The following is a 72089-nucleotide window of genomic DNA, read 5'->3' as shown; positions in this document are numbered from 1 at the left end:
TTTGAGTTTGAAGTCTTATGCCGAACCTATGACTATCTAGAAGACTCTCAAAAACTCAAATTATTCCCTTCAACATTGAAAGGGGCTACTTTGAAATGGTTTATGGGATTAGTCACAAAATCTATTAGGACTTGGAATGATATGAGGCAGGAATTTTTGGATAGATACTTAGATTATTGTATGCCTACCAATCATAAGGATGAGGTATTCAAAATGATGCAAAAATAAGATGAGAACTTAAAGGATTTGCTTGAGAGGTTTCAATACAACTTAAAGAGGGCAAAGATGAACAATTTAGATGAGGAGACCTTGAAAGCCCTTTTATTCAAAGCCATTAGAGATGAATGGATAGATATTTTAAACATGATGGGGAAGGGATACATCTCTCAACTTCCATTAAGTGACATAGTAGAACTATGTGTCCATCTCTCAAGAGGAAAATATAAAACTGGAAAAGGGCCTAGAGATCCTTCTCTTATTAGAGCAAACAAATATGCAACTGGGACAGTAAGCAAGGCAGAAATTGGCAATATGCTTGATGAGTTCAAAACTGACATTCTAGGGAGCCTTAGTGAATAGCTAGACACCCTCAAAATTCAAAACAAGCAAAAAACAGAAGCTGATGCCTTAGCCATCTTTTGCCCAAAGTTTAGAAAGAAACATGCTCTAAGAGAATGTCCCTTAGATGCAAAAGTTGTAGAAACATGTACGGTTTTCTCGGAAAGTCATGAGAACAAGGATTGTCCATCAATCCCAGGTCTTAAAACTATCTTTCAGGAGGAAGTGGTTCCAAATTCTGTAGAACCTCTTTTCTTTGTTTTAAGAAGACCTTGGCAAGGGCAAAAAAATCAAGGATTTAACAATCCAATGAATTTTCAGCCCTCACCAAATTGGAATTCTTGGCAGCAACCTTGGCCTCAACCTCAAAATCAGTATCAGTCTCAATCATGGGTACAAGGGGTACAAAATCCTTATGAGAGATTTACTCAATATTATCAATATCCTCCATCTTATCAGAGCTATCCCCCCCCCACAAAACCAACAACAAAGTCCACAACCATAACTTCCAAATCAAAGCTCTCACCTTTAATTGCCATTTCCACAACAACAACCTCCTCAACAAAATCAAAATCCTCAACTCTTGCTTCCATTTCAACAGAAGCCAAATCAACTACCAGCCCAACCATTACCAAATCCCAAAAAAAATAACCCTCAGAATGCTTACATGGTAGAAGGACAACCATTTTCTACCTACATGATTGTTCCTCTAGATCTTAATGATGTTCAACTTAGATCTGGTAGGATTTTAGAAAAGGAAAAACCTTCTATAGATATTCAAGAGCAAGATGCTTCTGAGCAAGATTCTCTAAAAGTCAATAAAAGTTTTGAAGAAGCATCCCTTAAAAACCCAACCATTCCAAAATAAAAACAAAAAGAGTCAATCCACACAACTCCTATAGTTGAGCAACCTGTATCTACATCCACACTTCCTTTTCCAGAGAGATTATAAATTGACAGGGGGGCGGAAAAACAAATCTTGTTGCCTGACTATGATTTCCTAGATGAATTAAAGAATGTTTGTATCAAGATTCCCTAGCTACAAGCCATTAGAGAAATTCCTATTCTAGAAAAAACAGTAAAGGAGTTGAGTATAAAAAGGCCAGGTAGGAAACCAAGAGACACAAAAAGAATCCACCTAGTAGGAAAAATAGCAGATATCATGATGGGAAAGATTACCATGCAGAAATATGTGGATCCAAGAAGTCCAATTGTCAAGACACACATAAATGGAATGGAAGTTCCAAATACATTTATTGACTTAGGGCCTTCTATAAACATTATGAGTAGATAGACTATGGAACAACTTAAACTTCCTAATCCTCTTTTCACACCTACCGTATTGCAACTTGCAGATAGATCGGTAATCAAACCAGATGGTGTACTAGAAGATATTTCTCTCTCCTTGGATTCTTGGGAATATCCGTTGGATTTCATGATTTTGACTTCCAAGAATAATCTAGGAGGACACCCACTCATCTTAGGAAGACCTTGGCTAGCCATAGTTGATGCTTTTATTAGTTGTAGATCTGGTGACATGTACATTTCTGATGGTAGTTCAACAAAGAAATTTACTTTGTATCTTATAGCAAAAGCAATTATAGAAGTAGGAGACAATGAATGGGTCGATGATGAAGATGTTATACAACCTATCTTTACTCTCTCTAAAGTTAGTGAGGATAGTCAAATCCTGAACACATTAGAAAATTTTGAAACATCTTCAGAATATGATCACACACAATTTCAGTTAGATTTTGATATTGAATATTTGTCATCCAGACAAATGTCTCTCTACTCTATGGAAGACTTTGGTAGTTCTGCAATTGAAATTTTTCCAGGTAGAACATTGAATATCAATGAAAACTTGGGAAAGTTACAACAAGAAGAGCTAACCAAAATCTTACAAAAACGTTCTGCTGCATTTGCATGGGGGTATATTGATATGAAAGGTATTGATCCCTAAGACTTGCATCCATCATATCTATATTGAGGAAAATAGTAGACCAATCAGACAACCTTAGAAAAGGATGAATCCAAATCTTAGGGAGATTGTGAAAGAAGAGCTCCAAAAATTACTCAATGTAAACTTCATTTACCCAATCTCAGATAGCCATTGCGTTTCTCCCTTGGTGATAGTGCCCAAAAAGAATGGTAAATGGAGGGTGTGCATTGATTATAGGGAATTGAATAAAGCAGCCTTGAAGGATCACTTTCCTTTGCCCTTTATAGATCAAGTATTAGATACATTAGCAGGAAAAAAGTACTTTTCATTTTTTGATGGTTTTAGTGGTTATAATCAAATTCAGGTAGCACCTGAAGATCAGGATAAAACCACATTTACTTTTCCATGGGGAACTTTTGCTTATCGAGTGCTTCCTTTTGGATTATGTAATGCACTTGCAACATTCCAAAGAGCAGTACTAGGATTTTTTTCTGATCTAATCCATGATTGTGTAGAGGTATATATGGATGATTTTACAGTCTATGGTAATACATTTGAAGAAGCCTTGGAAAATTTGGAAAAAGTCCTCAAAAGATATAAAGAAACAAACCTTTCATTAAGCCATGAAAAATGCTTTTTGATGTTTACTGAAGGTATTGTTTTGGGACATCATATTTTAGGGGATGGGATTAAAGTAGACAAATCCAAAGTTGAAGTCATCTCCAAGTTACCTATTCCAAATTTTCAAAAAGATGTTAGAAGTTTTCTAGGATTTACTGGATATTATAGAAGATTTATAGAAAACTTTACCAAAATAGCTTCACCACTCTTCAAACTACTTACAAAAGACTGTGAATTTAAGTGGAATCCTGATTGCCAATCAACATTTGAAGCCTTGAAACCAAGAATATCTGAAGCACCTATCTTAAGAGGACTGAATTGGAAACTTCCTTTCCATATTTCTACCAATGCTTTAAATACAGCTCTAGGAGCTGTACTAGGACAAAAAGACTTGATTCCTTATGCCATTTACTATACAAGTAAAAATTTGACTCCCATTGAGTTAAATTATACTATGACTGAAGAAGAGTTCTTAGCTATTGTTCATGCAATTAATAAGTTCAGACATTATATAATAGGCTATGAAACTTTTATTCATACTGATCATTTTGCAATTAGATATTTGATGAACCAACCTATTACTAATGGCAGAGTTACAAGATGGCTCTTAATTTTACAGGAATTCAATATTACTATGTTAGATAGACCTGGGAAATAAAACACAGTTGTTGATTTCTTGTCTAGGATTCAAATTATCAAAGAAGACTCTCCTGTAGAGGATAAGTTTCCTGATGAATACTTATTTGCAGTAACTACTAAAACTCCTTGGTTTGCAAATACGGCTAACTATTTGGTTACAGGGAATCTACATCCACATTTATTTCCTAGAAAAAGAAGAAATATTATTTAGGATAGTTCAAGATATTCATGGATTTCTAACGAATTGTATAAAACAGGGCTAGAATTTATGATCAGAAGATGTATCAAGGAAGATGAAATGCCTGATATTTTCAAAGCATTCATGATGAACCGTGCAGTGGACACTTTGTTGACAAGAGGATAGCTTATAAAATCCTTTCTTTAGGATATTATTGGCCATCTCTCTTCAAAGATGCAAAACAATATGTCAAAAGGTGTGATAGCTACCAAATGGTAGGGAAACCTACCCCCTCAAATGAGATGCCATTACAACCTCAGGTACTCATCGAACCCTATGAAAAATGGGCTTTAGACTTTATTGGACCTATTAATCCTCCATCCAAGCAGAAAAAGTATATATTGGTATGTACTGATTATGTCACTAAATGGATAGAAGCCAAAGCATTATTTTCTGCTAATGAAAATACAGTAGTTAATTTTCTTTATGAGGATATTTTTACTCGCTTTGGTGTTCCAAGGGAAATTGTGACAGATCAGGGAACTCAATTCAAATCCAAAATGATGGGAAGCTTATGGAAGAGTACAAGGTCAAGCATAGTTAATCACTCCTTATCATCCACAAGCAAATGGTCAAGTGGAGTCCACAAATAAAGTAATTGAAGGAATCATTACCAGGACTGTGAATTTACATATAAGAGATTGGGCAGAAAGGATTCCTGAAGCCTTATGGGCCTATAGAACTACATGTAGGAATACAATAGGACACACTCCTTATGAACTTGTTTATGGGAAGAAAGTTCTACTCCCCATTGAGTTCCAAGTTAAAACCTTCAAGATGGCAGTTCAGTTGGGAATGGATCTATCAGAAGCTCAAAAGCATAGACTGGAGCAATTGAATGAACTAGATGAGATCAGACAAGAAGTAGTTCAAAGAACTGATCTAGTTCAGCAACAGAGAGCTAAGTGGCATGAAAAATACATCAAGGACAAAAGGTTTTAAGAAGGAGATTGGGAATTGCTATTTGATTCAAAGTTCAAAGATTTTCAAGGTAAATTTCAGACTCATTGGCTTGGGCCATATGAGATTGAAAAAGTTTTTAGCAATGGAGCAGTAAGAATCAGAGCAATTGATCAGCACCAAACTCCTCTCCTTGTGAAAGGTTATAGATTGAAGATCTATCAAAATCCAATCTCAAAGGATGAGTTTATCAAAATCTTTCAAGATAACTCTGCAATGAGGCTGGTGAAGAAGAATCATTCTTCTCCACTAGCCTAGTCTTTGTTTTTTTCATCATCATCTTAAAAGAAAAAATGTAAGAGCTTGAAAACCAATCACTAATTGGCATTCTTATACAGAAAATACAGTGCAAAAATCAGAAGATTCTGACACCCTATATTTTCCAAAAAAAAATATCTCATTTCACTAATAGTTTGTTTCATTCTCTTTCATTTCATTTCGCTCCATCTTGCCACCACATACCATCAATAAAATTTCTTTCAGTTTTCTTCATATTCACTTTTCCATGTCTCATCCATCCAGTCATTTTCCATTTCCATTCATTGTCCAAGTTATATTTGTTTACAATGTTACATTCCGCAGCTGTTTTCCAATTCCGCAGCTAATTTCTGATTCCACAAGTGACTTCTGATTCCGCAGCTAATTTGTAGTGACAGTCAAGTGATTAGCCAAAATATATGTAGGTATGGAAGGAGAAGATATTTGGAGACATGAACACCTGAAAAGCACCTACAAAGGCAGGTTTTTAAAAGTTAGAAAAAAGAAAGAGGTATGATTCAAAGGTATGGACAAAACCATTTCAAATAGCATTTCAAAAGCATAATTCGTATAGTTTGTAAAATCACAGCTCCTTAACGTGTAATTATTTAACTTGATGGCTGCCTTAACTCCACCATATCCCTCGCATTAATCCTAACGGTCTCATAATCTATTCCCAAGTTTAACTCGTACTTAGTTGTACACCCTCATTACATTTGTTAAAACGGCTTTTTATGCAGACGTGAGCTGATTGAATACGGCTCTCCTCCACCGACATTCCACTCCGCAACCTTTTTATGAACTCAAAATCATAAACTTTGTTTAGTCTCACAAATTTTCACGAGTGACACTCTACCTCCACGCTTGCACACCAGGTTTCACAGTCTTCGGTTCATTTTTTGTTTACACAAGTTTCTACTTCGTAAACCCTCTTTCATCTCATGCTCAATATTTTTCCCATTTCATAGCCATCGACTTTCTCCATGGTCTTCTTCTATTTTCCACTCATATCACTTTTTTGCTCTTGTAAGACTGCCATTTACAGAGGTGTTTTCACAGTGAAAAAGAGGAATGGGTCTTATTGTGAGAACAGAGCCCGAAGGAGTTAAATTCATGGAAGGATACCCGTAGCTTAAGGGAACATTGAAGAAGACTGGATGGTTGAAATTCATCAAGAAGTTTAAAGGCCATCACAAGGAGGTTACAAAAATGTTTGCCAGATCTTTCAATGGTGCAGAAGTTGAAATTGGGGACATAAAATTTCCAGTGACAGAATCATCAATTGCAGCAGCCACAAAACTTACACAAGAGGGAGAGAGAGGGTTTAAGAACAAGGATTTTGATGAAAAAGTCTGGAGGGTCATTCTTCATAATCCAGGTATGGACATATCAATCTTTAAATGAGGGATTCCTATTTCAGCCTTAAAAGATAAGTGAAGTAGTATGTTTTTAATCATTCAAAAATTCATTACATGCTAGGGTAGGTATGGCTCCATGTATATGTATCATATCAGATTATTAATGAATTTCTTGGAGAATGAAACTATCAACCTCCCTTACTTCTTATTAAATAGTTTAAGAAAAATGTCTGCTACTGTTCAAAAGAACATAGATGATGTAGAACCCCATCTCTACCATCATGGCCTCATCAAGATCTTGATTGAAAATCATTTGAAAGAGAGGGAAGATACATGGGAAAATTTTCTAGTTAGTAACCTTTTCTAAGACCCTCCTGAAGTGCCTGAGGGGAGTTCAACAAAGAGAAGTAGGAGGAAAAGAACAAATTTAACAATCCAAGATACTCCTACTAGTGTGACAAAGGAAAACAGTGAAGAAGAATTTCCTTCTGAAACATTGATTGAAATTATAAAACAAACAAAACAGAAAGGAAAGAGGAAGATTGAACACATTTACCAGACTCCTGAGCCTTCTTTAGAGGAAGAGCAAGTGCTTTCTGAAAGATTAGAACAGTCAACTAAAGCAAAACAAAAAGGAAAGGAGAAACAGGTCATAGAAAAATTAGATATAAGCTCACAAAGTCTAAGAAGAAGCTCTAGATTAAAGGGAAAGTTGAGTAAAAAAAAAATCAAAGGAGCTCAATTCATAGACCTGGGGGGTGAAACTGTAGATCAATCACCAGAAAACACTCCACTAGATCAAAGTCCACAATATTCTCCTTCTCCTCAATTAGAATTTGAAACTAGTCCAAGGAAAACAACTGCAGAAATTGATCAATCCCAGCAGCAGATATATGATTTCATTGAATCATTGGAACAATAGAAAACTATAGTAGAACAAGGAATTTCATCCAATCAGCTAGGTGCAACTCAGGAAACTTTGATTCAGTCATTGAAGCAAGAAATTTATGAGCTGGAAGTCTCAAACAGACATATCCAAAGGGAGAATTAAACCTTAAAAGAGAAAATCAAATTGAACAAAGTTATACATGACAATACCATGTTGCATGTAGGATTATTGCATAAGAAAAATAGAAAACTGAAGAAGAAGAATAGGAGGTTGAGTAGAACCCTCATCAATCTCAAGTACATATGTCTTATGATGAAGCCTAGAATGACAGTGCCAGCAAGAAAGAAGAAGAAGAGGTTAGATGTCTTAGTAGAAGTTTCAAAGCAGATGCATTGAAGGGAGGATTGTTACAATTTTGGTTGCATGAGGACATGCAACATATTCACAATGGGGGTATGTTGAGCCCCAAAACTACCTCTCTTCCAAGCATTTTCTTAACGCCTTTCTCTTCTATTTTCCCATGTCAGTGCATCCTAAGCCATCAAAAGTTTTTACATGTTGATTTCAGGAGTTTATTTGAGTGATTTTCAAATTATATCATTGTGTGTGCTATTTGATCTAGGTTTTTTTTTATCAGGTATGAAATGTAGCCACTTTCTATAGCTAACTGGAAATTCCACAGCCATTTCCATTATTTTATAGGTTACAGGTGTCAGGAGGAGGAATGAGACACATGGGAAGCTTAGGAATTATCCACACATGGATAAGGTCCTATTCACTTAGCCAAATTCAGAAGGAAAGGTCCTGGTCAAAGGGAGGTCAACAGAGAATTCTATGCCAGCTAGAACTCTATTCTTGTGCATAAAAGAAGCCCGAAGCCGTTCCTAAAATCGTGGATTTGTTTTTGCCACCTGCATGCCATCTACATAACGCAATCCAACATCCACCTCACATAGATTTACTGCTCATGGCAACTGGGAGGCTGAATCCTCGGATTTTGACCTGTTCACGTGTCTATCATTGAAGAAATTCCTTTAAGATACAGTTATCCATTTTCTATATAAATACAAGCGTTTACAATGTAGATAGGACATTACGGATATTGTTGTTATAGTGTTATTTTGTTGTTATGCAACCGAGAGACACGTTACTCTGTTTTTCATAATGCAAACTCTATTTTCACATGTCTATTTGAGCGTATTTTGAAGTAACAGCATGCTAGTCCAAAGCTATGCAGAGGCCCCCTACGTAGCTGAGGTCCTTCTTTTGTTTTTCTATAATTTTCATGTGTATTTTCTCCCATTTGAATTATATATTTCTCATGTTTTGCTTATGATATTAATCCTTCTAACCTTGTATATGTTTTTGCAGCTTGTCATATTTCTTACTAACATTCATAGGTACATTTCAGAATAGGTTTTTAAGTCTAGTTATGCTCGAGCTTCTTAGTGTAATTTTTTTGCATAAAGTGGTGTTATTGAGACTTACTTCCTCTGCTGAAACTCAGTTTTCAATTTCAATTGTTTATGCTTTTACTTTTTGAGATTTGTTTAATGTTCAAGATAGTTTAGATGTCAGTTCTTTCATGCTATATGATGATATTTCCAGAGCCTTTAGCTTAACTCCGTTTTAGAAGTTAATTGGTGAAATATTGTGATTATAGATGAATTAATTAGCTTTGCTTTCATTAGTGTGCAATTAGATAATTTAGATGTCATTTCTTTCATGCTATATGATGATATTTCTGGAGCCTTTAGCTTAACCCCATTTTAGAAGTTAATTGGCGAAACATTGTGATTATAGATGAAGTAATTGGCTTTGCTTTCATTAGTGTGCTATTAGATAATTTAGATGCCATTTCTTTCATGCCATTTGATGATATTTCCAGAGCCTTTAGCTTAACCCCATTTTAGAAGTTAATTGGTGAAATGTTTTGATTATAGATGAAATCATTGACTAACCATTAGTTTCTAGTTTCTTTACTTTTTGATTTGAGTTGCAATAGTTTATTAGATTACAATTTTGCAATTAGGATGAACAACAAAGATAGTAATCTCATTTTCAGTACTTCATTTTTAGTTTGGTTTATATAGCTGCATATTCACACTCTCATTCAAGTTCTGATTTTGTAGACAACATGTTTTAAGATCTCCTAAGTTCAAAGTTTGGAAATTATCACAAGAAGCAAGAGGATAAGCCTTGTCTTCAAGTCTACATCCACACTTGATCTTTAAAAAGTATTCTTAAACTTTTGCTTTAACAACAGATCAGGATTTCCATTGCATTAAACCACTTTAGGAGACCAACAGAACAAAACCCCAAAACAAGATAAAACTAAAAACAGTGAGGTAAGAAAAGGGTTGTCTAGCACATACAGTGCACTACACTTCATCAGTTTATGACTCCTGGATTGATAACTTATCTAGCAATTTAGGACATACTAAATTGAATAAACACCAGCTCTACTCCCAGATCTATAGATTAAATCCATATCTTAGCCTGATCTAAATAATTCTGCATGAATTTATAAATAAACTGGAAATTTTAAAGAGACACAAGTGAAAAAAACCCTACAAATAAAATATTTTGTAAGATGACTTCAGAAAGTAAAAATAGTATGCTCTTTAGATTTTATAATATAAGTGTTAGTTGCTCTAGCTGAGGACTTCCCCAAATTCCCAATCCTAAATAATAACTTCTACACAATTAGATATTCTTGTTAGATTAATAGAGATTCAAAATAATCATAAAATCATGAAGGAATAGAGATCCCTACTAATTCTATCAAATCATAATGATATTATAAAAACCCAAAAATCTATGCAAGATACATGTGCACAAATCAATCCTCAAAGACTATTATCCAACAAATACAAATAAAAGAAACAAATTATTAAGAGAAATATTACCACATAAACCTGAAAGAGGAACACCATGGTCGGAAACCCCAAAGTCTTTGTGTTTTATTAACTAGAAAAAAGTTACAACAACTTTTCACAATAAGTATAGGATTCAATGATTGCATCCAAATAATGGAGAGAGACCTCTAATTTATAGATAAATTCTCCAATAGCTAGATGGCTTGATCCCTGTCAAAGTAATCTTGACTGTTGATGAAAATCAAATGATCTTTTAATGATAAACGTCAAAATTGAGTTACCTTTTTTAGGAAAATCGAATTTCACTTTTAATTTATTTTTAATTAACTCAAAAATTATTATTTTGAGTTAATTACCTCAAAAAATTGACTTTGACTTAACTACCAAGGCAAAAGGGTCGAAAATATCCTGAAATTTTCAATATTCCCTTGGTCGGGGACCTCCAAAAATTAAAAACATTACAACCCACGAATTTTAAATGTTAAAGAATTTAATTTTTCCTAGGGCCTAAATTAATTAAATTTGTCACTTTAGAATTTTACATTATTTTAGCTAGAAAAATTTAATTAATTGACTCATGAGAGGATTAATGATGTTTCTAACCCTCTAATAATTTAGCATTATAGGTAAAATATTATTTACATGAAATATTACATTCTAACCCATGAAGGGGGAACACCCGTTCATTATAGACCCTCCATAAGTTACCCATTTCTGCTACTCAAAATATGATCTAGTAGACTAAGTGACTTTTAATAAAATAATATAACCAAATAGCTTGACTTATTCCCAAATCACTTTTACAGAGACTCGATAAATAATGCTAGGACTCATCTAAGATCCCCAATGACAAGATCCACCCTAGCTTTGGGGTGGGGCTCGAGGATAAAACTCTACTAATCATCTGTGTTTAGAAACACACATGAATCAGTGAGACGAAAAACCTCCTAGGATAGAAATCATCACGAGAAAAATAAATTCACTTAGTTTTTTACATACATTTGTCTTACTAGGATCATTTATATTACAAAACGAAGAATGTGTTTACAAAACGATAGTGTACATATAGCTTATAATGATTAATCTATGGATCACCTGAGTGCTCAGACATGATGGAAGTCCTTGTGCGAAAAAACGTACAACTATGGGGTAACTGACATGGAGTGGTCAACATCTGGCTCTACTTGGGGACATGTTGCTTCATCGAAGGAATGTGAGAATCTAGAATCTGCACCCAAGGAACACACATAATCACATAACTAGCATCCATCCAAATATAATCCAAAGATCAACATATGACATTATATTAATGAAATAGAAGCTCTTTAACAATTCTACAAACCTGAAATGTAAACATAATCTAAGAACATAAATAAAATGCTAAAATGACAAGGTGTGGGGTTAGAAATACGATACAAAGGATGCCCCATCACATCAAATGACTTCTTTGAAGAATATCTTGAGAATTTATCCATTTGTAGGTAAGTCAAGTGGTTCACCTTCCAATGTGCTCAAATGGAATGAATTTGGACTAGCAATGCCTTGGGTGATGTAAGTTCCAGCCACAAACTGTCAGATTTCTAATGATTTCTTGGTTTTTCATTTCTGCAATCCCATAGTAAAGCCATATCTCCAGCCTACAAAGATCTAGACCGAGAAGATTTGTCAAAACTTTTCTTAATATTAGATTGATTCTTTCATATACTATCAAAAGGTTTCATGCGCATTTCATCCAACTCCATGATTTGATCAATCCAGTTTGGATAACATCTTTATAACTAGAAAATGCTTAAGGCATTGGTAAGATGGTAATTTATGATGGACATGTTATGTCACATCCATGCCATAGAAAAGTTGAAAGGGACTTTTAGCAGTAGATTTCCTTTTAGTTATCTTATCTACCCATAAAGCGTACTTGATTTTGCTGTCCCAAGATTGCTTGTTATCTCCTACTATCTTCTTGATAATGGTTATAATATTTTTCTTACTTGATTTAGGGAGAACATTACCCCGAGGATAGTAGATAGATGAATGAGATAACACAATGCCATACTTAATACAAAAATATGAAAACTCCATAGAACTAAAGACCTTGGCATTATTGGTGGTGATTTTTGCTAAGACACCAAATCTGGTAATAATACGTTTTTTAATCAAATCCATTATGACCTTTTCAGTGGCATTCTTAGTAGGAATGGCTTCAACCCATTTAGTGAAATAATCAGTAGCCATCAAGATTCATGAGAAGCCATTGCTAAAAGTTTCGTGGAATTTCCCGATGAAATCCAGACCCCAATGTTGAAAATGTGCTTCAATAACAATAGGTTGTAGCAGCAAGGAAGCTAGCTTTTTCTTCCCAGTGAACAATTGGAAAGTTTGGCAACTTCTAAAAAATTTATGACCATAGAAAAAATCGAAGGCCAATAGTAACCAAATCTAAGGATTTTGTGGGTGATATCTCTAGCAGGGTAATGACCACCACAAAATCTCGAACGAAACTCGGAAATCAACTTTTTAGGCTCCATCTCATCAACACATCTAAGTACAATGCCCTTAGGATTTTTCCATCCAAGGCCATCCTTCATAAGACAATACTTAGTGGGTTTTAATCTGAGATCCCTTCCACCATGAGAAAGTAAATGCTTAGGACATGTAAGATTTAACAAGTAATAAATAATATCCTTGTACCATTCATGCTCATTTAATATTTGTAGCTTAGGCGAAGATGAATCATTAAGACAAATCAAACCAAGAACTGTTTTATTTCCATTGGTCATAATTTCAACCAAACCTTGACCTTTGACTAACTTGGTGGTTCTAATCTCTAAATCATATTTTTTAATCTTAGTAACCCACCTAGTACGACTCCCTAAGAAATCAGTTTGAGTTAATATATCTTTAACAAAAGAGTGTGGGACAAAATAAATGTTCTTGGAATAACCCACATAAGTCTTGAAATGCTTAAGAGATTTAACTAAGGCATAAGTTTTCTTTTCCATGGTATTATAATTTAATTTAGAATTCTGAAGTGCTCTACTCATGAAAATTATAGGATTTTCATGATTGACTTTCTTATTTTGTAACATGACAGTAGTAATGGTATCTTCTGAAGAAAAAGAGAAAATCATGAAGTCCTTTGAATAATCAGGACTAATTAAGATAGGGTCTTTAACAATAGGACCTTTTATCTCCTTAAAATCCTTTTTGCCATCATCTTTCCATAATAATTTAACATCCTTTTTTAGAAGACTTTGAATAGGCTTATCTATTTCTATGTAATTTAGAATAAATCTTCTAAGGAAATTAGTTTTACCAAGAAAAGACTGAAGGGATTTGAGATTATGAGGGAGAGGAATCTTTTGGATTACCTCAATTCTCTTAGGGTCAATCTTGATCCAATCCTTTGAAATGATGTGACCGGGCAACTTCCCTTATGTTACTCCAAAAATAGACTTAGCAAGATTCAAAGAGATTACAAATTATCTGCATTTATCAAAAACCTACCTAAGATGACCTATATGGCTAATACAATTCTTAGAAAGAACCATAAGATCATCATGACAAATTTCAATAATGTTACCGATTAAACCCTTGAAGGGATAATACATAGCCCTTTGAAAGGTATCTCCAGCATTAGTTAATCCAAAATGCATTTGAATGTATTCGAATGTGCCCCATGGTGTGGTGAAAGTAGTTTTGTGTCGATCCTCTTTCTTAACCCAAACTTGATTGTACCCAGATAAAACATCTAACAGAGACATCATTCCATAACCCATTATTCTTTGCAACATAATCTCCATGTTTGGCAAAGGGTAATTATATTTCTTACATGTTAGATTAAGGTTTTTGAAATTGACACAAAGTCTGATTGTTCCATTCTTCTTTCTGACAATCACTAGATTGGAACATCATGATGAATGCCTAGTCTAAGCAACGATTCCAACTGCGAACATTTTTGCAAGCTCTTTTTGGATTAAGGAGGCCAACATAGGGTTTATTTGCCTAAGCTTCTGACGAAAGGGCTTATCATTTTCATCATTTAAAGGGATGGTGTGCTCCATAACATCTTCTCTATAACTTTTTAGCTCATCATAAGAAAATGCTAAGACATCTCGATATTCATGAAGTAAATCGATTATGTTTTTCACTTATTCCTTACTAGTAAATTTACCAATTTTAACATATTTATGGTCACAAGAGGTACCTATATTAAATTCAATAAATTCACCAGGATCCATCCTAGTTTCTTCTCCTTTCTTTTCGGCATCATGCTGAGCAAAGTGTTTCTCTAAGGCAACAACATTTCGGGGGGTAGAAATTATAATATCTTCATAGTCATTAGATCCATCCTCCCTACAGCTTACCCGAAAATTCTCAAACTCATCCAAGTTATTTAAAAATTGAATCACCTACCTTTCATCATCAAAAACCTGCCACTACTCTAAGTTATCTGGAATGGAAGGTATGCAAATAATTTCCATTTTAATCTTATCCTTCATTAATTCATCATACAACTACAAGGTAGATGCGGCTACAACAATTTCATCGACCAAACTATTCTACTCTCTTGGGATATCTTCAAGGTTAAGAGTGTCAAAGTATTCCAAAATATCCCACATCGCATTACGATAGTTTATCAATCTCTCATTTTTACATGTAAATTTATTATTAAATCGCATGATAGCTAAATTAGAGTGTCCCTTGATATGAAGCAATTTAACCCTTAAATCCTTTTCCAAGTCAAGGCCTAACAATAAGGATTCATACTTAGCCACGTTGTTGGTTGCTCCAAATTCTAATCTATAGGAAAATTTGAAAACATGCCCCAGGGGAGACTTTAAGAAAATCCCAACATCTTTACCATGCCTAGATGATGCACCATCAAAATGCATATACCATACTTGACACTTCAGATCACTTATCTTTTCATCAACCTTAACTTCTGAAGGGATTATAGAATTAGACAAAATAGTGTAATTCCCCAATTGAATTTTGTCGGTGATCACTTCATTATGGGTTCTCTTAGGATATTCCACATCGAATCTCCTTTCTATCTCCATAATTAGTTTAATGCACCCGGAACCTCTAGGAAAAGGAATCATAGCATATGACCAATTCATTTGGATAATTCCTCCTAGATCAGAGACCCATTTCCTAGACAATATCATACCCCAAGCATTAGGAACATCAAATACAACTATGTACATTAGGATCATAATGTCAGGGTAGACATAAAAATGGACATGTAAATCCTTTATTAACCCATGAACCTTGCTTTTCTTAGAATCCATGGCACATATGTTGTAGTAAGCCCTATAAATCCTTCAATTTAGTTGTTCCATGACCCTCTTAGTCATAACACAAGCTGAAGTGCTTGAATCTAACATGAAAGTGTACAACTTGTAACCATTAACCATTGAGGTAATGGAAAAAGGTTGCTACTCATTATTGTCAGAATCCATACTTTGCAAATATAGAGGAGCATCCTGATAGACAGTCTCAGGAGCCTTTTCTTGAGTAAGATTAAAATGAGGATTCTCAATGGACTTTAACAACTTAGCCTTTTGGGAAGGGATTTTCAAAACCTCGATGATTGGAACCCAAATTTTTGAATTGTTCAACCATCCACCCAAGTGAATATTAATTCCAGAGGTGGGGCTAAAATTTCGAAGGAGAGCATGATTATCATTTTGATTTTTATCCCTTTTTTGATAAGTTAACCCCTTATCTCTTACAATTTGTAAAATTTGATCTCAAGAGGGCCTTTCACTAAATAATTTAACTAGCATATCATTGTCATGGTCAAAATTATTGATATTATAGGAAGATGCGAAAGGCAGGACATCATGACTATGCTCCTTTACCCTTTCCCAATCTTCATTTGATCGGTGATATTCCCTACCAATGGCACTAATCGGGTTACTTGCCCCAAACATCCCATTTTCCAAAATTCTCTTAATAGTGGGGCAAGTAGTTTCTTCATGAAAGGCATCACAAGCCCTACAATATGGAGGAGCATCCTCAATAATATTGGAATGTTCAAGGGGATTTGGAAGTTGATTTTCATTAGATTTCCCTTCCATCTAACAATTATTATTATCTCTATTGTTAATATTTCTAGGTTGGGAGCTTTGAGATTGTGACCTTTCCATTTGGACCAACCTAGATTGAAGAGTACTTATCTATCTAACATGTTTAGAGATTAATTTTGCTTGGTTAATCTCCATGCTTTCAATATTTTTAAGTAACTTCTGCATAGGATCATCTTCAGATTCCTTAAATTATTTACCCTTAGGCTCTTTTGGATTTGTGAAAGCTCTATCAAAGCCTGGAATCTTAGATATCCCAAATGCCTTCTTATCTTTCTCAAGCTCTTCAGCTATAGTTTGACACTCCTTATAATCAGGAAGTTTAGCACGTCGTAATTCATAAGAGGTATCAACGTTAAAAGTGTCAATGTAGAAGTCCTAGCTAAATTTACCAAGAGGTTTATAATCTTGAGTTAATTCCTTAACAATACCATTAAACCTTTTGTTAAATTCCTCAATGGTTTCATTTTCATTTTTCTTTATGATACATAGGGTTTTAACAAGATGCCTTTATTCTTGCTTATCTCCAAACTTATCCTTGAATGCATTAATAAGAGCTTGTAATGAATTCATGGAATGATCACGTCTTTCAGTGAACCACTCTAAAGCATCCTCTTCCAAAGAGAGCACAAAGAGCTTTATCCTCACATCCTCATGAGCAACAATAGAACCACCCCATTTGTTAATGAAATTTCTAAAGTGATTAATATGATCTTTAGTGGTTACTGCATTATTGCATTGGAAAGAAGGAAATTTATCCATACATTTATTAGGAAGGTCATGCGGGTAACCCTAAATGTTAGAAAAATTGAAAGGAAGATACAATTCATCCATGATGTCTTGTTAAATGGGATCTGAAAAAATTGAATACATATTAGAGAGAGCTTCCTATCGATGATTATCAAGGTGTTCATGGGAAGAGAGTTTGTTTAATTGAACTCTAAAAACATTTTCAAGATCCAGAGTGGGATTAATCAGGTACTAAGATTCCTTCTAGTGTAAACCATTGTAGGAAGTGAATAAAGTGGAGTCGCCACTTGGAAAAAATCTAACACAGACACTTGAGATGAAAGATGAAGGATATAAGATGAAAGATGAGAATTGTTGTAAAGCCAAGGTCCAATAAATTGGTCCTTGGAAATGACACCAAAACATATTGTTGCACATAATATCTAGGCACCACAACAACATATCAGATCGAGGGTTGTCAACGTGATCCCCAATATCTTCATTTGAGGTGTCTCCCAATAGCAGACTAAGGGGGGTAGAACCCTACGGAAATTGAATAAGGGAATATTAGCTAGGAACCAACCAATTTGGCAGACACAGTTAAGCTACCAATACTTGTTTATATTGCGCAAGATATTGAAGGATTCAATTTGATTTGAGGAAAATGATACTAGTGCCTTCTGGAGTCAATTTTTTGCGAAGGAAATAAAGGCCAAGTAATGGATGGGAAAATGCTGCTAAATGATTTGACTATCTTATATGGAAATTAAAAACTTAAAATTGTGTGAAATGCAGGGACTTGGTTAATTTTAGTTAATGTTCGTTCTAAGTTTGACCCCTCAATGCTTCTATCGACCACGCTTATGCTTGGAAGGAAAATTTTAATGTGCAAGTACTAGATTAGTATGCAAATGAAAAGTGAAATGATGCGATGGCGAAAGGAGGGCCTAAAATATGAGTTTTTCTGAGGTATATCGTGAGTTTTTTTTAACTTAAGGCTTAGAAAAAATGACCTTAATGTTAAAACAAATAATTATACCAGCAATGTAAAATATGAATTCTTCACAAGCAATTACTGAAAAAACAATAGGAAACCAATGTAAAATGTTGGAAATAAAACACTTTATATTCAAAAATCCATTTGCATGAGTACTCAATCAGAGATTATTAGACGCATAAGTAAAATTAAATTAGTCCTACTAGAATGAGCATGTAAAAGCAAATGCACTTCAGGAATTAAATTAAGCATTTAAACTCAGATCACAAAAATTAGGTGCAAAGTCTGAAATATCAGTTCTGGTAATAAGCTCTTAAAACAAATGGTAATGCCAACAATTTATTTTAACCAGTGATCCTATGACCATTCAAGATTCAAATTTTTTCTATGTGTAATAGCAGAAACTTCACATGACAAACTGATAAATAACAATTCAGAAAATTTCTAAGTTGAACTTTTTCTAATCTAGTGATGCATTTGATCTTAAAACTCAGAAATAAATTACTATAAAAGCATATAAGTAATATTCAGAAATTTGTCAATTATCATGAAATTTTTTATGAAGATAATTCTATTTCTGAAATGTACTGTAGTAAAAGATGGAAACTAAATTTGTTGTCAAACTTTAGCTAACTGAAACTTTATGCCAGTACTAGTCATGGTCTCAAACAGATCAATGAAAAGGGATAAGGTTTTATAGGATGTGAACTAGTCAGTCCTTAGGTGCTTGAAGATAATATGCCCAAATCACTGAAGATCTTCAGATCCAGATGCTAACTCAGAAAAAAATAAAATTGAGAATTTTTTTCTTAAACTTTTGCTAAATTTTTTAAGAAGAATTTGTCAAAAATATTTGGAAATTTCTGGGAAAAATTTAGTGATTTTTTTTCTAAAAGAGGGTGAAGGAAGAGAGGTTGCAAGGATGAGAGTCAAGAAGGAAAGCCCTTGAGGCCAAGAGCTGGAGATAACTAGCGCAGGGAAGGAGGTCGAGGAGGTAGCTTTGGGTCAAGGGCTCAAGCAACGAGGAGATAAAGAGATGAGGGAGGCTGAGAGGAGGGAGGCCATGAGAGAAATGAGGGAGGCTGAGAGGATCGAGGTTGTAAGGAAGATGAGCGAGGCTGAGAAGGAGAAGAGGGAGGCTGTAAGGAGATAGGGAGTCTGTAAGGGAGGAGGTTGTAAGGGAGGCTGAGAAAGGAGCAGGGGAGCCGAGACCTATGCTGAGGGGGAAGGAAGGTGGCCAAGAGCTGGAGATGGCCAGCACAGGGCCTTTAGGCACAAAAAAATTAATTTTCCAATTATATTTTGGAAGATCTGCAAAACCCAGGTCGAATTTCCTTTCTGAAATTTTTCCTTGACCTGCAAATAAAATAGAGATCAGATCTTTCTCTCCAGGGTCTAGATCTGTCTCTAAAATCCACAAAAATCATCACCAATCTCCAGGCATGTTCCTACACAAACAAAATATAGAAAACCACAAACCATGTAAATACAAAAATATGAAATACCCAAAACCCCAGTGAATTAAGAAAAATTGAAATTTACAAATCTACAATAATATTCTAGAAATCTAGAAAATTTGAGGGGATTGAGTCCAACACTACTCCCAGATATGAAGGTCAAAGTCCTCTATTAGACATATCTAAACAATTTTACACGAATTTATAAAAAAACTAGAAATTTTAAAGAGGCACAAGCCCAAAAAACCCTGCAAATAAAATATTTTGTAAGATGAATTCGGAAATTAAAAATAATAGGCTCTTCAGATTCTGTAATCTGACAGTTAGTTGGTCCAACTGAGGACTCCCCCAAACATCCAAATCCTAAATAATATATTTTTTACAGTTAGATCTTCTTGCTCTATTAACAAAGATTCAAACTAATCATAAAATCATCAAGAAATAGAGATACTTGCTAGTTCTATCAAATCAAAGTTATATTTTAAAAACCCATAAATCTCTACAATATACTTGTGCATAGATCAATCCTCAAAGGTTGTTATCTAGAAAATACAAATAAAATTAGAAGAGTATTAAGAGGAATATTACCACATAAATTCAAAAGACGAACACCACGGTCTGAAACCTCAAAGTCTTTGTGTTTTATTAACCAGAAAAAAGTTACATGAGATTTTCAGAGCAAGTACACGATTCAGTGATTGGATGCAAATAATGAAGAGAGACCTCTAATTTATAGATAAATTCTCTAATAGTTAGAAGGCTTGATCCTCGTCAAAGTAATCTCGACCGTTGATGAAAATCGAATGCTCTTTTAATCATCACTGTTGAAATTAAGTTACCTTTTTGAGAAAAATCGAATTTCACTTTAAATTCATTTTTAATTAACTCACAAATGATTATTTTGAGTTAATTGCCTCAAAAGGTTGACTTTGAATTAACCACTAAGCACCAAGTGTCCAAAATATCTTGAAATTTTCAATATTCCCTTGGCCGGGAATATTGAAAATTTATTTTGGCCAGAAAATTTAATTAATTAACTCATGAGGGGATTAATAATTTTTCCAATGCTCTAATACTTTAGCATTATAGATAAAACATTATTTACATGCAATATTACATTCTAACCCATGAAGGGGTAATACCCATTCGTTATAGACCCTACAGAAGTTACCCATTTCTGTGACTCAAAATATGATCCAGTAGACTAAGTGAATTGTAATAAAATAATCTAACCAAATAGCTAGAATTATTCCAAAATCACTTTTATAAAAACTCGATAAATAACTCTAGGACTCATCTAAGATCCTAATGAAAAAATCCACCCTAGCTTTGGTGTGACGCTAGAGGGAAAAAAAAATTTCGATCATCTCTACTTAGAAACACACATGAATCGGTGAGACGAAAAATCTCCTAGGATAGAAATCATCATCAGAAAAATAAATTTACCTAGGTCCTTACATACATTTGTCTTACTAGGATCATTTATATTACAAAATGCAAAATGGGTTTACAAAACTCCAGTGTGCATATAGCTGATAATGATGAATCTGTGGATCATTTGAGTACTTAGACATGATGGAAGTCCTTGTGTGAAAAAATGTAAAGCTATGGGGTAGTTGACATGGAGTGGTCAACAACCCACATTCATAAAATTTGAGATACATTAAAAAAGTGTGTTCAACACGCTTTTTTAATGTATCTTCATTTTTTTTATCAATGTGAGTCTTCTAAAAACTATACACAAATGATAATCGTTAGATGTGGAATTTAATTCCACATCGAATGAGTGTCTACACTTAGAATTTGAGTAAACTTATAAGGAGATAAGCCAAAAATTACAATTTAAAAAATTAGTTTTATTAATTTCCTTCCAAAATTGATAAATCTTATTTTATTATTTTCACCTAGGAGGCCACTTTTCACGCCTCACAATGTTGTTTCCTCTAATTAATTTGAGGATAAGGGAAAAGTGGGAGGGGCTTGAGGAGAGACATGAGGGGGGACTAAATGACATAAATGAAATGGGTACATTTGACCCACCAGCGTAACCGTGGAAGTAGCAATTGGGGCCAAATAAGGACCGCAATAGGAGGGAAAAGTGGTATGCGAAAGGGTAGAACGATAGATCAAGGAAGGCTGATTGCTCACCCAAGAAGGACGATTAAGCCATTTGGAGTGATTGGAATTTATTTAGATGGGAGGCATAAGTATGGGGAAAGTGGGAAGGTCAAGGGGATGATCATTTATTTATTTTTAGTCATGTACAATGGAGGGAGAGAGTGAGAAATGAGGGGATGGAGGGAGAGAGTGAGAACTAGTAGGAGGGAGAAAACTAGGACTAGCAGAACTTGGACATGGAAAATGAAGTTTGTAATTGGGAGGGTGTTGGATTCAGAACTAAGAGACAGTATCGCTACAATTGGACTTGGGCTTGAAGGGCTACGGAACATTTAGAAGTTCCCTCAGCTAAGAAGTCAGATACACTACCTAGCTGGCATGGTGGCATATTCTGTCAAGTGGTTCTAGTAGGAGCACTACAATCGAGTCAGCATAGTCAAGTATCCTTCTTGTCATTGTTTAAATTATGTAAATTTCTATAAATCAATTATGTCAGATATATTTATATGTTATTGAAAAAAATATATATTGTATTGAAATATGCTACTTTTTTATGCTGTGAAATTTTGTGGACAAATGGTTTGACGACCCTGGTATGGATCCTTACACATCCAGATTCAAAAATGGACTCTAAAACCCACTTATATACACCAACACAGATACTTGTTTCTATAAAAAAAAATATCAAAATCTCTTTTCTTACAATGAAAGGAGGTAGATATTTAATAAGAATTACATGAACTCAAAATTCTTAAATTTTCTAAACACACACACACACACACACTATTTTTTAATCAAGCAACTCCAACTATTATGATATTTTCATTTTGTGTTATATGCACAACATTGCCAGTAACCATTAGTATATTCAAGAAAATCAAACAAAAATTACATAAAGTCAAGTACTAAAGCAAATGTTAGGGTCCCACCCTAACCCCCTTATTTATGTAGTGGGATTGAGTCATAGTAAAGAGTCAATAAAGCCCATATTAATAATTGTAAGTGGTTAACCCGTAATTAATGACGGGACCATAGTTAGTTGCAAATGGGCCATGGTATTAGATAGATGGTATTAATAAAACCCATGGTATTGATCCATGGTATTGCATGTATGAGTCATATATAAAGGATAAAGACGCCCTGCGAGGAGCAATGTGTCTTATTTTTGTATCGAGCTCTACTCTTGGAGGTTTTTCCCTCAAAGAGGCTAGTGAATATTGCTTTCTGAATAATAAAATATTTTTTGTTGTCTCTCACTATTCTATGTTCTGGGTATCTTTCTTCGCATATTCTGTATTTGGGTATCTTTTGCAGGTTAAGAGCATAACAAGTGGTATCAGAGCACTTTCCAGGGCCAGTGGGATCTCCATTTCTTAGCAAATTTTTTTTTGGCTAGAGACGTGTTCCGGCGTCTTTAAACCACGAGATCTGTCGTTGAGCGCATAAACCTGTGGATTTGGGGAGGCATGCACCCAGGAAATACAAGAGGTGGTCACGCTTGTTGGACTCCCTTGCAACCCCTGTGGGTACCCCTTCGAGTAGTAGTGCATTAGACAGAACCGCGTACGGACTGTCTTCCAAGTACCTTCTGGGTATATCGGAAGCCCCTTAGCTCCTTTGCAACCTCGCCATAGATAAACCATCGGCCATCTTGCTGCTACAGTACACCGAGAACAGCACTCGGAGAGATTACTTGCCCGTACGATAGGGTAGTCAAGTTGTATGACTAAGGGTACGGTTGATCCTCCTTAGTTAGAGCCCTGAAACATTGGGCCGAGTACTACTGTCATACCTTTATGTATATTCTGATTTGTAGCACCTGACACTCCTCAAGACCATAGTTCCCTTTTCTATTTGGGGATCATGTATCATCTCTGCTAGATCCGCGAGCGCAAAGGGGTGCAGCAGCAGCAGACATCAGTCCCGCAGTTCCGAGTTAGCAAACCAGCCATTCCGATCTATTAGATCCATCAGATCTGCAGCAGCAATCTATTCCGCCACTCAGAGCTATCTGATCCGCCATTCAGATCTCTCAGATCCAGCTGATCTGAGTAGTTGTGTGGGGTTCCTATACTGGGGCATGATTTTCGCAGGACTTTTGGTAGCATTGACATTTTGAGGATTCAGCTACTGCATTATTCCTAAGGAAGGAGTAAAACTCTGTTAGGAGTTTTCAAAAAAAAAAAAAAAAAAGTCTGAGATCTCCCGGGGCGCTTATTGGTGATCTAGCCCATCAGAATCAGGACGACGAGCTGAGCACAGTGGTACCATTCAATTCTTAGTGATTTTTTTTTTGGGGCAGTCCCAATTTTCAAGAACATCAGTTCGGTGCATGGTAGAAACTAGAGCTCAAGCTATGGCCAATGAGAGGATGTACAAACTTGAAGAATCCTTGCAATTCCTCCAAATTCAGCTTGACCGACTAATTAGCATGATCCTGAGCATAATCCCGAAGGGCAAGGAGGAAGCCCATGAGGAGGGGTATATTGGCAATGGACACAGTGAGGGTGAATCTAGCCACTCTCTTCACCTCGGGGGCCCCCACCAACAATCCCGTCCGCGACCTCCCAAGTTGGATATGCATAAATTTGATGGTTCTCACCCGGCAGCATGGATAGCACAAATGGAGCAGTATTTCAATCTGAATAACATCTTAGATAATGAGACTTAGCTTATGGTGGGGAGCATGTACTTGGACAATGAAAGGTGGCAATGGTGGGAATGGCATCAACGTTGCAATGGACCTTTTATGACTTTGACCTCCTTCAAAAAAGCTCTTACATAATGCTTTGACCAGGAATCTTCTTTTTCGCGTCGTGTTACTAAGCTCCGACAGACTGGCATAGTGGATGAATATATTACAGCCTTTGAAGCCTTAGCCTTCCGCACTAGGGGTCTCTCAGATGTGTTCTACACGGAATGTTTTATCAGTGGTCTTAAAGGAGCCATAAAAGCTCACGTCTTACTGCACCACCCTCCCACATGGACGGAGGCTTGTAAGGGAGCTCATAATGTGGAACGTGCATTAGCAGCCCAGTACAGTCGCCAAAATTTCACCGCTAAGCATCGCCCCCCACAGGCTCAAAACACGACTCAAACACTTTAGGTTCAAAAGGTGTCACCTGCAGAAATGGCCGAAAGAAGAAAGCAAGGATTATGTTACTACTGTGATGAAAAATACTCCCCAGGTCATAAATGCAAGGAGCCCAAATTTTTTCAAATTGATGCCACTGATTACAGCTCATCGGAGGAAGATCCACCACTGGAGGAACATGAGGCAGTAGAAGAGGACAACCAAAAGGACAATGTCCTTGACGAACCAGTTATTTCACTGCATGCTTTGGCAGGGATTTCTTCACCTCAAACTCTCAAAATCAGAGGTTTTATTAAATATCGCCCAGTAGTAGTCTTGATTGATAGTGGAAGTACACATAATTTCATCCATCAAAAAGTAGCGGAAGCAGTGCATTATTTTGTATGAGCAGTTTCTAACTTCCAAGTCCAAATTGCGGATGGGGGCACAATGAAATGTGAAGGCCGCTGTGAAAATGTCAAACTTCAAATGGGGGATTATCAGTTGAAGACTCACATGTTTGCCATACACATGGGAGGGTGCGACATTGTCCTCGGTGCTGAATGGCTTCGCACTCTTGGGCCAATCACAATGGATTTCCAGGAGTTATATATGAGTTTTAAGCAGAACAACTCCACACATACCCTCCGTGGACTCTAGGCGGGAGCTCCCTCTATCATCAGCTCGCATAGGATGGAAAAATTGCTAAAAAAGGGCCATCATGGAGTTATAGCTCAATTTAATGCCATCCAGACAGTTGAAACCAAGTCTCTGTCGATTCATCCTGAGATGCAACATATTTTAAATAACCATCTGCTGGTCTTTGACAAGCCTCATGAGCTTCCACCCTCGAGAGGGGAACATGATCATAGCATCACCTTGATTCCAGGGACCCAACCCCCAAATGTGCGCCCATACAGATATCCGTTCACCCAAAAGAATGAAATAGAAAAAATAATCAAGGAACTTTTGGAAGCAGGTGTCATTTGTCCCAGCATTAGTCCTTATTCATCACCGGTGGTCATGGTGCTCAAGAAAGATGGGGAGTGGTGGATGTGACTAGACTTCAGGGCCCTCAATAAGTTAACAATCAAAGATAAATTTCCCATCCCGGTGGTTGACGATTTGCTGGATGAACTCAATGGGGCTCAATTCTTCACTAAGCTGGATCTTCGCTCAGGCTACCACCAAATTCGCATGAAGGAAGTCGACATTCCAAAGACTGCTTTCCGAACTCATGAAGGCCATTATGAGTTCCTGGTCATGCCATTCAGTCTTTGTAATGCCCCATCTACTTTTCAGAGCCTTATGAACCACCTTCTCAAACCATATCTCAGGAAATTTGTCCCTGTCTTCTTCGATGACATCCTCATCTATAGTTGCACTTGGGCCACACATCTTCAGCATGTAGATCTACTCTTGCAACTGCTCCGCAAGCATAAATTATTTGTCAAGATGTCCAATTATTCGTTTGGCATGGAAGAAGTTGAGTATTTGGGCCACATTGTGGGGCGTGAAGGTGTCAAGGTGGACCCCAAAAAGATCCAGGCAATGCAGGATTGGCCTCAACCTAAGACCTTGAAGAGCTTGAGAGGATTTTTGGGTCTCACAGGCTATTATCGCAAATTTGTCCGCAATTATGGTTGCATGGTGAAGCCCCTCACTCAACTCCTGAAGAAAAATTCATTCTTTTGGAATGAGGACGCACAACAGGCATTTACAGCTCTCAAAAATCCCATGTGTTCCACTCCAGTCTTAGCACTACCTGACTTCACCAAATCTTTTGTCATTGAATGTGATGCTTCGGGTACGGGTATTGGGGCGGTCTTAATGTAGGAAGGGCGACCTTTGGCCTTCACAAGCCAACAACTAAGTGGGAAGAATCTGGGCCAATCTACCTATGAGAAGGAAATGATGGTCATTTTACATGCAGTAGAGACCTGGCGACCTTACTTATTGGGGCGACGTTTCCAAATCCGCACAGACCATCACAGTCTTAAATATTTTTTGGAGCAACGCCTATCCTCCCCACAACAAAATAAATGGCTCGCCAAAATGTTGGGATATGATTATGAGATCATTTACAAGAAAGGGCAAGAAAATAGTGTAGCAGATGCATTATCTCGCCAATTTGAGGAGGGAAGTACCCTGCTAGCAATTTCCCTTCCTATTCTAGAATGGGTTGAAGAAGCTCGCAGGGAATGGTTTTCACATCCCGGGCTCTCCCAACTCATTTCTCAATTGCAGGGGGAATCAAATTCCACCAAGGGCTACTCGTGGCAGGATGAGATTCTTCGCTACAGGGATAGAGTCGTAATATCACCAACATCGACCCTCAAAAGTCGCATTTTGGCAGAATTGCACTCATCCCCCATTGCAGGACATTCAGGCTTTCAGAAGACGTATGCTCGCATCAGAAGATCATTTTTTTGGACAGGCATGAAAAAGGACATCCTCACTTTTGTAGCAGAATGCGATGTCTATCAACGCCACAAAGGGGAAACTGTCAACACACCAGATTGACCCTTCCTCGTCCGATGCTAGTCTACTTGTGCCAATTTCAAGAAGGGTTGTTAGAAACTATCTCCAAAATTCTACGGACCATATCAAGTACTTCAGCGCATTGGAGAAGTAGCCTACAAGCTGGCTTTGTCGCCTACTGCAAAAATCCATCCAGTTTTCCATGTCTCATGCCTCAAGAAAGTGATTGGGAACAATTGCAGAATTCAAACCAGTCTACCTGAATTGGATGAGGAAGGGTCAATCTGGCTCCAACCTGAACAGGTCCTAGGCACACGAGAAAGGCATCTGTGTGGCCGCGTGATTAGGGAAGTTCTCGTCAAGTGGAAAGACACCTCTCCGGAAGATGCAACTTGGGAACCAGCCACTATTCTTCAGCAGTTTCCGCAGCTTCAGCCTTGAGGACAAGGCTATTCTTAAGGGGGAGGGCATGTTAGGGTCCCACCCTAACCCTCTTATTTATGTAGTGGGATCGAGTCATAGTAAAGAGTCAATAAAGCCCATATTAATAATTGTAAGTGGTTAACCTGCAATTAATGATGGGACCATAGTTAGTTGCAAATGGGCCATGGTATTAGATAGATGGTATTAATAAAACCCATGGTATTGATCCATGGTATTGCATGTATGAGTCATATATAAAGGATAGAGACTCCCTACGAGGAGCATCATGTCTTATTTTTGTATCGAGCTCTGCTCTATTGGAGGTTGCCCCCTCGAAGAGGCCAGTGAACATTGCTTTCTGAATAATAAAATATTTTATGTTGTCTCTCACTATTCTATGTTCTGGGTATCTTTCTTCGCATATTCTGGATTTGGGTATCTTTTGCAGGTTAAGAGCATAACAGCAAATTATAGGACCATCTCCTATCATTTATTCATAAAGTAGTTACCATGTTTTAACTTGAATGCTATATATATATATATATATATATATATATATCTATATATATAGATATATATATATATATATATATATATATATATATATATATATATATATATATATATATATATATATATATATATATATATATATATATATATATATATATATATATATATATATATAGTTGAACCAAAAAAAAGCTTGCCAAAAATTGTGAGTAAGCATAGATAAAATGGATGATCATATAAAATTCAATAGCTCTATCATATACAAAATAGATGTTATTCTTATACAATATCAATAATTGCAAGGACCTATAAATCAAATAATTGAGAAAATAAAATTAAATTGAATACTCATCCCATATAGAGGTCACATGCTCTACATACATAGAGAGCCATAGAAAAATATTTGTCTCTTCCCTATCAAGGTTTGTCAATCTCTAGATAAGGGGCTAGGTGTTGGCTTCTAGCTATAGGGAAAAAAATGAATGGTTCCGAGTGAGACAAGTGTGTAGACAACATAGTTGTGTCTGTTTAACTTTAATGGATGAGAGAAAGCCTCAAAGTCCTATTTTCTCTATTGCTAGAAAGATTCGAAGTGGACTGAGCACCCAAAATCCTGTCTCTCGAGGTGAGAGAACCAATGACACCAAAATAATGTTCAAAAGAGAGATAAAACATTCTGAACTAGACAAAAATTGCCAACTTAGATCCATATTTATATTTCGAATGTGGGAATTCCACATGATTAAACAAAAACTCACATGCATATCTATTACACACGAATCTAATGTAGTCTAGGTATTAGCATTGTCCTAATCCGTGAGAAATGAAAACCTCTCAACATCAACTATAAGACCTACTCATTAACGAGCTACCTCATTAACCAGCTACAAGTGTTGACCCAAGAGAGGAGAGAGAGAGAGGAACCAATACTCAAAGATGAATCTTTGTGAGGTATAACCAACAATTGAACATTGAACCTTGATTTTCTTTTCAACAGAAAAATGTATCTTTGTTGTTTATAAAAATTAAAATATACAATGTCTAGTACTTTTATGGAACTCCTTTTGAAATGATATTGTTGATTTTGCAAATTATATCCCGATTCTCACTAAAAACTAAGGATACTAAATAAAAACAAAGAGGGAGAGCATCAAAATAGAAAAATAGAGTAATGGGACACCACTATATTATCCCTTATTTCTAAAATATTGGAAAATGCATTCCCCCGAAAACATATTTATTTTAATAAGAGATCATATAAACCATTATATTCTCTAAAAAAGTGAAGAAATTGGACTTCATCAAATTCTTCTTGCAATTCTCGAATTTTACGTCGGCATGCCTCAAGAGGTTGATAATGAAACTGTAATCTTTTGTTTTCCTATTCAAAAATTGTCTTTGAATTGCCATAAAATTTCATCCTCTTTATATTCTTCAATAACAAAAAATGAAGCAACTGTAAAAGACTAATTAGTTCTTCCTTCAGATTAGTGCCATTCCCTAGGCCCAACTTTAAATAGAAAATGTGAGAATATGATAGGTAAAGAACCATCCCTGTTCCACAATGACCTTGATAACATTCTCCGTAAAAAAAAACAAAGGGAGTATTATCTACAAAATGAAGTTCTTGAGCCTTCCTTTGATCCTTTCTCTTTATTGAGACAATCTACTCCAAGAAAGCACTACTAATTCTATGAGCTACCAAAGAAAATTGATTACAATCATCTTGGAATATGATTTTCTTTCTCAAGAACCGAACTCCCCAAAAAAAAAGAAGGAAGGAATTTAAAACTAGAATCGGAGAAGCTTTTAATCCAAAACCATAAGCTTTCTTCCACTGCAATCCCCTTCCAAACTCCCCAAAAATTTAAATCATTTTTCACTTGTCACCAAATGCATTGTGCAATAGGAAAATGTATTAATAATTTGGGAATAAAATCTTCCTCTTTCTTGCAAATCATACAAATGTTGGGAATTTTCCAACCTTTCTTTCTGATAACATCCCGCGTCAAATTTTGTTTCCATACTACCTGAAGGTGTGCACCATAATACTTTCCCATGCCACTATTACATAAAATTGTCTATAATTTGCAACCACATTAAACTATGCGAATGTGATTCATTTACTCAACTATTATGGTTGCATTAAATGACAAAATTGCACCTAAGTGTCTCTTATACTGAGAATAAATTCTCAGTCAAACTACACACTACAACAAAGCTCCCCATGCTTATTAATTTACCACAGAAGACAAAATGTATCTCAGGCATCACTTTGTCCTTCTATAATAAAATCTTCTACACTTAGTGATATTATCAATTTAATTCCTTATGGTGTACAAGCAAGAGTAGAGGAGACTTGCTTCTTCTCGGGACAGACTTTGCAGTTTCCATTAATCTGGTCACAAATCATGGTATGCACATTTACTCAACTCTTAAACCATTCAACTACGTGCATATGCATTTTTCTATAGATCGATAGGCCTTGTCAAAATTGCGCTACAAAATTAACTTACCTTAGATCCTTTTTATTTTATTAAATAGTGTTGTCAAAAAACCATTTTGGCCTTAAGCCCCCTTCACACTAGCACCAGTTTGATTTTCCACCATAGGATTGCTTCTGTGACCATTAGCTAAACCTTTAGGAGCTAAGTTTCTTTGTTCCCTTCGTGGATCGAGTTCCTTTATTTATAATATTTTTGCCCTTGGTCTTATATCTGTGCTAAATGACCGAGCGCTAGTGGTAAGGCGAAATCTCTCTCTATCATGACACTTTTGTTTATGCTTTGTTAATAAACCTGTAGACTCATGCCTCTGGGTTGATGCCACTTGTCACCCTTTGATATGTTTTCATTTCCAAAATGTATGTCCTCTATGTCTTGACACCTTTTCTCCCAATGTGTTTCCTTTGCAAGCCTTAAAATTCCTTCAGGCTCATTCCCGCGGGATTAGATGTCAATGGGATCTGTCAGGAATGATTTTAATTGGTTGTTGACTTCCATATTTCCATGTTAGTTCCATCATGGACCGATAATCTCCTCCTAGAGCTTTCCTTATTATGCACCTAAAAACTTTTCTAGGCTCCAACCAGTAGGATGACATCATGCTGAAGTCACCTATGTCATGTGTCAACCCATGAGTGGTCCATGTGTCCACCAGAAATGGGCCTTTTGGGTACTCAAAAATTCCAACTCTACCTTTTACGTGTCACACACCATGTCATGTTGATATAATCCTCTAACCATTATTATGCTACCACCTGTCCTTTGTCAAAGGAGAGAAAAAGGTTCCTACTGCCCTTGGTTGCACCAATTTCCTTTATAAAATTTTCAAAGGTTTCTCACTTGTTTCTTCAAATATTCCTCCTACTTGAATCTCCATCATATGCCTCTTTGTTATCCCTATAGGTTAGCCCTAAGCGAGTTTATTTGTTGGAGTGGGGACCTCCAACTCAACTCTCATTATTTTGTGCTTTGCCTCTATGTCCTGGCGCCTATCTCCCAACACATTCACTGTGTGCGCCTTACAGTTACGTTAGGGTTGTACCGTTGGGCTTGCCTCCACCAAGTGGGTTCCACTTGCACCAATAATAGGTCTCTCCACTATTCTATTGGTGCTCCAAGTTAGGCCACCTAATTACATCCCAACGCTTTAACTTGTGCACCCTTTAAAATTCCAAGGTACATTCATCGAGATAACTCCACTCGGTGGGCTCTACCTAAGCCAATAAAAAATGTTGCCACCATTGCATTATCGACCACTTTAGCCCGCTCCTCCTTTGGATGATCCTCTAACTTTTCCATGGTGTTTGGTAACTATGCCATACTTAGCTACGTGCCAAAAGGATCTTTGACCCTTTTGTCTCTACAAATTTTGACTTTTGGGGTCCAGAGCTTTGACTGACTCTATATTTTGATCAAGGAGGCCATTTGTAGACTTCCACATATTTTTGGAAAGTTGTTTCCAAGAACTAACCAACTATGCCACTTTAATGAGCCTTTAAGTTAATCTCATGAGGTAGAAACTCTCCCAAATCCTAGGAGTCTCAACCATCATAGATATGTTTTTATGGCTTCTCCACTAAGCCTGCTACTATAATGATTCTCTACAAAACACTGAAAAAACCATGGGGCTCCCCCTTAGCTTGACACATCAAAAATATAAACGCCAACATGTATTTCCACCAACCTCAATGACAATAGTAATGGGGAATCACTAGTATTATAGGGGCCTAACAGTTTACGTCAATGTCAACATGTTGAATTCCACCACCCATTTAGACAAAACCAATTGTCCAACAATCTCCCCCTCTGGCATTGGTGGAAATAGACCAAGCCCCCCCTAAAACTAGACATGGTTTTCTCCATCGTTTTTCTTTTCCTTGGAACTAATAAACTTCTCCCCCTTTGACATCAATGGAAAAGTATGATTGTGAAATCTCCTCGTGAGACACTGTAACCTACTCTTGAATTCATCCCACAAATTGTGTAGCTGCAAATACTTACTGTAATTGCGTCACTTGGGTGGAGGAGTCACAACTCCTATCTATTGCCAAATATATTCAAAGGGTTATCTTTCCAATGTCTTAGTGAAAATGTCTGAAAAGTTCTCTTTAGTGGCCACATATTCAAGTAGAACAATATTAGCAGTAACTTCTTCTCTCAAGAAATGAAATTTGATAGGAATGTGGTTGGTATTTGAGTGCATGACAGAGTTCTTAGAAATTTTGATTGCACTAGTGTTGTCACACATGATTGGAATTGGATGAGTAAACTCTACCTAAATTTCCTTTAGGGTCTGCTTCATCCTGATAATTTGTGAGCAACAAGTGGCAGCTACAATATACTATGTTTCAGTTGTTGATAGAGAGATGGAGTCTTGCTTCTTATTGACCCATACTACTAAGTAGTCTCCTAAAAATAATGTTGCACATGAAGTGTTCTTCATGTCATTAATGTTTCCTTCCCAATCAACACCAATATAGGCATTTAGTTTAAGCTCTCTACTTCAAGCATACCACAAACCATAGTCTTTTGTGCCTTGCAAGTATTTGAAAATCATTTTCATAGAAATCATATGACTTTCATGGGGGCAGGCTTGAAATTTGGCCACCAAACCCACTTCTTGCATGATGTTGGAACTAGACATTGTGAGGTAAAGTAGGATTCCAATCATAAATTTGTAGATTGTATGATTTTTAGAGGCCCTCTCATCTTCTTTACATAACTTACAACCAGTAACCATAGGAGTGCTAATTGGCTTGCATTCTTCTAGTCCAAATTTCTTCAGTGTTTCTCGCAAGTACTTGGATTGAGAGATGAAGATGTCATCCTTTGATTGATAAATTTGTAGCCCTAAGAAAAAGGATAGTTCTCCTATCATGGACATCTTAAACTCGCTATGGATACAGTTTGCAGATTAATGTCTCAATCGCTCCAGATCACTGCCAAAGATTATGTCATCTACATACACTACGACAATCAATAGGTGGTCATCTTTAGACTTTATATATAGATTTTTATCTGTAGTGCCCCTCTTAAAGCCTTGTTGTTGAAGGTATCTATCCAATCTAGAATACCAGGCTATTGGGGCCTATTTGAGCCCATAAAAGGCCTTTTTCAGTTTGCAAACAAACCCTTCATTTCTAGTGAGCATGAGCCCTTCTCGTTGTTCGATGTATAATTCTTCTTCCAAATATCCATTGAAAAAAGTTGACTTCACATCCATCTAATACACCTTGATGTTTTTATAACTAGAAAAAGATAAAAACATTATCATAGCTTCTAATCTTCCTACAGGTGCAAATGCTTCTTCAAATTTTATCCCTTCTATTTGGGAATACCCTTTGCAAACTAAGCAAGCCTTGGTCCTAATCACTTTACCTTGTTCATTTAGCTTATTTTTTAATACCCATTTGGTGCCTATGACATTTATCTCTTTGGATATTGAAATAGGCTCCCAAGATTCATTATTCTCAATTTGATCCAACTCTTCATTCATTGCATTTACCTAGGACTTATCCTGACTTGGATGACTGAGATTCTTGGGCTCAATCTGAGATAGCAGAGCAACATTTATGCAGCTTGGGATATCATGGAATCTCCTCCTTATTTGAGAACCTAGTATTTGATCTCCAATAATTTGACTCTCGGGATGTTGTTTCTACACATAACTGGAAGGAGTTTTGGGACTTGGAGTTGCACTTATTTCTTCATCTTCATCATCTGCCTTTATTTCTGCTTGATACGACAATTTGGTGGCTAAGCTTTCTTCTCCTTCTGAGTTCATGTTTTCTTTGGAAGACTCTGATTGTGGTACTATTTCATCCATTACTATGTCAATGAAGTCTTTGACTCTCTTTGTTCTTTTCTTGAAACATTTGTACCATTTTCTCTAGACTGAGTACCCAAGAAATATACCCTCATTAATGCACAGATCAAAATTTTCAGGTTTTTTTATCATTCCTTTTGATAAATAATTTTCTCCCAAACACCTTTTAATTTTTTACTGATGCAGGTCTCCCCTTCAATAACTCATAGGGAGTGTTAAAATTATTAGGCCTGAGTTGTGTTCTGTTTTCTAAGTACAATGTTTCTTGAGTTAGTTCTGCCCAAAACGTGTGGGGTACATCTGCTTCATCTATCATCTCTCTAACCATCTCTTGAATTATTTTATTCTTTCTTTCTGCTACTCTATTTTGTTGTGGAGTTTTGGCCATAGAATATTGCCTTCTTATACCATGTTCTTCACAATGCTCCTCAAATTATCTCTATCTAAATTATCCACCTTTGTTTGATCTTAAACATTTGATATTTAGATCTTTATAATTCTCAACTTGAGCTTCGAATTTCTTAAAATATTTAAGAGCTTATGATTTTTCTTTTATGAGAATTATCCATGTGGCTCTAGTAAATTCATCAATAAAGAAAATAAAATACCTTTCTCCTCTTGGGATTTTTGTCCTAATAAGCCACATATGTCAATGTGAATTAACTCTAGAGATTTAGATGATGTTAAATCCTTTGCCTTGAACTGATTTATTTTCTATTTACCAAATTGACAAGACCCAGAGATTGAATTATTAGGCCTTAACAGTCTTGGAAATCCTCTTACAACTCCTATCTTGTTGACTTTTATCGGACTATCAAAATTCATATGACCAAATGTCCTATGCCACAACCAAGTTTGATTTGTCTTGCTCAAGTAGGAACTTACTCTGGAGTCATCAAAAAAATATACATTATTGTGAGTTATGACTACATTTCCCACTAGATTTCCATTCTTCTCAGTTTGAATCTAGCAGTATTTGGATTGAAATGTATCACATGATATCCATTACCACATATCTCACTCATACTTAGAGAATTGTGCTTGAGATCCTCTACATATAACACATTTTGAGCTTTAGTCTTTTCATCAAGATTGACTATGCCCTTACCCTTAATTCTTCTTGGAGCATTGTTTCTAAAAGTGACATTGTTCCCCTGTCTTTTTATTTTAGAGACATGAATGTACTCTTATCTCCAGTCATGTGCTTGGAAAAACCACTATCCAGATACCACCTATTTTCTTGATCATGTGCACACAAATCAAGTCTACACTCCATGGTTTTCTCATTTTTACATTTCTAGCTCTTCTTATATTTTGGGAAAGAAGATTTCCAACCATACTGAGATTTAGAAGCATACTCAAAACAACTTCTATATTCACTAGCCTTATGTCTGAAATTGTTACATTTAAAGCATTCAACATCATGTCCATTAGGGGAGAGAAGTAATTTCCATTCCTCGGAGGGGGAATTTTGAGATCGAAAATTCCGATACATTCCTATCTAAAATTTTCATCTCTTTCAACACTGACTCTTCTACAATTAACAATTTTATGTCCAAAGATATTGCATTTACAGAAATAACCATAAAACAAATTATGGTACCTAAAATTGGAGGGTTCATTTTTTTTGTAGGTTGTTGGTACCTATGTTGTCTTGTCTATTGATTCAATCTCCCTTGGTGTGAGTCCTTTGAGAAGTTAGAACTCTTGGTCCCGTGTTGGGTACCTCTTTGGCTACAATTTAGTTTTCCCTCATTGAGTCTACCTTGGAGCACCTTCACATAGCTCTGGGGTTCTTCAAGTCTTGCGGACCTCAACTCATTTTTCTTATAGATGACTCCTTTGATATAGAATATCCCTAGCCTATCTTTCTTTCTGGAGACCTTTTACTGCTTAGAATGTGATTTATCTTTCTATTCCCTTGAATAAACCTTTCATCAAGGTCCTTCTTGGTCTCCAATTTCTCAAGATTTGTTCTTAGGGAGACAATCTCAGCCTCTAGATTCTGATAGTTATCCTCTCATTTGAGAATCATACCATTAAGCATTTCTTCATTCTTTCTTGCTTCCTCTAGCTTGAATTTTAGGGACATAATCTCCTATTTGCATGGTTCATAGATTATAATTTTCCTTCTCTCTCTTAATCTAGTTTTGATTTAAGAGACTATTTTCTTCTTCAAAGTTTGTAGTATTTTATTTCTTGGAGTAAGCTCCAAATTCCATGAGTAAACACTCATTTGAGCCATCCTTTGAGGAATTATTGCTATCAGAATTTGATGTCGAGCTATCATATTTGGAGTAGAGCCCCTTCTTCTTAAATATATTCTTCTTTTAATGTTTCTCATCTTTTCTTATGACCTTTTGATCATCTTCCTTTTCTTTCTTTTCTTTGTAAGCATTAGATAATTTTTGAGGTCTAAACTAGGCCTCCTAAGGAATATTATAAAATATATTGGAAATAGTAAAATAAGATTAGAATACACAATCAAATTTTAAAGGGAGAAAAGAAGAAACTACTTTTTTCAACTCGTATTTTCAAATTATCTCCCTACAATTTTACTCAAATTTCAATCAGGATCTCTCATTGAATGCTAAATTTAATTCTTCATCCAAGGAATACCCATGTTGCATATTTTTGAAGAACCTTGCTACACAAAAAATGAGAAATACATGAAAAATGTGATTGCAATAACATTTTTCATGTATTTTTCATTTTCCATATAGCAGGGTCCATCGAAAGTATGCAACATGGGTACTCATTGGATGAGGAATTAAATTTTGCATCCAAGGAGTTCTCCTGCTCAAAAAATTATTACAACTATAAGGATATAAGTTGAAAATTCGATTTGAAAGAGTAGTTCTTCTTTTTTTATATATATTTTTACCTTTATACTCCAAAAATGGTGAATTATCCCCAATGATTGACATCATCATCTTGAATCCTGTTGGTTCCAACAAAGTTAATTTTGGTTGTACATTTTTGTTTTGAGGCCCATTTTATACCTCAAAATTTCTCTAATGGACACTTGGATGCAAAATGTCCAACTTTACCATTGTCAAAGCATTTGAAGGGAGGCTTCCCTCTATACCTTCTTGAGCCATGCCTTAGTTTCCTAGAAAAGTGGGCCAACTCTTGATCAGATTCACAGCTGGACCAATCTTAATGATCTTTGTGCTCCTTACCCTTCTTAGACACCTTGAAGGTGTCCTTGTTTGGTTCATTCTTCTCTTGTCCTACTCTCATTTTATAGGTTGTGAGAGTACCAAGTAACTGGTCCATTGTGAGACCTTTCATATTAGACATCTCTTCAATGGCTGGGATTTTATCATTAAATCTCATAGGTAGAGATCTTAAGAATTTTTGAAGAATTACATCTTCTTTGATAGCTTCAACAAGTTCTCTAATCATATTGGTTACTTCATCACCTTTGAGGAAATACTATGCTATGCTTTTCTCTTCACTCATTCTTAAGCTCTCAAACCTCATTCTGAAAGTTTGAAGTTTGACCTACTTGAGTCTATCATCTCCTTCATGACTCTGATTGAGATTGACCCATACTTCATTGCCAGACTTACAGTGCATAAATTTTACTAGCTTAATTTGACTAAGGCCAAGGAGAATGGCATTCTTCACTTTAGCATTATTCCCATACACCTTTTTATTTTCTACATCTATGGGAGGGATGTCAGGGACATCATAATATAGAAACAAAGATTTGCAAACATCTACTCCTAGGGACATAAGATAGGCTTCCATCCTAACTTTCCAAAAGGCATAGTTTGTCCCATCAAACACTGGTATCTTACTTGAGTAAGCATCCTGATTCTCTTGTCTAGACATAATTCCTTATGGATCTATCTTCTAGTGGTTAAATTATTACTGAAGGAAACCTCACTCTGATACCAATTGTTGGAATAAGGAATTTCTAGGGGGGGTGAATCATTAATAGTGAGGTTCTTAACATGTAAGCTCAATTCTTAAATTTCCTTTTCGGTCTTTATCTACTAGGGTTAGGGTTTTATATGTTTATGGTTTCTCATTGTTTCTTCATGATAAAAAGGCCTCAACCCTTATTGTAACATAGCTCAGGAAGGTGCATAACCATCACATCTCTTCTTAGAGATAAGCTACCACCATTCAAGCTAGTTTACTTTCATTCTATCTGTAAACAATTTCAAAATTTCTATTTATTAATTGAAGTTCAGTTTCACTATATCTTTGTGCTTGATTTTAAATTTGTATTTCATTTTGTTCGATTCTTAAATTCTGATCATTCATGGAAACAACAACCCGCCATGCCCATTGTTAGTTCATCGTAGTACAAGATCAAATATTCATATCACTTCCCGCCATCATCTACTCACATGTAATAGATGATTGGGTGCTAAATGCAGATCCTAGTTTTCATAACAAAGTTAGGGAGGAATGTTTTAAATGCTTTATTTCAGTGTGTGTGTTCTCAATGAGGCTGAAGGTGTATTATTTTGGAAGACTTCACTGCATACAGTGTCATGAATCCCTTCTATTCTAATATTTTTCACTCATTTCTATTATCTAATTGTGATACATGTATCTATTATACTTTTTCTCACTCTTTTCTTGTGCTTCCATGGCTCAAGGCAAATCTTCACATCTTGATCAATAAGGTATACAAATATTTTTCTATTATTATAGAGCTAAGGAGAATTCTTCCACTTCTCAAATTTAGCTCTAGGCTTGTGAAGTGGTCAATGTCCTCTTAGAGAAAGTTTCTCCACACATTTTTGTGGAAATTGAAGAGTGGAGAATTAAATTAGGTAGGAGAAGGAAACCATACCAAACTAATATATTGATGCAGGGCTAGGAAAAAAACCTAGGACATGAAATATTATAATACCATTGACTTTTATTGGCATCTCAAAATAGCTGTTAGGAGACTACTTATTTGTCACAATGAGGTGAAGGAAGAAATCTTGCTACTATTAGACAGAATTGAATTACTACTTAATGAAATCATTTCCAGGTTGTCACATTCTACTCAACAAGGTCTAGTCCATCAAACTTCTAGGTTCATCTTAGAGGCATCAACTTCAGATTGTGCAACGCCTTCACTAGGTGTTTCTTTTTGTATTATAGATTATTCTCTTGGATGACTAGGCTTGTATTTATTTTTTTTCCACTTTATATATGTCGATTATCTCTATCTCTATCTCTTTATAGAATATGAGATGTTATTTTTTGATATAAAACTTTCTTAATTTTCTTGTTATTATGAAGATAGCAGGGACTCTTTTGAAAATGACTAATTCCAATGTTGCATATCTAGATTCTCAAGTGGTAGGTTAATAATATTGGAAATTTTGTATAAAATTTTCTCTTCATAATTGATAAAAAAAATAACTTACAAAAAACCTATGTATGGTGGTTAAGAACATGTGTTCTTTTTGGTAAGAGGTCACAAGTTTAAATCCAAAGGGGAATAAAATATATACACTTCAATAAACTCTAGTAGTCAAATCATGAAGGCAAATAATAAGATCCCATACATTAATTTAGTATCTAATCTCACAAAGACAACGTCAATTGAAGATAAAGTTTCTATTTTTTTACTTAAACTCCATTTTAAAGTATTAAATATAAAAATAAGAAGAAGGATACCGATGCTGAGGAACTCCAACAGTCAAAAGTGGTCCGGATCGTAGCAAAACATTTCAAAAAATCTTGCAGGAGACATGACAAGGACTCGAGAACCTAGTGCTAAGCCTTTGGGTAGATATAACAACACTACAGTTGCAGTCAAGTCATCTTACCTCATTCCACAAGACATTACGTTCAAGATATTGCAGGACTCATTCCATTCCCAAAAAAAATTAGAAACGTCTCCTAATTTCTCCGTTTTCTTCTCTTTATTCATCCCTAGTTCTACAAGCATAACAAGAGCGTCGACTCAACTTTCACTGGGTTCGATCTTGTTCACTGTAACCTCCAATGTCTGGCTAGTATTCATGGAATTTATCCTGGCCTTAATACGTCTGCCATGATGACATTCAGATGTTGAGGTGGCTAGAGACGCCTTAAACAATCCACTCGCAGTTTCATGTTCAACATGGCTATGGGATTTGTGCTTAAAGGTGATTATTGAAGCTTCCTATGATGAATTTCTGCTACACGTCTCCTAGCATATGACATCAGTCTAAAATTAACGGTGGCGCTCTGAACCTCTAACACATCAAGAAAGTGGTGCTTAGGAATATGATGGACGATGCCCCGTCCATAACGAGAATGAGAAGAATTTTCCCCAGATGATGGATGAGGGATTAAAGCTCCTGGGAGTATTCAATTGTCCTAATCACTCATTTTTTAAAATCACCTCTATTTTATTATCCATTTTTTTCTTAAATACTATAGTAATAAAAACATGTGTTACTTTACGTTTTTGACTCATTTATTTTTCTTTATTTTTAATATATCTCAATTTTAACTTAACTTACGTATATATAAAATTGAAAGACTTTGGGAGTGAGAAGGGAAGGGAGCGAAGAAAATGGAAAACAGAGATAGGGTTTTCCCGCTCTGCAATGGGGGCTGAGGTGCCGCCATATTCCATCCTTTGGACAGCTCGTGGGGATGCAGGGATACTGATGCATAGGATCGATGGCGGCTCCAGTCTCCCGGATGGGGTTTATATGAGAAACCATTTCGATGGGAACAAACATGGCTGATTTATCGCACATGGCTTTGTTATCTCTCTAAGCCCATAGAGGTCGGATCCTTCAAGATGATTTGGCTACGAAAGCTATGTTGGATGGATTTATGTTCCGCAGAGACTGTATATTACTCCGGGAACAAAGCAATTGACTACTGCCAGATTGGTGAAATGCTTCCTAGTTTGGGCCTCCCGATGACCGAGGGCATTGTAAGGGGGAATGAATCAACCGGGGATGAGAGTTGGCAGATGGATCACTGGGATCGAGGCGCCACGGTGGAGGCAAGACCATTCGGTTGGTTACTCTCTGCATTAGTCGGCTACAAATATTTCCCACCCCTTCTACGATTCAAGATCAAGGATATCCCCGTGACCTGGCGGGTTTTGTGTCATGGACCATATGTGGGGGCAGAAATAATGCTCCCCACCAACTCGCGAACACCTTGGTCCTCCGCGCTGTTTGGGATACCTGAATTTGGGTGTTCTACGGATCATAATAGGGAGACCGGCCAATGGAAACAGGGCAACAGAACCCTAAAGGAGATATTATGTATAATTGTAATAAATTATCAGTAAAATTATGTTATAAAATGTTGTCATTGTGTAATACCATTGTACATGGCACTTTCCAACTGAGTATGACATTTTTCTACTGAATTTTAAACAGCGGTTTTCACATTACTATGTCACTTAATAATACATTCCATCATTATCTATCCTCTACCCAATAAGTAAAATAATAATATGTTTTCCAATTTTTTAAATTATAAAAATAGAATTAATTAAATTTAACCTTATTTTTAATTTAAAAAAAAACTATTATTATAAACATTTGTATTAATTTTTATTTTCTAACTATAATTTAAGTGAAATATAAACATTAATGGCACAATTTATATTTCTTATAATTGGCTTTTAATCTCAACCCTTTCTCATAAAACGTGACATTATAATTTGAAGATTGTGGAGGGAAGATAAATCAACAATAACCTTAACCTATCCTTCAAAGAATATTCCAATGAAGATGGTGACTTTGTGTGCAGCTTACGAATCTTCGTTTTCGAGGTTGAATATGTGGTCGACGTGACAGTTATCCTTGAATGAAGGCTGGTTGGTGATTTTTCTTTCTTCTGTTCTGCGCTGCACACCATTTTCCACTTCTTTCGGGTAGTTATCGTGTGGTCAATTGAGGTTTGTGACACTGACAGGAAGGAGGCGAAGACGATGAACCAGCAATATCCTTCAAATTTCATTTCAATGAAGACGGTGATTTTGTTGGCAACTTATGTTGAAAGATCAAAGGGGCTCAAAGCAGAGGAAGGACCTTTTTATTGTCGACGTGACAATTATCCTTGGAACAAGGGTGGTTGATCCTTTTGCTTCGTCCTCCGGTGGACACCATTTTCCGGTATTTCTGGAAGTAGTTGCCGCGTGGTGGGTTGAGTTTTCCAACACCTCCGGAAGGAGACGATGGCTGCAGTACCGTGGCGAGTACGACAGACTTTCGAAATGTTAAAAGAGTGACCGTAAAAAAACATGGAATGTCACTCCCTAAATAGACTGGCCAAAAATAACATAATCACAGCTGTTAATGATATCGATTCAGTGAGATGGTAGAAGCAGTTACTTTCGGAATTAGTTCATATTGATAGTCTTTTTTCGGAATTAGTTCGTATCGATTCAGTGAGATTGTATAAGCAGTTTGTTTTGAAATTGTTTATAGCGCTGAGATTCCAAAGAGATTTAATTTTTTTATATGTAATTTTTGTTACGAGTGAATATTATTTGTTTTATATAATTATATAATTTTTCAACAACAAAATTTTTCAAGGCTGCTCTCTGCCTATTTCTTCCATCCTCACTTCTATATGGGCGCTCATGCCCCCTGACGAATAGCCGGGTTTCTCAAATCGATAGCTTCTGTTTACATATCTTTCACTCCATTTTTGTCAAGTTCGCAAGCTACATATATGTTTTCATTTCTCACATCATGTATTGAACCAATCTGGGGGCAATCTATCAAGTCTGCTGGATCCATATGGTTAAGTTACCGAAATCTATGTATCTGATATTTATATCTTCTTAATATAATACATAACGTTTTTTCTCTCTGAAAAAAAAATAATTATATAATTTTTAACAGATTTGAACAAAATTTCAATTAAATTTTGATGACAAACAAAATTACACATCGTAAAATAACATCTTAACTCAATAATAAGATTTTGAAAGTTTACTCATACCTCTCACTAATAACATTTTGGAAATTTACACGTAGAGTCGTACCTCTCTATATTTATCTAGTGTAATGGCAAACCTCGAGCCTTAACCAAGATTGATTCCCGTTAATCCCATCGGAATGAATATTAAGACTAACCGTCATCGCCAACTCAGCATAATGACATGGATTTTAGCATAATGACTGACAGTCAAAAATATGTGGAATCTCGCTCCTAAGATAGAAAATTATAGATTTTTTGTCGAAATATTTGGGCGAGCCATATTTGCTATGTTATTGAGTCATAAATAAACTGCGAGTGTATATGTCTACAGTTTGATTTTTGCCTTAACAAAATCTAACGATGGACATATACACTCACTGTTCATTTACTGTTCATTTATAGCACAGCCATATTTGCACTACACACCACAGAGAAACGAGTGACGGTCGAAAAAGCATGGAATGTTCCTCTCTAAAGGGGAGGTTATACATTTATTAACAAAATGAAGATTTCTTACTTTACAAATGACAGCTTTCTTCCACTTACATGGTTCACGTTTGATGCTGGACTTTTCACTTTCTTTTTGGTAGTGACTTTTAAATGTAGATATTTGTCCACTCTGATCAAAGTATCCATTTTCCATGCAATTTGCATAAATATATTGTGTTACTTTTAAATATGCATATTACTTTGTAAAAAATGGATATTCAATGTAATTGGATTTATTTATTTTTAATAACAATGTGCGGTTTTTATTATTATATATATATATATAGATATATTAATTTTTGTGTTTTTGGTATTGGTTATAAATTTATTAAAAAAATCACATTCTAAAGAATATTTAGTAATATAAAATTGTATTGTGAAAAATATTCACTATATTTCTTTTCAATTGGTTTTTTAAATTTTATTGAGGTTTCTAAATTTAATTTCTGTCCTTCATATTGTATTTAAGAAAAATTTTCTATAAGAAATCATAAATAAAATATTGAGTCTACCCATTTGTAATCACCCAATATAACTCATCATCAACAATAAAGTAAACAAAATATAAATTTTATTTTTTTTAATAAATTTATAACCAATACAAAAAAACAAAAATTAATATATATATATATATATATATATATATATATATATATATATATATATATAATAAAAACCGCACATTGTTATTAAAAATTACTAAATATTCTTTAGAATGTGATTTTTACATTCCAAATATTAGGAAAATGAATTGTACTTGCATTGTTATATTTTAATATATTAAAACAAACTATAAGAATATCAATATGGTTTTGGTCAACATTGAGGTTAGAAATATATTTATGGAAGAAATATTGTAATGTTATCTGTCTTTTCTATTATGTTGTGTAAAAATAATTATTGGTCGAATTACATAAAAATAAAAATAAAATAAAAATATTAAAAAAACTATAAATCTTTTGCATAATTAAAATTATAAAATAAATAAATAAAAATAATAATTTTATGATTGTATAATTATAAAGTTAAATAGATTAAATTATGGTATGGATTTTTCCCACAATATTTTTCTTTAATATAGCCTATTCAATAATTATAATTATAATTATACAATCATAAAATTAAATAAACTAAATTATATTTGTTGGTTCAAAAAGTTTGACCAAAAATTTCTCTTATGTGATTTTTACCTAAACATTTTGCTAAATTCATTATGAATCACAGAAATGTGAATACAGAAGTAAAATAAACTATTGAAATCCAACTTTCTACAACCCATGGAATTTTGTTTTCACAATCCATGGTTTGTCTCATGATATTTTTCTTAACTATTGAATTCCAAGTTTTGGCAACCCACATATGGTTTTGATGACCCCTAATTTAAATAAATAAGAGGCACAAATATTTGCATAACTAAAATTAAAAATAATAATAATAACTAAAATTTTAAGTATATAATTATAAAGTTAAATAAATTAAATTATGACCTCGGGTTTTCCCATATTATTCTTCCTTAATGTGGCATATTTAATAATTACAATTTTAAATATATAATAATAGAGTTGAATACGTTAAACTATAAAAATCCAACTTTTCAGAACCATGACTTTTTCTATGGTTTTAACAACCCACGGTTTCTCCCATGGTATTCTTCTTTAACTATCTGACTCTAATATTTGGCAACGTATGGGTAGTTTTCTTAACCCATAGTTTAAAGAAGAGACACAAATATTTGCATAATTAAAATTATAAAAATAAAATTAATAGTTATTTTTTAAACTATATAAGTATATAGTTAACTAAATTAAATTATGGTACTTTGGGTTTTTCTCATGGCTTTATTCCTTAATATAACCTATTTAATAATTATATTTTTAACTATGTAATCATAATGTTAAATAAATTAAACTATAGAAATCCAACTTTCCACAACCCTTGGCTTTTCCCATGGTTTTAACAACCCATAGTTTCTCCAATAGCATTCTTCCTTAACTACCATGACAACCCACTGATTGTTTTGGTAACCCATAGTTTTACCCATAGCATTCTTCTTTAATGTAACATATTTAAAGGTATAAAATTTCAATGAATTTTATTTCTATTCAAAGAAAAATAATTCATTTTAAATACTAATTCTGTAATTAAAAAAAATTAAACCAAGCATTCAAACAAGTTTGGTAATATAAATTGTACATTAGCTTCATGTTCAAGAACTTGTACTTTAACTACATATTTTAGGTTAAAAACACTAGAAACTATGCATGTATTGAGTTTTTAGAACCCCTATATTAAATTATATTTTGAGATTAGTGTCTTACTACACAAAGAATTCAACTAACTACATGTTTTAAGTAAAAATAAATATAACCTATATGTGCATTGAGTTTTTAAAATCCATATATTAAATTATAATATGAGGGTTAGGGTTGTGATCCATGAAGAATTCAACCAATGTTACATGCAAAAACAACATAATCTATATGTGGATTGAGTTTTAAAAACTTTATATTAAATTATAATTTTAGGGTCAGGGCTCTAATCCACAAAGAATTTAAATGATTACATGTTTAAGGTAAAAGACACTATAACGTACATTAACTGATTACATGTTTAAGGTAAAAGACACTATAACATACATGTGTATTAAGTTTTTTAAACCCTTATATTAAAATAGAACTCCAATAATCATAATAGGTAAAAATATTAAATGAGCATAGATTCATCTTAACTCTAAATCTATCAAAGAGGGATCAAATTCCTCAAGGTGCAAACCTCTTTTTTAATAAATAAAAATAACTGTTTTTTATAATATTTGTTTATTTTTTTAATTCAACTTACATGGATCAACATCATTTGATTTTCATGGGTATAAAATTCCATTAATTTACTTATATGAACAAATTTCACTTATGTGGTTGTTTATAGCTGATATTGGATGTGTGTGGGGGAGGATTAATAGAATTTTGATTAAAATATAATTGTAATTAATAATTAGATATTATGAAATGGTTCATCATAGCTCACTACAAATGAGTTGACCTTGTAGATCATGGTGACCACATTGTCGATGGATGGTTATGTTGAAAATGGATTACCATGTTGACCATGATCATCATTGAATATGACCTTGACAAAATTATATCTTTGCTATACTTACCATGTTGTCCATGATGATGATTGTTATCGGGAAATCTAGTGTCTATTCAGAGTTTCTAGTCCCACTAAGATGGGTAGCTATCTTAGAAACAAATAGATTAAAGTCACTTGTTTTTCCTTTACGAGAGAGAGATGAGAAAGAAGCAGAGAGTACCAACCTTAGTCTTTCGCTTGGCTCCTTGCTTGTTTCCTTTCCCCTTTGACAGAATCTCGCCACTGCTTCCTTACTTGTCCAGCTTCAGAGAGCACCTGTAGATTCACAACAGCATAATACCATCAAAGCATAGAGATCTTTCACTGTAAACAATATAGGATCAGATATATATTAACCATACAAATGCATATAACAACACAATATTCAGAGATACATAAGAACATGGAGGAAAACTCAAATGGCTTTATTAGTAAAAGTCATAGAAGAGAGGATTACAACCACTTGGTCTGACCCAGTGCCATCCTCCCAGCTTGAAAGCCCTCTTCACCTCAAACAAAGCAAGATCACCCAACATTGTCCTCAAATAGAAACCAGCAACACCTCTTTACAAATTACCAAATTCCAACCTCTGGATCTCTTGGATGAGGGATCCATTTATAGATATTTGCAGGGGGTGAGTCAGCTTCTAGGATTTTGATTAGTGTCATCTCTCTGATAGTTCTTGGTTCCACTTAGAGATTTTAGATATCTTACTCATCCCTGGGCAAACTCAGAGAGGCAAGTGTCAAATGAGCAGTTTCTAGAAGATTCTCTAGGTTTCCACCTAGCAAACTGCTTATGCCATTTGTCTGCTCTCGCTCATCGCACCCTATGAAAGGGCTTTCCAGTATGCATCGCACTTTTTGCATGTGGTAGGTGAGATGCATCGCACCTTTTGCACTGGGCAGTCTGTATGGTCCTACTTTGACCAGTTCTGAGTGGTTTTTCATGGAAAAATTCTGGGAGATGATGTAATCAGTTGACCTTGCTCCTTTAGGGTATGAAACAACACTTTTAGGGACTTAGAAGCCCTTGGTTTATGGACATATGTGATTGGGGTTTCAGTGCGCAAATATGTCTATAACAGTTGCCCCCTAAAGCATGAGGTCGTAAATCTTTTGATGTCGGGTGAAATTCTTTATAATGAGGATCCAAGGTTTTTCACACTGGAAGGTGACCTGTAATACAATACATTATCTTCATAATATTTTCATGATCTAGCTGAGGCGGGCATTCCCATGCTTAGCTTGATAAATTCATTTTCATGTACATAGGACAGACAACCGTCTGTGTGCAGACTGATGATTTTGGTAGAGCCATCATCCCTTAGTTTCGATGATTATCTGTGCAGCAATGATGTACATTTGATGTCTTTATTTTCCTGATTATATCGTAGCTCGGATGGATGAAACTAGATCTGGAGTCTTCAAAACTCGTTCAATCTTCGCCCGAAAGTACAAGTCGATCCATGTGAAAAGATGTTCTAATGTCGAACATGCAAGGACATCGCCTGATTACCAGCCAATGATGTAAGCTATTAATAGATGTGATAGGAATCACCGATGATGATGAGGACCCTCAAGGTACTGCAGTACAATTCATGTGGTGTGAATACTTGAGTTGATGTTGAACACCACGCAAAATCTTTCAATCTCAGGTCATTAGTGTAAACCTATAGTCGGAAGTGAGAAACTTGCCATTGAGGCATGCAAGCTTCAAAGTACTGGAAGGGTTGTCCCTAGGTCGACTCCTTGGATAATGAGCTGATGTCGGCAAGAAGTGACCCATTATAGTAGGTCATTAATGGATCCCACATCTACGACACGGAATAGAGCAAATGATTTTGTAGAGGTGAAAATGATCTGGTGATACAAGGTTCAGGATGGCGGTCATGAAAGAATGAAGTGTGAAGGTATTATAGCAGATGAGACACAAGCTGGGTAGGTGAATTCTCTAAGTGACTTCTCTTGAACATATCGGTGACACTGAAATGGATTGGTAGCGTTAACCCCAAAAGTGGATGGTACGGTGGACCAATGGTGATATGGCCGGTGAATGGAATAACCCAACCCAGCTCAATCATGGTGATGGAGTGAAAGTGTCATGTTCAAGAGCGACCTGCTACCAATAAAGTTTCTTCAAGTTTTCTTCCCAATTTTCCCCAGTCATTTCTGACCAGTACCTCTTTATTTTTGTCAAGATTGAGGAGGATAACATATGCTTGTTCTATAATTTTCCCTTCGGACAAACCCGTCGCTATGTTTTAACGAGCTTAGCGATAGTGAAACTCGCTCTTGTCTTAATGGACAAGTTTGTCGCTATTGTTTTAACGAGTTTAATGACAAGGATAACTCAGTCCTTTTCAATTTTAGAGAGTCTAAAAAGAGATAGAAAGAAGACTCCAATATTCCTTTCTCGTAATATAATCCCTTAAGTCCAAAAAAGTATAAAACAATCTGAAAGGGATGACTTTTCGATAGTTTTAACGAGCCGAACAAGACAAACACTCAATATTTTTGTGTAATAATCCCTCAAGTCCAAAATTATTAAAATATAGAGGAGGGATAGCACTTCCAATCACTTTAATGAGCTGGAGAGGCATCACTCGGCAATCTTTTCATATTTTACGAGTTAGATGAAGAGAGCTTAAAGGAGACTCGTTTTTTGAGGAACAAGTGATTTTTCAGATAGCAGCTGGTTCTAGGTAAGGTTTGGAACTTCCCAATCATGACAGTGTAAAAGGGTGGCTAATAGGATCAATCATCGCAGCTATTCCTCAAAAGGGGTAAACAATCAAATGGAGGCGAAAGATCAACAAGAACAGAGTGGAGGTGATGGTAAGAACACGACCAAGGCTCAAAAGCTGATGATAATGCATTCACAATGGTTATTAACCGGAGGTGGGTTCATTTTTTAATGAGCTTAAACTCTGGTGGAACATATGCTCATTGCTAGGTTTAATTTTTAACGAGATTGAACTTCGCATAAAATTGCTTGTGCCAGTCGTATAATAAGGATGTCTCATCGATAGGTTCATTTTTTAGGGAGCTTGCACCATTCGAAATTATGCTCTCACTCCTTTCATTATGTGAGCTAGGAACGACCAATCCTATGAGTTTAAAGGGTTAAGAACCTACAAAATAAGAAAATAAATGGTCGCTTTTCACTTTCACGCAAAAAGTTTGCATGCCCCCAGGTATAGCGAAGTAGAGTTTCCTAGGTTATCCTTCAATTTGAAGACAAAACACTTGTTCTATCAGGAAAATCCTGCCTTTCCAGGTTACCCTTCAATTTGCAGACAAAACATTTGTTCTATCGATAAAGGCCTACCTTCTAATAGAGGTATCTTATTCCGGTCTAATACCATTTTCCTAAACGAGCGGGTGTGTCAGACTTATATATCCTCACAGAAACCTACCCTATACCTGAAGTTTCCCTGCCGAAGCAGACTAAGGTGCATGCCCCCTGGGTTTCAGTTACAACCACCGAATCACTCGCATTCATCAAGTGGATGAACTAGAGATTGATGAGACATTCCTTGTGCAAAAAGACCTGTTAGGGATGGTATTCGACTATTAGCTATGTGTGAACCGGGGAATGAAAGCTGGTCTATGAGCTACACCACTCTGCCTTCATGCAGAAAACACATTACTCGAAAGAGTGAGGAGACGATGGCTCCCATGCTATAAATGTAGTCGTGCCCAAGGAGTAGATTGTAATCTAAAGGTCCTTCGACTACCATTACATTTAGATAAATGGTTTTCCTTCTCAAAGTTATAAGCAAACTTGGAAGGATCCCTAACGGCTGATTGGTTCCTTTATCGAAGCCTGTCAGATATCGCATCTCAGGAAAAAGCGATGGAGAACCAAGCGCTTTCCAAGCAGTTGAGGAAAGGATACTCATAGAAGCCCCGTCATCTATGATGGTACCAACCATGACCATTTTGTAAGTTTGCACTATGATTCGAAATGGTACATTAGATGGTAAACGGGTTCTGCCTAGTAGATTCCAATCGAAGGAAATGACTAGGTTGCTTGGAGGTGGGACCAAATAAACGGCTAGATATAACTCTGACGAATTTCCTTCCTCTGGTAAAGGAATGGGAATATTTCCCCCATGTTCATCAGAGTCTGTGTTTATGAAAAGAATTTGAACGGTGTCATTCTCATTCTCTTCGGTGAGTGTATCATCTGAAATTAAATCTTCTAAAGTCAAGATGGGGTAGACTCCCATCTTGGCCTGTTGACTTTGGGCCGATGTGGACTCAGAGGGTTTATCTTCAATGATAGGTGCTTTGACTGACTCCAAAGGTGGGTCAGTCATATTTTCAACTATCAATGGATTAAGCAAGAGTTTCTTGTACCCAGGAGGGAGTCGCTGTGGTGATACAGGATGATTATCCAAGACTCTTTTAGCTTTGTCCAGGAAGGGACAACGGTGGAGGGCATGGTTGCCTTCAGAGAGTCTGCAGGGAAATTTAGATTTTCCTTTTTGTCCAGTGACTTCGCTTTCACTAGTTGATGGTGCAATTTCAACATGATCGTCAGAGGTTAATGACACCGGATTGTGCAAGCGGGGAGACCAATCCGTTAGGATCCGTGGGATGCAAGGACAATTTCGGTGATAGTGGTCTCCTTTGCAGATGACACATGGAGATTTAGGTTTGGATGGTGCAGTGTGTGGATTTTCTCTAGACGATGCATGGTTGCCCCTTTTTGCCGTTGGCTCCTTCTTCTTCTTCTCCTTCCCCTTCTTCTTCTTCTCCTTACCCTTCTTCTTCTTCTCAGTTACTTGGTTTTTAGTTTTACTATCTTTACCAAGCGAAGAGGAAGAAGGAGAGGGAGAGACAAAGGAAGTAGAAGGTTGGGGGGAAACTCTGGAATCATCTAGTTGTTGATTTGATTGTTCAAGACTTACAATGCTTTGAACGACAGAGGTCAAGAAAAGCCATACTGGCAGGCCAATTGTAAGTCCTGGAAGGGACAATGTGGCCATATGAGGTGCACCAACATCTCCCTAAGAGGAGAAAGGACTAGGACCTCCCCCAAGGGAAATCCTTGGTTGGTGGACTCCATTTTCTCAACCTAAGACCAATGAAGGAACAATGATGTTACTTCGATTAAAATAAATTTTAGATGCTTTGACACAACTTGCCTTTTCACTTTTTAAGAGTCGTGAAAAAGCTAAAGATGACTCTAGTCACCTTTAATTTTTAATGAGCCTGAAGTGACAAGTGCTCAGATGGACCTTTTCTTTTAAGGAGTCTGAAAAGGAACAAAAGAGACTGCTCTGGACATCTAGACAGAGGGATTATCAAACCAATTACAAAACTGCAGAATACTTTTTACGGTATGGTAGTCAATCTTCACGAATGTTGTGTCCAATGCATTGCGATCGATAGGGCGGCAGACACGGCCTCCTAAGGATAAAGGATATAGCCTATTTCGACACTTGAAATACTACTAATTCAGATCAAATACAAGAGTAACAGTACAATCGAATATCAAGAACCGTAGGATTCTTTTCTTTGACTGAAAACGACACTTACGACACTTCCAAATCAAAAGACAATAGTTCGATTAAGCTACTTCTTTGTAAGAGAGAACTGTAAATGGCACACAATACATAAAAACATTCACAATTCTTTGTACAATAGAGGTTGGATGATGCAAAGAAGGGGGTGTCAACAGCGGTCTACTGATAATAGACAACAAAACTCCTGAATAAAACTGAAGAGAGTGAAGAAAAAACCAAAATCTGGAGGTAGATCTAGTCTTTTCTGATCGTCGTACCTGTAACATAGGGAAACAGGGATGCATCCCACCTACTACACATGAGAGGTGTGATGCATCCAAATTTCCTAAAGGAGAGGGTGCGATGGTCAAGGAACGAGACTTTAACTTCGTTTTTTGTCACAGTTTGCAGTTTAGTTCAGTGATTTAGGCCGAGCAAATGATAGTTAGTAACTACAAAGTATAGGGCTAATCTAATGAGGTTACTCAAGCTGCCTCTAGGGCACTTAGGATGTTTGCAAGTCAATTGTTCAGTTCATAAACAAACCCAGAGATTGACTGAAGCAACGTTGATTTACTTTGCACTTGCATAGCAAATGCAGTTCGAAGGCTAGTTGGCTTAACTTCAGGCTCCGTCTGTGGTTTATGAATCAAACAAATAGAGACAAGCAATCAAACTAATTTCTCCCTAGCAGAGTCACCATTTTGTTATCGGGAAATCTAGTGTCCATTTAGAGCTGCTAGTCCCACTAAGACAGGTAGCTATCTTAGAAAAAAATAGATTAAAGTCACTTGTTTTTCCTTTACGAGAGAGAGATGAGAAAGAAGTAGAGAATACCAACCTCAGTCTTCCGCTTGGCTCCTTGCTTGTTTCCTTTCCCCTTTGACAGAATCTCGCCACTGCTTCCTTACTTGTCCAGCTTCAAAGAGCACCTGTAGATTCACAGCAGCATAATACCATCAAAGCATAGAGATCTTTCACTGTAAACAATATAGGATCAGATATATATTGACCATACAAATGCATATAACAACATAATATTCAGAGATACACAAGAATATGGAGGAAAACTCAAATGGCTTTATTAGTAAAAGTCATAGAAGAGAGGATTACAACCACTTGGTCTGACCCAGTGCCATCCTCCCAGCTTGAAAGCCCTCTTCACCTCACACAAAGCAAGATCACCCAACAATATCTTCAAAGAGAAATTAGCAGCATCTCTTTGCAAATTACCAAATTCTAACCTCTAGATCTCTTGGATGAGGGATCCATTTATAGATATTTGCAGGGGGGTGAGTCAGCTTTTGGGATTTTTATTAGTGTCATATCTTTGATAGTTCTTGGTTACACTTCTAGATTTTAGATCTCTTACTCATCCCTGGGCGAACTCAGAGAGGCAAGTGTCAAATGAGCAGTTTCTAGAAGATTATATGGGTTTCCACCTAGCAAACTGCTTGTTCCATTTGTCTACTCTCTCTCATCACACACTATGAAAGGGATTTCCAGTATGCATCGTACTTTTTGCATGTGGTAGGTGAGATGCATCGCACCTTTCGCATTGGGCAGTCTCTATGGTCCTGCTTTGACCAGTTCTGAGTTATTTTTCATGGAAAAATTCTGGTAGATGATGTAGTCAGTTGACCTTGCTCCTTTAGGGTATGAAACAACACTTTTAGGGACTTATAAGCCCTTGGCTTATGGACATACGTGATTGGGGTTGTTGTGCCCAAATATGTCTATAACAATGATGGATGGCAATGTTTACCATGCTTGAACATGTGGAACATGGTGACCATTAAAAAATCATGGATGATTGTGTTGACTGTGACCATCATTGATTGTAGTTGAACTTGACCATGGTTGCCTATAATTAGCCTTGACCATGTATATGGTTGACCATATTAACCATGGATGTTGATCATGGTTCACTATCTTGACCATGGATCACAATGATTGAACATGGTTGACCATATAAATATAATTAATAATGAAATATATATGATATGGTTCACTATCGATGATCATATTAGATGATGGTTGACCATGAATGAAAATGGATGATTATTATTTACCATATAAATATAACTAATAATTGAATATCTATTATATATTTGACCACGTTAGACCATGGTTGATCATGGATGATGAAATCGACCATTATGACCACGTTAAATATGTTGATGATGTTTGCATGACCATCATTGACTATATCTGATCTTAACCATGGTTGACTAAGATTAACCATAACATTGTCAATGTTCACCATGATAGCCATGCCAAACATGGATGACCATATTAACTATGGTTGACTCTAGTTGATTTCAACCGTGATTAATTATGGTAGATTGACGTTCACCTTGACAATGTTTGGGGTTTACTATGCCTAAATATTTCCTTTTCTTTAAGCTCCTCCAACAATGATTCGTTTGAGAAAAATTCATCTGTGTTGCACCAGGGGATTTTGTTGAACTCGCACCACCTTCCATTGTCCTTTCTTGACTTTCCATTATCCTTCTTCACCTGTGGTCACTTCGGATGATTATATTGAGGTTGGATTTCCTTGCTTTGTCCCTTATTTTGTGAGTTAAGCCAACCTTTTGAGGCTTCTATTGTGGCAAATTTGTAGAAATGAACTCCTTATTTTGTTGCTTCAATTTCTGCTTTATTTTGGAAGCATATCCATAAGTGTCTCCCAATGAGGAGATGTTTAGGGAATCCATACCCATTTTTATTTACCTGTGTAGCCCACTAAGATACTTCAATATAGTTCTTTCTTGAAGTCTCTAATACCTAGCTTCAAGTAGAGGGTATATAAATTATTGGTGTACACGAATACCATATAGTCTCTCTCCTACTACATATTTATCGACCTTGTATATTGCTTATTAGAGTTCCCTACAAGGTAGAATTCTTCCTTAAGGGAGTCAAGAAAGTCAACCCAAGTTGGTCTTACATTAAACATCACAAAATCATATTCCTTGTATCTTTCCCAGTAACCTTCCCACTAATGTTTGACATGGGGAAATTTTTTTAGTAGTACAAATGTAACACCCCCTCCCAGGTCTACCCAAAGTAACCATGCCAAATGGGGTAAACATGAGGAGAGATGCTACTATAATCAGATTTGACATCCTATGTCACCTTAACGAAGTGTAATCGATGAAACATCACATACAATCATACAACATCATCAACCGAACCCTCAAGAGATAGGTCAGGCACTCAAAAAACATGTTCCTAGGTCCCATTTCTATTCTGCAACTCTTAGGCCATAATCACTCCCATGCTATGGGAAAGGGAGCGACCAAAAACCCAAATTCACTCTCATAAGCCTACCTACTAGTGACTCTGGACCAAAATTGCTAGTTCTATGCTAGCGACACCGAGTTAAGCCACTTTTCTAGCCCACAATCCTTGTGTTTGCCCAGAACGTGTTGTAACTTCCATAATTCACTAAAAAAATGATAGAAATGTTGATCAATAAAAAAATCATTCTCAGAACTATGCCTGAGCATCCCCAATCAAGATTGACATTCTGTCAAACACTTAGCATCAATGCAACCTACAGGTCTAGGATATAGGAGAGAGCATAAATGACTGAAAAAAATTATGAAACATAACCAGAAGGATCACCTCCTTATCCACTCAACCACTAAATCATCAATTAGGTCTTGCATTCATCCATTTAACAATCACAAGTAAATATATGAAATAACCATGACATAAACCACTCATTCCACCATGGCTATAACTAACACAAAACCATATAAATATTAGAGATATGACAACCATTAAATCCACATATAAGTCAGAGCAAACATAAGGAAACTTAGCTTTTATTAGTCATAGGAAAATCCAACCAGGTTTGGGACTTCCACGTACGACCCGACCATAAACATGGTTGAACCAAATCTCTCTTTCAGCGAGTCACCCATGTGCCATATTCCAAGCATGAATGTGGGATCTCATAGAACAACCAATCTAAGAAAAAATAAGGGAATCCAAAAGTTAAACCACCTCCACCCTCATCAAACCGTGATCACGCAAAAACTGGTGCTTTGATCACAACCAAACCAAACTTCGAATGTGATCCAGAATCCATCACTATCCTTGAGGAATTTTTTGTCTCCTTGTCTCTTAGGCTTTACCACAGTCCAAACTGGGATCACTACGCCCTAAACTGAGACTACTCCCTTAGGCTTTACTATGTATCCTGCCAAAATCGGTTAAGGGATTCCTAGGCCTTTGTGAATTAACCTTGAGACCACCTCTGCTCGGGATTCTATAATCCATTTGGAAATTCCAAAGCTCGAAAACCAAAATAAACATACCAACATACCATGGCATCTCAGGAAATGCTAGGTTATGCTGAAATCCATTGTCATAACCCAGCAAAACAATGCCACCAATAGTAAGAGAACCATACACCAACCTAAAAAACCATTCATGTCCAAAACAGCTAGAAAATAACATATGCAAAAGGTTACTTGCAAGTATTTCTGTTGAATTTGCTTGATCCTGCTTTCCTTTCCTTGATCCTTGCTTATGTGTCCCTTCCTTTGCTTTCTTTTCCTTTCCTTGCTCCAAATTCGAGTGCTCCAAGAAACCTCTATGTGACCAAGAGATTGAGAAAGAGATATAATAATGAGAGAGCTCCTAGCTTGAACTGAAAAAATCCATGAACTGATCCTCGAAGCCTTTTTATGCATGAGGCCTCTATTTTCGTCATTTTCCATTATTTTCCTTAATCCTCACATGCAACCTGTGACCTTTCACCTTACTTTTCTCCTAATTTCTTTTATTTTCATAAATAAATGTGCCAAAAAATGTCCCTTTTCATTTTAATACCTTTGCCTTAGCTTTTTCCAATTTTCCTTAGTCAAAACAAACATCTAGTGATGCCCACTAGGATATCTTTTACCCAACATTCAACTTGGAATAAGTGTCCTTTATCTGTGGTCTTATTTTTCCTTTATTAACTTTTATTACATGACTTTTTCACAAGGGCTATTACAGAACCCTCCCCCTAGGTGAACATCATCCTCGGTGTTAAAACACATAAAGACCTCAACAAAAACATGAAGAAACAAACATATTGTCTATGGAGCTTTATAACTTAGCTCGTTGAAGTATTTACAATGAAGAACACCCTAAAAAGAAAAACATCATGACAAAATTATAAGATAATCACCATATCGCTTATTGGAAATTTATAAATTAGCTCGTGGAGGTATTTACATCCATATACATATACATATACAAATATCAAAACATCAACAAAACATATGCTTATCCTATGCTTCCTTGAGATTCTTCTTTATAACATGCATTTCTCCATGTTCGTCAACATGTATGAACCAATAAGTACCCTATTCACTCAATCAGTGCATCCAATGGGAGTGTTACAATTTGGTCCATACAATGCCTCGAAAGGACTCCTCAAATACTTCTGATAACCATTATTGTGTGCAAAATCCACCAATGGAAGATACTCCTCCCATTTCCTCTGATGATGCATCACGTACATCCTCAACATATCCTTTGACATCATGTTGACCCTCTCTATCTAACCATATGTCTCCAGATGATAAGTGATACTGAAGGATAACTTTGTACCCAAGCTTGGAAATAGCTCCTTCCAAAACTAGGAAGTGAACCTTGCACCCCTATCTAATAGAATCTTCTTTGGAACACCATGTAGTCTCAATATCTCTCTGAGGAACACCTATGCTATCTCAATGGTTGAATATGTAGTCCTTATCAGAATGAAGTGAGCTACCTTTCTCAACATATAAACCATGACCATAATAAAATCATGTTGCCTCACTATCCTCGAAATACTTGTGATGAAATCCATGGAAATAACCTCCCATTTCCATTCTGGAATCACAATAGGATGTAGTAGACCACCTGGATGATTTTATTCTACCTATAGTTGCTGATAGTCTAAACATCCAGCCACGAACTATGCTACTTCCTTCTTCAAATTTAGCCAATAGAAAAACTTATTCACTGTCATCAATGTCTTCTAGTATCTTAGATGACTCGAATACGATTTCACGTGAAAATCCCTCAAGATAAGCTTCTTGAGCCCACTACAATTCTACACATATCTTGTCTCAAGACCTCACTAGGCCATCTATCGTGAGACGATAATTGGCATCTTGATCCCTTGTACCTATGCCTGCACTTGTACCTATTCTAATACTCTATAGTAACCCGTTCATGATCTCCATCATCCCGTTGTCCTACCTGCAAGATCCCATCATGTAACTCTATCCCATTGGATCTTATAGTTGCTATATTATTTACCTATACTTTCCTACTAAGAACATCCGCAACCTGGTTCTCCTTCCCTTTGATGTATCTAATCTCAAAGTCAAACTCACTAAGGGTAGCCAACCATCTAGCTTTCATGGCATTTAGATTCGATTGGTCAAACAAATACTTCAACCCACTTTGATCATTCATCAATGTAAACCTCCTCCACAAAAGATAATGTATCCACATCTTCAATGCATGTATAATTGTTGCTAGCTCAAGATCATGCGTTGGATAGTTTTGCTTGTGCTCATTCAGTTTTCATGACTCACAGCACACTACCTATCCTTCTTGCATGAGAACTCCACCAAGTCCCCTCTTACAAGAATCTGTACACACTACAAACTCCTTGTCTAGATCTGCAATCTTTAACACTGGTGCATGTGTCAAAAAATACTTAAGTTGCTCAAAACTATCTTCACATTCTACCGTCCATTCAAACTTCTTACCTTTTTTCTACAATGATGTGATAGGATATACAATGTGTGAGAAGTTCTTGATGAACCTCCTGTAGTAACCTGCCAATCCCATGAATGATCTCACCTGATCTACATTCTTGGGAGCTTCCCATTCCATGATGGCCCTTAACATTTCTATATATACTGTTATGCCTTCCTTGGAGACAACATGTTCCAAGTAGTGTACCTCCATCTGAAAGAAGCTACACTTGCTTATATTAGCATACAATTGATGCTCTCTTAGCAATCTCAACACTACTACTAAACGTTCAGCATGTTATTCCTTATTCTTATAATATACTAGTATGTCATCAATGAATAGAATAACAAACTTGTCCAAATAAGGACACAACACACTATTCATTAAACACATGAATGTAGTTGGTGCATTAGTCCACCCGAATTGAACAACAACAAACTCATAATGCCCATACCTAGTCCTAAAAGTAGTATTGAATATATCCTCTTCCTTGATGTGTACTTGATGGTATCCCAATCTCAAATCAATCTTAGAGAACACTCCTTCCTTCAACTGATAAAACAAATCATCAATCCTCAACAATGGGTACCTGTTCTTGATTGTTACCTTGTTCATTTACCTGTAGTCAATGCACAATCTAAGACTACCATCTTTCTTCTTTACGAAGAACATTGGTGCACCCCAAGGTGATAAAATGGGTTTGGTTTATGCTTTGTCCAACATTTCGTTTAGCTATAGTTTTAACTTGACCAACTCAAGTGTTTTCATTCTATAAGGTTCTTTCAATGTTGGAACTTCCCCTTGCACTAAATTAATAGAAATGTCTACCTCCCTGTGAGGTGGAAACTTTGTAAAGTCCTCCGGAAATACATCCTGAAACTACTGCAAAACTGGATTCCTTTTCAACACACTGACATCCTCAACCTCCTTACCCTTGTCACTAGAAATGTGTACTACAAACATTACAAAACCTTTGTTGCAACTACGCTTAGCCTCCATAGCTGTAACCATCCTCACTGATGTAGGCTTCTTATTTCCCTACAAGGTCCTCTTTTCCCATTATCATCCACACACTCAATGGCCTTGTCGAAGAAATCCACTTTAGTTTTGTGAAGGTATAACCAATCCATACCCAAAAGCATACCATACGAACTTAATCGAAGTATATTCAAATGTGTTGTTGTAGGCATACCATTTAACTCAAATGCACAAGATCTTACCCAATGGTGAACTCACTTCTTTGTACTTGTAGCCAACTATAACAACCAATATTTTGCATGAACTTATTTTCTCAAACCACACGTATCCACCAGGTCAGGATTAATAAAACTATAGTTAGATCTAGGATCAATCAAAATAGAAACAACTTGATCAAATAACTTTATGTCCATCTCAATGATCAATGCCTGATGATCTGTGTGCTTTTTTTCCACAACCACATAAATCCCATGAATGTTATGACCAACATCACCAACTATATGAACCTCTTGAGAACTTTAGATCTGGGTTATACCACCACTCTGATACTCCAAACAATACCTCTTACAATTATCCTTACCACATATCCAACACTACAATGGTTCCTTACCACCGCCTCTAGTTTGCTACTCTCCATGTCCCTTCTCAGTTGTATTGAATCTCTTGTAAGGAACTGCATTATCTTTCTCAATTGCATCTTGAGGTCTTCCTCACTTTGGTGGCCATTTTCATTTAGATTTGTTGTTCTCTTCAAGACATGCTTCAGCCCAACTTTGCACTTTGACTGGTCAGAACAATGCTTCAACTTTCGAATGGCCTCCTCCAATGATTTAGGCTCATCGAACTCAATCCAGTCTCTATAAGCAATTGGAAATCCACTGATGAATCTCTAAACCTTTGCCTTCTCCTATATGAGGTAAGGCACATATCTCAATAGCTACAAAAATTGGCTAGTATACTTCTCATCTATCATAGAAGCTATCTACAACTCATAAAAATCCTTATCTCTATCATCATAATACCTCTCACACAAGTACTTCTTCTTAAAGAGAATTTTAAATGCATGCCAAGTCAAAGCATCCTCATGTATGTCCTTGACATTCTTCATGTCTTCCCACCAAATATCCACTTTAGTTTGAGACTAAAAAGGGCTATCATTTCTTTCATGTTTCCTGAGTAATCGTGCAATCTAAAGAATTTCCTTGTGCCAAGCTACCAAGACTCCACATTTTTCTATTTCGTCATACCTCCATCAAAGGTAGGTGGATTTGGCTTCTTGAACTCATGCATCAAGTATCCCCTATCATTCCTCTTGTATGGATGATAATGATGTTGATCATGATGTCTATTAGAACCAGAACTAGAGTAGTACTTCTATTTGTCACCCCTCCTATCGAGAGTGTCCAACATCTTGCCATCTCTCAAAGTGTTAGATCTATCTGACCTATGTCTACTATTAGACTTTTTTCCATATGCCCCATTAGTTATGTCCTCATGTCCATGGTTGATCCAAAGGGTTCTCTTTCACTACAAATCTAACAAACTCTGAAGTAATATCGCATTCACCTTTGCATGTTTCTCTTGTGGCTCCATGATTTTTTCATTGTCTACTTTGCAACTCCTTATTTCATCCTTCAAGCTTCTCAATGTGTCTGCCAAGTCATAAGAGTGTACCACACCATGATTCCAATCTGATGCAGAGGGAGATTCTATGTAGTCTACCACCTTTCTAGCCATCTGATATCTTTCTTGAAAGACATATTATGTAAGCTAAACCAATTTACCATAAATCAACAAACCTTAGCAAAAGTCGGGGAGGATACCTTGTCTGCAAGATCATGAAATCAGTGTGATGCATGTACAACATAACCATAATAACATATATACATATATCAATAAGTTCATCAATGCATAACCATCATACTAACTAAGGTCCATTCATCAATGCAAGGCCATATCAACAATGCATGCTATGACCTCATGCATGAAAACAACCATTACTCCAGTATACACATTGCCTCATGCAACTATCCACCTGCATAAGCAATGCCTAATCAACTACACATATGCATAACTGCATGTTGACAAGCATAAGCGATCAATTCTTGTTATCAAACTACAAGACTAATGCATGTAATCAAATAACCAAGAATGAAACCCAATGTACCAGGATGTAATCAAGCTACATATAATTGTATAACTAGTCACATACTCATTACGATGCATTTCATAAAACCATGATCATGTTCCTCGTGATAAACTTACTACTACCATGATCAATATGATGCAGTGCAACAAGAAAATGGAACATAAATGTAAGAGCCATATGTGCAATTGACATGCATGTATGACCAGAAAATTCCCCCTATGTGTAGCTTCTGATATGACCCAAAGAGGGCATAACCATGCTATGATACCAATCTGTAACACCCCTTCTGAGGTCCACCCAAATTAACCATGCCAACCAGGGCAAACATGAGGAGAGATGCTACTACAATCAAATTTGATCTCCTATGTCACCTTAAGGAAGTGGAATCGATGAAACATCACATACAATGATCCAACATCATCAACAAAACCCTCTAGAGACAAGTTAGCCACTAAGACAACATGTCCTTGGGTCCCATTGATATTCTGCTATTCTTAGTCCATAGTCGTTCTCATGCTATGGGCAAGGGAGTGACCGGAAATCCAAAGTCACTATCACAAGACCACCTTTCAACGATTGTGGACCAAAATTTCCAGTTTTGTGTCAGTGACCACAAGATTTGAGCCACTTTTCTAGCCCAGAATCCTAGTCTCTACCCAAAACTTGTTGTAACTTCTAGAATTCATTAAAAACATGATAAAAATGTTGATAAACAAAAAGATCACCCTCGCGACTAGGCTTAAGAATCCCCAACCAAGACTGACATTATGTCAAGCACTTGGTATCAATGCAACCTATAGGTCTACGACAAAAGGCAGAGCATAAACAACTCAAACAACTTATGAAACATAACTAGAAGGATCACCTCCTTCTCCATTGAACTAATACATCATCAATTAGGTCTTGCATCCATCTATTTAACAGTTGCAAGTAAATATACTAAATAACCATGACATAAACCACTCATTCCACCATGCTTATAACAAAAAAAACCATATAAACATGAGAGATATGACAGTCATTAAATTCACATATAAATCAATGAAAAAGTAAGGGAACCTAGCTTTTATTAATCATAGGAAAATCTAACCAGGTTCAGGACTTCCACATACCACTCGACCATAGATATGGCTGAACCAAATCTCTTTTTCAGTCAATCACCCCCATGCCATATTCCAATCATGAATGTGGGATCTCATAGAAAAACCAATCCAAGAAAAACCAAGGGAATCCATAGCTGAAACCACCTCCACCCTCATCAAACCATGATCACACCAAATCCGATGCTCCGATTACAACCTAACCAAACTTGGAATTCCATGTGGAATCCATCACTATCCTTGAGGACTTTTTTGTCTCCTTGTCTCTCAGGCTTTACCACAATCCAAACCTGGATTAGTAGGACCTAAACCGAGACTACTCCTTTAGGCTTTACCATGTATCCTACAAAAATCGGTCAAGGATTCCTAGGCCTTTTTTAATGAACCTTGAGACCACCTCCACCCTCGATTCTGAAATCCATCGGAAATTCCGAATCTCGAAAACCAAAAGAAACATCCGAGCATACCATGGCATTTGGAAAAAGGCCCAGCTAGGCTGAAATCCACTACCATAACCTCGCAAAACCATGCCATTGACAATAAGAGAACCATACACCAACATGCAAAGCCATGCATGTCCAAACCAACTAGGAATCACACATGCAAAAGGTTACCTGCAAGTATTCTTGTTGAATCTCATTGATGGTAGTTTCCTTTCCTTGATCCTTGCTTGCTTTTCCTTTCCCTGTTCCAAACTAGAGTGCTCCAAGAAAACTGCAAGTGACCAAGAGAGTGAGAGAGAAAGAGGATAACGAGAGAGCTCCCAGCTTGAATTGAAAAAAGCCATGAACTGATCCTCAGAAGCCTTTTTATGCACTAGGCATTTATTTTCTTCATTTTCCATTGTTTTGCTTCAATTTCCTCCTCACATGCAACCTGTCACCTTTCACCTTCATTTTCTTCTAATTTACTTTATTCTCATAAATAATTGTGCCGAAAATGCCTTGTTTCCTTTTAATGCCTTTATCTTAGCCTTTGCCAAATTTCCTTAGCCAAAACACACATCTAGGGATACCCACTAGGATATATTCACCTAACATTCAGCTTGGAATAAGTGTCCCTTACCCATGGTCTTATTTTTCCTTTATTAACTTTTATTACATGAATTTTTCACGAGGGCTATTAGAGTGAAGGTGGTCTTCTGATTGTCAGATTTTTTTGGAAAAAGTAATATCCCTCTAACCGATATGACCATTTCTCCAAACCATATACATCTATTTGTCCCTTAAATAAGGGAATATCAAAGTTAAATTTTACCTTGAAGTGTCACGCTACCAAAATTACGGGTTATTGAAGGTTCCTTGACCATTGTTGGTAGTCATCGAAGGATCTTGGTGACATATTCCATTATCTCATTCCTTTGCCATGTGAGTTCTTCCTTCAAAAACAAATTGATAGGATCTTCTTATATCTCATCTCTTGTATGTTTGACCATGGGAGGACACTAGAGTTTGTAAGATTGATCGTTCCCATGTGAAGCTAAATCAAGACCCAACTATCGATACTTGTACCTCATTGGGGACATGAACTGAGAAACTAGAAGGAGTACATTTACTTGATACCACTGATCTAGGGTATATAAGGAATGAAATGAAATTTAAGAAAGTAAATGGAACACACATAGAGAAATATAAAAAAGATTACAATAATGTGGTGGAAATCCAAACTTTTGTTAATAAATGGAATACTAGAATATTGTAGAACATAAACTGGCTAGAATGGTGGTGGTTGTAACTAAATAAAGAGATATGGAAGCTACCTACAATCATGAAGGATATTACAAGAGGCTAACAAAGTGGCTTTTTACCTTAAAGAAAGATCCCCAGAGGTCTGAAAACCTAACCTTGAAAGGAGAAATGGAAAAAGGTTTGCAAGCCTCGATGGGGTTAGTGGTACACAAACTTATTTAGGTCATAACTATTGCATACAATATCTATTTGGTTAACTTGGTAGTCCGTTGGCAAGGTTTAGTCAAGGATTACAATTTTTTATTCAGGTGCAGGCCAAAGCTTATGACTATTTCCTGTGCTCCTACCATGTCGAAAAAACATGATACAGGGCCTCAAAACAAACCGAAATGTTTAAGACGCTAACAAGCATAAAAATACCAAGATGGAGAATTATGCTTTGAGCTAGAGGACTAGGTGGGTTACTGCTTATATCAACCTAGATAAAACTATTAAGATATGGCAGTCACTAAAGGCATTTGTTTTTGAAATTTTAAAATAATTCAGCCATTTCTACTTTCCAGGAGCCTTGGTGGAACTCAATCCATGGGATTTAGAGATTGAATTGGAATAAGATAAAACAATCCTCTTCATGAATGTATCCTATTCATGAGAGGTTTAGAAAGTATGGGATACTAAATGAGAATTTAAATAAATTGATGTGGATGCAAATAGTTATATGTGCTCATGTTCATACAAAAAGATATTTCCATAGTGAAAGAAAATCCCACAAGCAAGATTCTTAAATCGAGGAAACAATGAGCATAAACCTTAGACCCATAATGGATTGAAAGTTCTCTAATATTGAATGATTTGAAATTTCCCAACAAGGCGTGAGAAATCCCACCCATGAGTAGAGCTTTACACTTGATTGTAACTAAACCAGCCTAGATCCATGTTAACACTGGATCTATCAAGCACCGAGAGGGATCAAATCTCTCTAGGTGCAAACCTATTTTTTGAGCGCAAAGCTTTAGGAAAGGTTTGCACCTTGAGAGATTTGACCTGTCTCAACGCTTCATAGATCTAGTGTTAAGACGGATCTAGGCTGGTTTCAGTCGTGTGCGGTCATACAAAATTTGTTGAACATATAATTATTTTGATCATTTTAAATATGCTAAATATGTCTAATATTAATTTGGTCAATTTAATTTAAAATTTTCTTAGTTACCTCAGTTTGTTGAGATGAGAGAGACTGCGAGTAACTTGAATGGTGAAAAATTATGAAATACAAATTTTGACTAGAAAGTGTTAATGTAACAATTTTGATACATAGAAAATGTGAAAACTAAGAATATAGTCAATTACAAACAATCTTCATTGCAATCAATCTGAAACTTTTTTTTTTTCCATTTTCTCATATCCATCATATGAAAATAGTAGTTTGAATCATAGACCATTCAAATATTTAACTCGATCTATTGTAGTAAACACCATACCTTGTCTTTGTTGCTCTCAAATATTAATAGAAGTTTTCTCCAAGGTCAATCATTCTGAATTATGGAGTGTTGACCCCAAATAATTTTCAATGGTAGTTATTTTCTATTACTGCATTGGAATGCAAAGTAGTTAACAATGCTGGATGATGGAAAATGGAAATAATATGAATGTAGCTAAATATAAATACTTTATAGTTTCAAGAAGCAAACATTTTATATAGGATGAAAATTCAAGTATTGTATCTAATGTTGAATAATTTTTATGTGCTTATATTGAGAGAGAGTGTATGTGTTTTGGGGGTGAGAAGGAGATATAAGGGGAGATAGAGATATAGATAAGGAGGAGAGGGAAGAAGAGAGAGCAAAGACAGGAAAGGAGGAAGAGATATATATATGGAGAGGGAAATGTTAGAGAGAGAGAGCGAAGGGGAATAGAGAGAGATTGAGGGGAAAGGGAGTGGGGGAGAGATAGTTAGATAGATAGAGATATAGATGGAGGAGGTAGAGATGTGCTTATAATGAAATCAATGCACAATATTAATCTAATTACTTTGAAATTAATGTACATCATACATCTTGTTGCATCAAATTAGAAATCAACCTCTACACTAAAATAAATGCACGTATGGCAAAGAATCAAATAGGATTAGAAATCAACATCTATACTAAAATCAATGCATCTAGTGAAAGAAATCAAATAGGATTAGAAATCAATATCTACACTGGAACCAATGCATCTAATGCAAGAAATCAAATATGATTAGAAATCAACATCTACGTTGAAATCAATGCATCTAGTGCAAGCAATTAAATAGGACTAGAAATTAATATCTACACTAAAAGCAATGCATCATGTACAAGCAATCAAATAGGATTAGAAATTAATATCTACACTCAAACCAATGCATCTAATGCAAGCAATAAAATATGAGTGGAAATCAACATGTACACTGAAATCAATGCATCTAGTGTAAGGTATTAAGTACGATTAGAAATTGACATCTACATTGAAATCAATTCATCTAGTGCAAGCAATCAAATAGGATTAGAAATCAATATCTACATTGGAACCAATGCATCCTATGCAAGCAATCAAATAGGAGTAGAAATCAACATCGACGCTGAAATTAATGAATCTAGTGTAAGGTATTAAATAGAATTATAAATCGACATCTACACTGAAATCAATGCATATAGTGCATGTGATCAAATATGATTAGAAATAAACAACTACATTGAAATAAATACATCTCTTTTAGTGAAAATATAAAATATTCATAACTTTCTAGATCTAACTTCTATGTCTGTATTTGTCTCTGTGAGACTCTTTTCTTCTTCTCTCCACCTTCCATTCCGTGTCTATATCCCTCCTCCTCTGCATCTCTCTCTTCCCCTCCCTCTCTCCCCCATCTCACTCTACCTGCCTCTCCCTAACTTTCTCTATCTTTCTCTTCTTTCCTCTCTCCCCCTGCCATCTATATTTATACCTCCCTCCATCTCTCCTTATTTTTCTCTCTATCTCAACCCCCTAAACACATGCCACTCTCTCTCTCTCTCTCCCCATATTATATATCTATCTATCTCTCCCTCTTCCTTTCCCTCTCTATCTCTTCCCCTTCTCTCTCTCTCTCTCTCTCTCTCTCTCTCTCTCTCTCTCTCTCTCTCTCTTGCCACTCACTCTCCACCTTTCTCTCTCTATGTCTTTCTTCCCCTTCCAACTCCATCTCTCTCCGCCGCTCTCTCTCCTCTCTGTCAAGTCCTCTCTCTTTTTCCTTTCTCTCTCTCACACCTCTCTCTATTTTTTTAATATTTTTTAGTGTAATGTTACATAATGTGACAACATCTCCCTCATATATTAGGTTGTAGAGTGCCTCTCCGCACAAATATACTGGGCTATAGAGCGCCTCTCAGTGCAATAATATCTTATGGAATTTTACTAAACAAGTCATAATTTATAACTATCAACAAATATTGAAGAGAAATACATATTAAACCATATTGATTAGCAACAAATCACAAAAATAAAGATAATTGGAAAAATAGTCTCAACTACTCCATAATATTAGAAAACTAAAAAAACTCAAATAAATATACATTAATAATCTCCTCATGCAAATAATAATAATACGATACTCTAAATACATACAAATAATAATATATTAATATAAGTACTTAGGTTAATCAATATCATTATGATATATACACTTTGAAATTCTCGCATAAATATACATTAATAATCTCCTAATAAAAATAATAATATGGTACTCTAAATACATACAAATAATAATATGGTACTAAGTACACATGTTAATCAATATCATTATGATATATACATAATCTACACTTTGAAAGAAAAATATATTAATATTATTTAATATTCCCTATATAAAACCTCTCTAAAATTATAAAATATTTATTTAAAACATCTTTAAAAATAACTTATATCCACGTACTTGAACATGTTTTCCTAAAAATACCTATCCCTAAGTAATTGGACATGTTTTCCTAAAGTAAAGAATGATGCACGTAAAGAATGATACACGTATAGAAGGGTGGTCCCTAGCTCTTACACCTCTTTGAGCCTATAGAATAAAGTTCACATGTTCAAGTTAGAAAAAAGAGAACACCAATACTTAATGCATGTATATCTCCATAACTCACTTTGCTTCTTTGATCGGCCTCTTACTTAGTTTAATATCCCTTCAATTCCAAAGGTATTGAAAGCACTCTCTCCCATATCTTCAAGAACTAAAAGAAGTTTGTCATTGTCACTATTAAATTGTATAACTGTAAATAAATTTAATGTTGTTTTAATTTTAACAATTACAATATTGACAAATCTTTAGAAAAATATTTATTTTATATAATTTTATTTTTTTATTAACCTACTAATTTATTTTAAATGTAAAAGTATTTAAGTATGAACCAATTTTAAATATTTTTATAACAATTTAAATTAGCGTTGATAAAACTAAGACTAACATTGCACTTTTTATACATATTCAAAAATATTTACATAGTTTCTTTTGAACGGTCATAAAATGACAGTCAATTTTTCCTATATCTTATATCTTCAACATATTGTACTGCGCAAATTATATAGATGATATAATTTTATTAGATATTGTTGATATTTTTAGATAAATTAACTTAACCTTGTTTTAATATGAGATTTAATAAAAGTAAAAAGAAATGGGGTATAAATCTTTATTTAAATGTAAATTATATATATATATAGATATATATAAAATAGATTTTGGTGTAAAATAAATCTAAATTAATTTAGATTAAATTGAAATTATTATGGCTTTCTTTTAATATTAATTTTTTAGAGGAAAATTATTTTTTTAATCATTAATTTTGTTCTCCATAGGTATTCTATATGTTTGGGATTAATTATAATAATATTTATATAGATTTTTCTTAATCACATCTAAGAAGGGTAGAGAGGAATCAATTTTCTTAAAATGTGAATATCTTTTAAATACAACAAAAAAAAAAATTGATCCCATATATATATATATATATATATATATATATATATATATATATATATATATATATATAAGTTAATTTGCATTTAATAGATTCAAAGACTTGAAAATTTCATTGGGAACTTGCATTATGTAGTCTACACAACTTAAACTTACAAATCTAACAAATCTTGGCTAGATTTCTCACAAAATTGATTGGAAAATATACATAAAAATAGGACAAAATGTAGAATAACAAGTGCTGCATGCAGCCGGTAGTCCCTGCCGGGGTCTGCCAGAAGGTCTACGTTGCAGATGGCATACCCACCGAAATTTTTTCGAAATTATTTTTAAATGATTTGTATTACTCATAGTACAATACTGAAATTGTAAGAGTAATTTTTTATTTTGTAATAAAAAGATGTCGGTCGAAATTGTTTTCAAATTACTTTTGCAGATTTGTTTTTAAACGAATTGTATTGGTCAGAGTACAATGTTGAAATCGTAAGGGAAGTAATTTTTTTTATTTTTTAATAAATATGTCTTGTCTATTGTTGGCAAAGCAGTGGTGGTATAACCATGAATGGGAAATCCAATATAGTTATTAAATTAATTGTTCATTCTGAAATATGATACACTATATAAGACATTGAACTTTGTTGGTCATTATGAAATACACGATGTAATTACTGAATTAATTGTTCATTCTCAAATACATGATATAAGACACTGAAGTTATTATTCATAATTCGTTCATTCTGAAATACATGATATAAGACGTTGAACTTGTTATTCATAACTCGTTCATTCTGGAATACATGATATAAGATGTTGAACTGAATGTTCATAATGAAAGACATAAAAAATAGATGGTTTTATGATAATAAAAAAACTAACATTCACAAATGTGATTTTATTGTTATAATATTTCCTTGTAGTTTAGGCCTATTACTCAATAACCTAAATTTTTCGAAATCCCTTGTGATGACCCCGTAAAAATGTAATTATTTAAAGGTTACTACAGTAAAAAAAACTGAATTAGAATGATATTGAAGGATTTATTTTCTTTTAAGAGTATTCTGTTGATTTTTACATATGCACTAAAATAATGATTAAAAGAATTACTCATAAAAGTATTGGAATTCCCAAAAGAGAACTGGAAAAGAAAAGTTAGTTAACAAAACTAGAAATAACCACCTTTCCTAACTGGAAGGGTTTCCAGGGAAAAGGGGAGGTTGGTTGACAGAACTTTGGGCTGTAGGGACAGGCAGAGAAAGAGAAAGGGAAAGAAAGACCTTGTATGGACTAAGTCTGGTAAGGACCAGATAGTCGAGCACACAGTGCTGTCTTACTGAGGATAGTGATCCGGTAAGTAGAAGCTTGGGGGGAGACTCAGGTCCCGAAGGACAAGTCTCACGGTTGGGTGGATAACAAGCTTTACACAGAAATTCGGCAGGAGACTTGCTCCGGATTCACCTTACCAGCGGAGATCAGGTAAGTAACGGAACCCTCATGTCTCTATAGTTATTTGTGTAACTGTCATTATCTGTACAATAATTGTAAACAGTATATCTGTAAAAATCGAAAGATAGTGTAACTGTGATTATCTGTGCAATAATTGTAAACAGTATATCTGTAAAAGTCGAAGGATAGTGTAACTGTGATTATTTGAGCAATAATTGTAAACAGTATATCTGTAAAAATCGATGCAAGTTATTGGACAGAAATTCTGGGAAAAACAAGCTTTATCCCTACTAGACAAATAGACTTACAGTCGTTGGGGTTTCAAACCAGAAAACTGGCAACATATGAGGAAACAGAACTCTGGGTAGATATCATATCTTGACCCCTAATGTTCACAGCAAACAAAA

The sequence above is a fragment of the Pinus tabuliformis genome, chromosome X (genome assembly GCF_031772625.1).
Source record: "Pinus tabuliformis cultivar Carrire ecotype Pingquan chromosome X, CPIR1, whole genome shotgun sequence".
Taxonomy (NCBI): Eukaryota; Viridiplantae; Streptophyta; class Pinopsida; order Pinales; family Pinaceae; genus Pinus; species Pinus tabuliformis.
This window is presented reverse-complemented; position numbering follows the sequence as displayed.